Source organism: Oncorhynchus gorbuscha, linkage group LG23 (genome assembly GCF_021184085.1).
Source record: "Oncorhynchus gorbuscha isolate QuinsamMale2020 ecotype Even-year linkage group LG23, OgorEven_v1.0, whole genome shotgun sequence".
NCBI lineage: Eukaryota > Metazoa > Chordata > Actinopteri > Salmoniformes > Salmonidae > Oncorhynchus > Oncorhynchus gorbuscha.
The window spans coordinates 50,938,150-51,010,238 of NC_060195.1; positions in this window are offsets into that span (position 1 = coordinate 50,938,150).

A 72,089-nucleotide genomic window follows, 5' to 3' on the forward strand; every position below is an offset into this window, starting at 1 on the left:
ACCACCAACTTACCATCCTGAGACAAGGCTGAGTATAGCCCACAAAGATCTCCGCCACGGCACAGCCCAAGTGGGGGGGGGGGCGCCAACCCAGACAGGATGATGGGGTCTCATCTACCGGTACACCCTATTCGATTAACCAATGCTGTTAAGAAAGAGATAGGGGAAGTCACATTAGCTGGTTCATTGATAATGGTACACTGTTAGTATTCTGTGCTGTCCATGTTCAGCAAGGGAAGATTCTGAAAATGAAAACTCTCAATGGGAGAGTTGAGGGGGACATTTCTGGGGTTCCACTATGTCCATAGATGATATAGAATAAAATGTAGAGGGGGGCATGGTGGTTGAAGCCAAAAGGCTGTTCAGTAAGAAAGAGGGGCAGAGAAGTGAAAGCCAGTCAGTATTATTCGTGTCTGAGAAGGTTGTACATAAGATAGTACAGATGGGCTTCGTGGCTTTCATTGTTAGAGTTTGTCCCACATGTATTTTAAATGCAACAGAATGGGACATGTGCGAAGGAAAGAAAAGATGCGGGAGGGGAAATTATTATGGTGAATATGGGAACAATGTCAAGGTTAAATGTTGTAATGTCAAGGTTAAATTTGAGATTTGTGTGGGGGGTGGTGGTGGTGGGGGGCAGTGAAGCATTTGGTGGATTCCATGTGCAGAAAGTGACTAGAGAGGCCCAAGGCAAATTGAGGCTGCAAGGCAAATTGGTGGAACTATTAGGCATATCTTACTCCTGGAATAAGTGGACCTACTGTTGGAAATGTTGCTCTCACAAATGTTTCATTTCAAAGGACACCTTAATTGACTTATTAGCCTTCATTGGAATGGTTATTAACTTAACTGCTTTGGTGGGAAGAAGAACTACCAAGTTCAAGATCATTGTGGAAGTAGCAACAGCGATGTGATGGTGGAAGTTTACAGTGCAGGTAGTAATACGAAGTTATGCAATTTTTACAACCCCCTGATGAAATATCAGGAGAATTGAGCTTTAGAGAGATATGGTGTGGCGTCTAATGCACATAATATTTTATGGGGAAGCAAACATAAGGATGCTAATGGTAATATTCAGGACGATATGATGGAACAAGAGCATAAGTATGTCTTAACAATGGGATGTGGTACAAGAGCTGATGTTGTTAGAGCGGTTACATCCTGCCTGGACGTCGCAATGGCTTCTAACGTAAATCAAATTGTTTTGTCACATGCGCGGAATAAAACAGGTGTAGACCTTACTTACAAGCCCTTAACCAACAATGCAGTTCTAAGAAAATACCTAAACAAAAGTGAGAGATAAGAATAACAAATAATTGAAGAGCAGCAGTAAAAAACAATAGCGGGGCTATATATAGGGGGTACCGGTACAGAGTCAATGTGCGGGGGCACTGGTGACGAGGTAATTGAGGTAATATGTACATGTAGGTAGAGTTATTAAAGTGACTATGCATAGATAATAACACAGAGTAGCAGCAGTGTAGAAGGGGGGGGGGGCAATGCAAACAGTCTGGTTAGCCATTTGAATAGATGTTCAGGAGTCCTATGGCTTGGGGGTAGAAGCTGTTTAGAAGCCTTTTGGACCAAGACTTGGAGCTCCTAGCAGAGAGAACAGTCTATGACTAGGATGGCTGGAGTCTTTGATAATTTTTCTGGCCTTCCTCTGAGACCGCTTGGTACAGAGGTCCTGGATGGCAGGAGGCTTGGCCCCGGTGATGTACTGGGCTGTGCACACTGGCCTCTGTAGTGCCTTGCGGTCGGAGGCTGAGCAGTTACCATACCAGGCAGTGATGCAACCCATCAGGATGCTCTCGATGGTGCAGCTGTAAAAGTCTTTGAGGATCTGAGGACCCATGCCAAATATTTTCAGTCTCCTGAGGGGGAATAGGTTTTGTTGTGCCCTCTTCATGACTGTCTTGGTGTGCTTGGACCATCTTAGTTTGTTGGTGATGTGGACGCCAAGGAACTTGAAGCTCTCAACCTGCTCCACTACAGCCCACTCGTTGAGAATGGAGGCGTGCGCCATCCTCCTTTTCCTGGAGTCCACAATCATCTCTTTTGTCTTGATCATGTTGAGGGAGAGGTTGCTGTCCTTGAACCACACGGCCAGGTCTCTGACCTCTTTCCTATCGGCTGCCTCATTGTTGTCGGTGATCAAGCCTACCACTGTTGTGTCATCGGTAAACTTAATGGTGGTGTTGCAGTCATGCCTGGCTGTGCAGTCATGAGTGAACAGCAAGTACAGGCGGGGACTGAGCACACACCCCTGAAGGGCCCCTGTGTTGAGGATCAGCATGGTGGATGTGTTGCTACCTACCCTTAACACTTGGGGGCGACCTATCAGGAAGTCCAGGATCCAGTTGCAGAGTAAGGTGTTTAGTCCCAGGGTCCTTAGCTTAATAATGAGCTTTGAGGGCACTATATGGTGTTGAACTCGTCAATGAATAGCATACTCACAAAGGTGTTCCTTTTGTCCAGGTAGGAAAGGACAGTGTGGAGTACAATAGAGACGGCATCATATGCGGATCTGTTGGGGCGGTATGCAAATTGGAGTGGGTCTAGAATTTCTGTGATAATGGTGTTGATGTGAGCCATTACCAGTCTTTCAAAGCACTTCATGGCTATGGGTCTGTAGTCATTTTGGCAGGTTGCATTTGTGTTCTTGGGCACAGGGACTATAGTGGTCTGCTTGAAACATGTTGGCATTACAGACTCAATCAGGGACATATTGATAATGTCATCATCAGTATGTTTGGAGGAAAAAGGGGGAGGCTTGCAAGCTTTAGAACACCATCCCAACCGTGAAGCACGGGGGTGGCAGCATAATGTTGTGGGGGTGCTTTGCTGCAGTAGAAACTGGTGCACTTCACAAAATAGATGGCATAATGTGGAAGAAAAATTATGTGGATACATTGAAGCAATCAGTCAGCAAGTTAAAGCTTGGTCGCAAATAGGTCTTCCAACTGGACAATCACCCCAAGCATACGTCCAAAGTTGTGGCAAAATGGCTTAAGGACCACAAAGCCAAATTATTCTGGGAAGCTTGTGGAAGGCTACTTGACACATTTGACCCAAGTTAAACAATTTAAAGGCAATGCTACCAAATACTAATTGAGTATTGTATGTAAACTTCTGACCCACTGGGAATGTGATGAAAGAAATAAAAAGATGAAATTATGAAATTATTAATATTATTCTGACATTTCACATTCTTAAAATAAAGTTGTGACACTAACTGACCTAAGACAGTGAATTTTTACTAGGATTAAATGTCAGGAATAGTGAAAACCTCCGACTTCAACTGTATAATTATTTGTGTGTTATTAGTTTAAGCAGACTGTGTTTGTCTTTTGTTGTGAACAAGATGAAGATCAGATTTTACGACCAATTTATGCAGAAATCCGGGTATTTTTCAAATGGTTCACATACATACTTTCTCTTGCCGCTGTGTGTATGTATGTACACTACCATTCAAAAGTTTGGGGTCACTTAGAAATGTTCTTGTTTTTGAAAGAAAATAGTCCGTTAAAATAACATCACATTGATCAGAAATACAGTGTAGACATTGTTAATGTTGTAAATGACTATTGTTGCTGGAAACAGCTATTTCTTTATGGAATATCTACATAGGTATACAGAGGCCTATAATCAGCAACCATCACTCCTGTATTCCAGAGTCACTGCTGTTGTCTATGGTCTGGTTTACAAGACTATGGGGCGACAGTACTTCCAGGTCTCAGGAAAGCAGTAGTGCACTTACCATAATCTTTCTACAGTACATTTCTGTAATGCTTTATTGTCGTTGTATATTTGCCAGCTATCATTACCCAATCTGAATGAGATCTTATACACTTAAGGACTGTAAACCCTCGCATTATGTAATTCTAGTTCTGACCACTGCACTACTCCCTTCCTCTAAACAGTATAACTTTCTGGAGTAGACTATTTTTGGGAACCAATTCATTTTCACGAGCAACACATTTTTCCTCAGTATTTTCATACCAAAGTCATGTTTACTGCAAACAGTGACCGTCCATGGCAGAATTAGAAATGTTTTACGTGGAACGTAGCGGTGTCCAAATCTGGAGGTGCTAGCTAGCCTATAATGTAGCACATTTTGAGCTGCTGCCCATTCCCTTGCTGTGGAAAAGTTTTGCAGCCACTCCAAGGCTAATTGCTAGCCCGTAAACACGGTACTTATCCAGATTATTTACATGGTCCATTAAAGAATAAGAGTGATCTTCCTCTGTGCCCTGGCTCAAAGCTCCCATACAGACCTGGCTGGTTAGTGTGTGTGTGTGTGTGTGTGTGTGTGTGTGTGTGTGTGTGTGTGTGTGTGTGTGTGTGTGTGTGTGTGTGTGTGTGTGTGTGTGTGTGTGTGTGTGTGTGTGTGTGTGTGTGTGTGTGTGTGTGTGTGTGTGTGTGTGTGTTGTGAATTCTACAACCTACAATAATTTTTCTTTAGTGTGTGTGTGTTTTAATCGTGGCAATGGAAAGGCCTGTCGAGTTTAATGCTCTGCTGTATACCTGGATGTGGCAACTGACCTGGAGATGCATTTCCATCCCATAAAAATAGATATTGCTACTTCTGATTCTTCTGTGCTCTCCCCCATCCCCCATCAACCCCTACTCCCAACCCCATTGCCATTACCATAGAAATTAATAGAGATACCCCAAAGACATGTCTTGCAAAACTGTTTCTTCCTGATGGCACCCTAGTCCCTATGTAGTGCATTACTTTTGACCAGGGCCCATTGGGTTCTAAGTATTCAGACCCTTTGCTATTGATTGATTGGACATGATTTGGAAAGGCACACAACTGTCTGTATAAGGTCCTACAGTTGGCAATGCATGTCAGAGCAAAAAACAAGCCATGACGTCGTAGGAATTGTCCATAAAGCTCCGAGACAGGATTGTGTCGAGGCACTGATCTGGGGAAGGGTAAAAAAACATTTCTGCAGCATTGAATGTCCCTAAGAACACAGTGGCCTCCATCAGTCTTAAATGGAAGAAGTTTGGAACCAGCAAGAATCTTACTAGAGCTGGCAGCCGGGCTTAACTGAACAATCGAGGGAGAAGGACCTTGGTCGGGGAGGTGACCAAGAACCGATGGTCACTGTGACAGAGCTCAAGAGTTCCTCTGTGGAGATGGGAGAACCTTCCAGAAGGACAACCATCTCTGCAGTGCTCCACCAATCAGGCCTTTATGGTAGAGTGGTCAGACGGAAGCCACTCCTCAGTAAAAGGCAGATGACACCCCACTTGTAGTTTGCCAAAGGCACCTGAAGGACTCTCAGACCATGATAAACAAGATTCTCTGGTCTGATGAAACCAATATTGAACTCTTTGGCCTGAACGCCAAATGTCACATTTGGAGGAAACCTGGCAGCATCCCTATGGTCGTGGCAGCATCATCCTGTGGGGATTCTTTTCAGCAGCAAGGACTGGGAGACTAAAGATGGGAAAGGGAAAGATGAATGGATCAAAGTACAGAGAGCTTTCAGGACCTCAGACTGGGGTAACGGTTCACCTTCCAACAGGACAACGGCCCTTTTTTACATTTTTTTATTTCACCTTTATTTAACAAGGTAGGCTAGTTGAGAACAAGTTCTCATTTGCAACTGCGACCTGGCCAAGATAAAGCATAGCAGTGTGAACAGACAACACAGAGTTACACATGGAGTAAACAATTAACACTGTAGAAAAAAAGGGGGAGTCTATATACAATGTGTGCAAAAGGCATGAGGTAGGCGAATAATTACAATTTTGCAGATTAACACTGGAGTGATAAATGATCAGATGGTCATGTACAGGTAGAGATATTGGTGTGCAAAAGAGCAGAAAAGTAAATAAATAAAACAGTATGGGGATGAGCTAGGTGAAAATGGGTGGGCTATTTACCAATAGACTATGTACAGTTGCAGCGATCGGTTAGCTGCTCAGATAGCTGATGTTTGAAGTTGGTGAGGGAGATAAAAGTCTCCAACTTCAGCGATTTTTGCAATTCGTTCCAGTCACAGGCAGCAGAGTACTGGAACGAAAGGCGGCCAAATGAGGTGTTGGCTTTAGGGATGATCAATGAGATACACCTGCTGGAGCGCGTGCTACGGATGGGTGTTGCCATCGTGACCAGTGAACTGAGATAAGGCGGAGCTTTACCTAGCATGGAATTGTAGATGACCTGGAGCCAGTGGGTCTGGCGACGAATATGTAGCGAGGTCCAGCCGACTAGAGCATACAAGTCGCAGTGGTGGGTGGTATAAGGTGCTTTAGTGAAAAAACGGATGGCACTGTGATAGACTGCATCCAGTTTGCTGGGTAGAGTGTTGGAAGCCGAAGTCAAGGATCGGTAGGATAGTCAGTTTTACTAGGGTAAGCTTGGCGGCGTGAGTGAAGGAGGCTTTGTTGCGGAATAGAAAGCCGACTCTTGATTTGATTTTCGATTGGAGATGTTTGATATGAGTCTGGAAGGAGAGTTTGCAGTCTAGCCAGACACCTAGGTACTTATAGATGTCCACATATTCAAGGTCGGAACCATCCAGGGTGGTGATGCTAGTCGGGCATGCGGGTGCAGGCAGCGATCGGTTGAAAAGCACACAGCCAAGATAACAAAGGAGAGGACAAGTCGGGACAAGTCTCTGAATATCCTTTTGTGGTCCAGCAAGAGCCCGGACTTGAACCCGAACTAACATCTCTGGAGAGACCTAAAAATAGGTGTGCTGCGACGCTCCCCATCCAAACAGACAGAGCTTGAGAGGATCTTCAGAGAAGAATGGGAGAAACTCCCCAGATACAGGTGTGCCAAGCTTGTTGTGTCATACCCAAGAAAACTCGAGGCTGTAATCATTGCTAAAGGTCCTTCAACATGGCACTGAGTAAAGGGTCTGAATACTTATGTAAATGTGATATTTCAGTTCTGTATTTTGAATACAGTTGCAAACATTTCTAAAAGCCTGTTTTTTCATTGCATTGTCATTATGGAGTATTTTGTGCAGGTTGCTGAAGCAAAAATATTTTAATATTTAGAATAAGGCTGTAACGTAACAAAATATAGAAAAAAGTCTAGGGGTCTGAATACTTTCCGAATGCACTGTAGATGGTGCACCATGGTAGGTCATATTGATAGGGTGGCTAAGGATGGCTAGTTATCGCTCACTGGCTTTGTCAGACTTAGAGGACCAATCATTTATAATATGAATATTAAAGGTCCAACAATAGCGACAAATCAACCCTCCAAATTATTGTGTATTGATTTGCCAAATGGTACAAAGGGTTAGCCTGGTCACAGATCTGTTTCTGCTATAGTGGCATGTTTGGCATGAGAATTATGTAACACGTTTACAAGAGAGCAGCAACAGACTGCATCCATGCTAAAGAAGGGTCACTCTGCTTGGTAAAAGCATTAAAGGTGTATTGCTAGACTATTGGACAATTTTTTTGCGCAGGAGTCAAAAAACAGAGTCAAGAAACAGTGTTGAGAGTGGCATGGGACAGAAGTGCCCAAAAGAGTCTCTAGAGGTAAATGTGTCACTATTGTAAAGCCTTTCAAATACCTTGTTTTCATCTCTGCTTTATTGAGCTTGCCTAGCTTAATGGAGCAATAGAATAGCCTCAAAACGACAAACCTCTCCAATTTAGGCACTACATACAGTCTAGTGCAAAGACACAAAGTATTTGAAAGATTATTTGACCCAGGGTCTGCCCTGAACATGACCTAAAGGTATGAGTAAGTGGAAAGTGGCCGCCGAAGGTGGGTGCAGCACATTAATGAGCCATGTGCTAAATTCTATATACTATGAAAACAAAACATGCTTACTCAAAGGCCAACATGGAGTAAATAGGGAAAAATACACATTTGCACACCCTGCATCACTCGGCAGCCCCGACAAACACAAACAACTCTGCTTCTGCTCTAGTTTGCTTGTTTATCTAATTCGCACATTCTCTCTCTCGTTCTCTCTCTCTATTGCACTTCACCCTTACACAGACGTCTTTAATATTGTCCTAATAACAGTAGATCAAGCTCAGCTATAGAGAATATTTTTGTCCCTACTTCTGAAATCTGCTGAGATAACTTAAGGTTCCTTGCGTAACCCTGGTTCTCTGATATTATGAGTGCAATATCTTACTATGGAAGTCAACGAATCTCTAAGTAACTCGGAGAACCAATCATCCACGTCTGTGGGAGACAGACCGGTCGAGTCGCAAATGAGTGAGCACCTCCTCTCCTACTAAAGAGCCACTTGCCTGCTCTCTGTTCATTCTAGAGCATGACGAAAATCCTCGCTCTCTTGTGAGTAGGCGAATGTACCCACTGGGCCCAAACGGGTTGAATCAATGTTGGTTCAACGTATTGTGACATGGAAACTATGTGGAAAATATACTGGATTTGAACAAAGTCATCAATGTAAAATTTTGTTTTAAGGGTGAAATTTCAACCACAGGATTATGTCTTCATTGTAACAAATTGTAACAAATTTGTTTGTACATATGAAACAACGACAGATCTCCGATGACATATCCATCAGAAAAAAAGCAGTATACACCTCATACTGGAGAAATCTACAACTATCAATTTGGAACTCCCATCCAGGGTTTTAGCCCAGTCCTGCTTATATATTTGTCACTGACTACAGCCAATGTGATACCGTGAGAATGATTATTTAGTGATCTCTAAATAACTAAATACAGTAAAAAGACCTCAGAAAACAAATTTAGACCTCCACAAGTCTGGTTCATCCTTGGGAACAATTTCCAAATGCCTGAAGGTACCACATGCATCTGTACAAGCAATAGCACGCAAGTATAAACACCATGGGACCATGCAGCCGTCATACCACTCAGGAAGGAGATACGTTCCTGTCTCCTAGAGATGAACATACTTTGGTGTGAAAAGTTCAAATCAATCCCAGAACAACAGCAAAGGACCTGAAGATGCTGGAGGAAACAGGTACAAAAGTATCTTTGTCCACAGTAAAAACGAGTCCTATATCGACATAACCTAAAAGGCCGCTCAGCAAGGAAGAAGCCACTGCTCCAAAACCACCATATAAAAAGCCAGACTACAGTTTGCAACTGCACATGGGTACAAAAATCATACTTTTTGGAGAAATGTCCTCTGGTCTGATGAAACAAAAATATAACTGTTTGGCCATAATGACCATTGTTATGTTTGGAGGAAAAGGGGGGAAGCTTGCAAGCTGAAGAACACCATCCCAACCATGAAGCATGGGGAGGCAGCATCACGTGTGGGGGTGCTTTGCTGCAGGAAGGACTGGTGCACTTCACAAAATATGGCAACATGTGTGAGGAAAATGACGTGGATATATTGAAGCAACATCTCAAGACATCAGTCAGGAAGTTAAAGCTTGGTTGCAAATGGGTCTTCCAAATGGATAATGACCCAAAGCATACTTCCAGAGTTGTGGAAAAATGGCGTAAGGACAACAAAGTCAAGGTATTGGAGTGGCCATCACAAAGCCCTGATCTCAATCCTATAGAAAAGTTGTGGGCACAACTGAAAAAGTGTGTGCGAGCAAGTAGGCCTACAAACCTGACACAGTTACACCAGCTCTGTCAGGAGGAATGAGCCAAAATTCACCCAACTTATTGTGGGAAGCTTGTGGAAGGCTACCCAAAACATTTGACCCAAGTTAAACAATTTAAAGGCAATGCTACCAAATACTAATTGAGTGTATGTAGACTTCTGACCCACTTGGAATGTGATGAAAGAAATACATGAAATAAATCATTCTCTCTACTATCACTCTGGCATTTCACATTCTTAAAATAAAGTGGTGATCCTAATTGAACAATGACAGCGAATTGTTACTAGGATTAAATGTCAGAATTGTTCAAACTGAGTTTAAATTAATTTGACTAAGGTGTATGTAAACTTCCGACTTCAACTGTACATCTAAATGTTGTGGAATTTATTTGATTAAATATAAATATATTTGTGAGAGATGAAATGTGATTTTAGTCTTCTAAATGAGGATTGTGTTTCATATAAAGTTTTATGCAGTCTGTAATCACGCCCACATGAGCACAGACATTATGCCAAACGTAATGGAACCACCCTTTTGCCAGAGTTTATAAATGGACTCCTAACGAAATGTACCAGTATACGTGCAGCGCCAGCTGAATACTTTACAAATAGTTTAAAACTACAAGACTAGACCAGTATACAGACGGTAAGCCGGCTGTGTGAAATGGTTAGACTCTATATTAGACCAGCGTGACTGACAGCGTGAGCTGAAAGGTATGAAATGTTTAGAAACTCTGAAACTCTTTCTCTCTCTAAGAAGAGAGAATAGGAACATTCAGTATGCAGCTGTTTAAGTACTTTAGTCTAGTAAACTCGACTGAGGACCACTGTGTGGTATTTTGAAGGAGTCTTTGTAACGAACACTTCCAGAACGAAGATCCGTTCTAACAGACACTCCGAAACCAAGAAGCTACAACTACAAAGGACATGGTGACCACTGGTGGACTGAACAGTATAAAATGCAGTTTTCAAGTGGTGGAAAGCTTTTGTGAGAGACGAGGCACAACAATAAATAACAGTATCATCAGCATAAAAGTGAAGTTGCAGATTTTGCAGATTTCTGTCTAAATTATTTATATAAATAATGAATAAGAGGGGACCACGTACTGAGCCCTGGGGCACACCATTACAGACAGACAATTGAACAAACATGAGCACATCAAATTGAGTGCACTGAGTTCTATCAGACAGATAGTTAACAAACCATGCAACTGGATGCTTTGAAAGAACTACGCTTGACAATCTCTGCCTCAGTATAGCATGATCAACTGTATCAAAAGCCTTAGAGAGATCAATAAAAAGTGTGACACAGTGATGTTTTTTGTCAAGGGCTTTAGTGATATTATTTAAAACCTTAATGGCTGCTGTAATTGCGCTATGCTTCTTCCTGAAGCCCGCTTGGTACATTGATAAAATATAATTAGTATATAAAAACTCTTTTAGCTGTTCAAGGGTCTCAAGTATTTTCGCCAGAGGTGACAGCTTTCAGTTTGGCCTATAATTATTTAAAAGTTGGATCTCCCCCTTTTAAAAGTGCTAGGACAAATGCTGATTTCCAGATCATTGGAATTGAATTACATTCCAGGTTTAGATTGAACAGATATGTAAGTGGTTCAGCTATGGAATCAGATACCAGGTTTTAAAAGCAGGACCTGCAGGCTTTCTCTGATCTAAGGATTTCAGGGCTTTATGTACCTCCTGTACCGAGAATGGCAAAAAGCTCAAAGTTTGACCAGCTCTCACTGGTTCATCTGCACAGGGTTCTACAGAGACAGAGGACACTAAATAAAACAGCCTACCAGATGATACAAAGTGCTCATTGGCACAATTCAGCATTTCAGTTTTGTCATAAACAGCAACAGAGTCCTTCAATACACATGATGGTAATTCATTAACATTACTGTTACCAGACAAAGACTTAATTGTTATGCAGGTGAGTGAGGACCCAAAAGCGACTTAACAGAAACTGAGTTTATTCAAGTCCAAACAGAAAATAACAAATCCTGAATCCTTAACAGGAAATGTCCAAACGGGGATAACAGAAATCCTCTAGTTTGTAGAGGGGAATAACAGGATAAGCGGCCACAGACTGCAGGTCCCTTCGGGTAGGCGCTGGTCGTAGCTGACAGAGACACCTGCTCACACGCAGCATCTGATGATAGGCAAAACACGACAGGACGGAACAAGTACACAGCGAACAGCAAACAAGGATCCGACAAGGACAGAAGCAGAAACAGAGAGAGAAATAGAGACTTAATCAGAGGGCAAAATAGGGGACAGGTGTGAAAGAGTAAACGAGGTGGTTAGGAGAATGAGGAACAGCTGGGAGCAGGAACGGAACGATAGAGAGAGAGAGGGATAGAGAGAGGGAAAGAAACCTAATAAGACCAGCAGGGGGAAACGAATAGAAGAGAGAGCACAGGGACAAGACATGACAATATATGACAATACATGACAGTACCCCCCCACTCACCGAGCGCCTCCTGGCGCACTCGAGGAGGAACCCTGGCGGCAACGGAGGAAATCATTGATCAACGAACGGTCCAGCACGTCCCGAGATAGAACCCACCTCCTCTCCTCAGGACCGTAACGGGAAACGATGAAGAGGGAATCTAGTGCAATTACTATTATAAAAATGAGACACGGGTAGAGAACTGTAAGAGTTAGAGCAATCAGGACCAAACAGGCCAGGAGAGTAACAACTAGGGACAGACTGAGACACAGCAAGGCTAAGACCAGGAACAGGAGAGAGGCGGTGGCTGTGGACAGACTGAGACACAGCAAGTGCAGGAACAGGACCAGGAAGAGAGTTACCGGACTTAGTCTGCGCGCAGTCCGAACAAGCAGCCACGAAACGGCGCATGTCACGCTCCTGAGTAGACCACCAAAAACGCTGGCGAATAGAAGCAAGCTTACCCCGAACGCCGGGGTGGCCAGCTAACTGGGCAGAGTGAGCCCACTGAAGAACGGCCAGACGAGTAGAAACGGGAACGAAAAGAAGGTTACTAGGACAAGCGCGCGGCGACGGAGTGTGAGTGAGTGCTTGCTTTACCTGTCTCTCAATCCCCCAGACAGTCAACCCGACAACACGCCCTTCAGGGAGAATCCCCTCGGGGTCGGTAGAGGCTACAGAAGAACTGAAGAGACGGGATAAAGCATCAGGCTTGGTGTTGTTAGTGCCCGGACGATAAGAAATCACGAACTCGAAAAGAGCGAAAAACAACGCCCAACGAGCCTGACGCGCATTGAGTCATTTGGCAGAACGGATGTACTCAAGGTTCTTATGGTCAGTCCAAACGACAAAAGGAACGGTCGCCCCCTCCAACCACTGTCGCCATTCGCCTAGGGCTAAGCGGATGGCGAGCAGTTCGCGGTTAGCCACATCATAGTTACGTTCCGACGGCGACAGGCGATGAGAAAAATACGCGCAAGGGTGGACCTTATCGTCAGTATGGGAGCGCTGGGACAGAATGGCTCCCACGCCCACCTCTGACGCGTCTACCTCGACAATGAACTGTTTAGTGACGTCAGGTGTAACAAGGATAGGAGTGGATGTTAAACGCTTCTTGAGGAGATCAAAAGCTCCCTGGGCGGAAACGGACCACTTAAAGCACGTCTTGACAGAAGTAAGGGCTGTGAGAGGAGCTGCCACTCGACCGAAGTTACGAAAGAAACGCCGATAGAAATTCGCGAAACCGAGAAAGCGCTGCAGTTCGACACGTGACTTAGGAACGGGCCAATCGCTGACAGCATGGACCCTAGCGGGATCCATCTGAATGCCTTCAGCGGAAATAACAGAACCGAGAAAAGTGACGGAGGAGACATGAAAAGCGCACTTCTCAGCCTTCACATAAAGACAATTCTCTAAAAGGCGCTGCAGAACACGTCGAACGTGCTGAACATGATTCTGGAGTGACGGTGAAAAAATCAAGATCTCGTCAAGGTAAACAAAAACAAAGATGTTCAGCATGTCACTCAGTACATCATTAACTAATGCCTGAAAGACAGCTGGAGCATTAGCGAGACCGAACGGCGGAACCCGGTATTCAAAATGCCCTAACGGAGTGTTAAACGCCGTTTTCCACTCGTCCCCCTCCCTGATGCGCACGAGATGGTAAGCGTTACGAAGATCCAACTTAGTAAAGAACCTGGCTCCCTGCAGAATCTCGAAAACTGAAGACATAAGGGGAAGCGGATAACGATTCTTAACCGTTATGTCATTCAGCCCTCGATAATCCACGCAGGGACGCAGGGTCCCGTCCTCTTCCTTAACAAAAAAGAACCCCGCTTCGGCGGGAGAGGAGGAAGGAACCACGGTACCGTGTCGAGAGCTACAGACAAATAATCTTCGAGAGCCTTACGTTCGGTAGCCGACAGAGAGTCTAGTCTACCCCGTGGGGGAGTAGTACCCGGAAGGAGATCAATACAACAATCATACGACCGGTGAGGAGGAAGGGAAGTGGCTCTGGACCGACTGAAGACCGTGCGCAGATCATGATATTCCTCCGGCACTCCTGTCAAATCACCAGGCTCCTCCTGTGAAGAGGGGGCAGAAGAAACAGGAGGAATAGCAGACATTAAACATTTCACATGACAAGAAACGTTCCAGGAAAGGATAGAATTACTAGACCAATCAATAGAAGGATTATGACACACTAGCCAGGGATGACCCAAAACAACAGGTGTAAAAGGTGAACGAAAAATCAAAAAATAAATGGTCTCACTATGGTTACCAGATACTGTGAGGGTTAAAGGTAGTGTTTCACATAATATACTGGGGAGAGGACTACCATCCAAGGCGAACATGGCCGTGGGCTCCCCTAACTGTCTGAGAGGAATGTCATGTTCCCGAGACCAGGCTTCATCCATAAAACAGCCCTTCGCCCCAGAGTCTATTAATGCACTGCAGAAAGCTGCCGAACCGGTCCAGCGTAGATGGACCGACAAGGTAGTACAGGAACTTGACGGAGAGGACAGAGTAGTAGCGCTTACCAGTAGCCCTCCGCTTACTGATGAGCTCTGGCCTTTAACTGGACATGAAATGACAAAATGACCTGCGGAACCACAATAGAGACAGAGGCGGTTGGTGATTCTCCGTTCCCTCTCCTTAGTCGAGATGCGAATACCCCCCAGCTGGGCTCAACACCTGAGCCAGTGGGGGAAGATGGTAGTGTCGGGGAGAGGGGGGACACAGTTAACGTGAGCTCTCTTCCATGAGCTCGGTGACGAAGATCTACCCGTCGTTCTATGCGAATAGCGAGTTCAATCAAAGAATCCACGCTGGATGGAACCTCCCGGGAGAGAATCTCATCCTTAACCTTAGCGTGGAGTCCCTCCAGAAAACGAGCGAGCAACGCCGGCTCGTTCCAGTTACTGGAGGCAGCAAGAGTGCGAAACTCTATAGAGTAATCCGTTATGGATCGATTACCTTGACATAGGGAAGACAGGGACCAGGAAGCTTCTTTCCCAAAAACAGAACGATCAAAAACCCGTATCATCTCCTCCTTAAAGTTCTGATACTGGTTAGTACACTCAGCCCTTGCCTCCCAGATAGCCGTGCCCCACTCCCGAGCACGTCCAGTAAGGAGAGATATGACGTAGGCGATACGAGCAATACCCCTGGAGTACGTGTGGGGCTGGAGAGAGAACACTATATCACACTGGGTAAGGAACGAGCGACATTCAGTGGGCTCCCCAGAGTAACACGGTGGGTTATTAATTCTGGGCTCCGGAGACCCGGAAGCCCAGGAGGTAACCAGTGGATCGAGGCGGAGATTGTGAATCTCCTCCGAGAGGCCGGAGACTTGGGCGGCCAGGGTCTCAACGGCATGTCGAGCAGCAGACAATTCCTGTTCGTGTCTGCCTAGCATTGCTCCCTGGAACTCGACAGCAGAGTAGAGAGAATCCGTAGTCGCTGGGTCCATTCTAGGTCGGAACCTTCTGTTATGCAGGTGAGTGAGGACCCAAAAGCGACTTAACAGAAACTGAGTTTATTCAAGTCCAAACAGAAAACAACAAATCCTGAATCCTTAACAGGAAATGTCCAAACGGGGATAACAGAAATCCTCTAGTTTGTAGAGGGGAATAACAGGATAAGCGGCCACAGACTGCAGGTCCCTTCGGGTAGGCGCGGGTCGTAGCTGACAGAGACACCTGCTCACACGCAGCATCTGATGATAGGCAAAACACGACAGGACGGAACAAGTACACAGCGAACAGCAAACAAGGATCCGACAAGGACAGAAGCAGAAACAGAGAGAGAAATAGAGACTTAATCAGAGGGCAAAATAGGGGACAGGTGTGAAAGAGTAAACGAGGTGGTTAGGAGAATGAGGAACAGCTGGGAGCAGGAACGGAACGATAGAGAGAGAGAGAGAGGGATAGAGAGAGGGAAAGAAACCTAATAAGACCAGCAGGGGGAAACGAATAGAAGAGAAAGCACAGGGACAAGACATGACAATATATGACAATACATCATTTAAGACATTTAAGTCATTTAGCAGACGCTCTTATCCAGAGCGACTTACAAATTGGTGCATTCACCTTATGACATCCAGTGGAACAGTCACTTTACAATAGTGCATCTAAAACTTAAGGGGGGGGGGGGGGGGTGAGAGGGATTACTTATCCTATCCTAGGTGGGGTTTCAGGTGTCTCTGGAAGGTGGTGATTGACTCCGCTGTCCTGGCGTCGTGAGGGAGTTTGTTCCACCATTGGGGGGGCCAGGGCAGCGAACAGTTTTGACTGGGCTGAGCGGGAGCTGTACTTCCTCAGTGGTAGGGAGGCGAGCAGGCCAGAGGTGGATGAACGCAGTGCCCTTGTTTGGGTGTAGGGCCTGATCAGAGCCTGGAGGTACTGAGGTGCCGTTCCCCTCACAGCTCCGTAGGCAAGCACCATGGTCTTGTAGCGGATGCGAGCTTCAACTGGAAGCCAGTGGAGAGAACGGAGGAGCGGGGTGACGTGAGAGAACTTGGGAAGGTTGAACACCAGACGGGCTGCGGCGTTCTGGATGAGTTGAAGGGGTTTAATGGCACAGGCAGGGAGCCCAGCCAACAGCGAGTTGCAGTAATCCAGACGGGAGATGACAAGTGCCTGGATTAGGACCTGCGCCGCTTCCTGTGTGAGGCAGGGTCGTACTCTGCGGATGTTGTAGAGCATGAACCTACAGGAACGGGCCACCGCCTTGATGTTGGTTGAGAACGACAGGGTGTTGTCCAGGATCACGCCAAGGTTCTTGGCGCTCTGGGAGGAGGACACAATGGAGTTGTCAACCGTGATGGCGAGATCATGGAACGGGCAGTCCTTCCCCGGGAGGAAGAGCAGCTCCGTCTTGCCGAGGTTCAGCTTGAGGTGGTGATCCGTCATCCACACTGATATGTCTGCCAGACATGCAGAGATGCGATTCGCCACCTGGTCATCAGAAGGGGGAAAGGAGAAGATTAATTGTGTGTCGTCTGCATAGCAATGATAAGAGAGACCATGTGAGGTTATGACAGAGCCAAGTGACTTGGTGTATAGCGAGAATAGGAGAGGGCCAAGAACAGAGCCCTGGGGGACACCAGTGGTGAGAGCGCGTGGTGAGGAGACAGATTCTCGCCACGCCACCTGGTAGGAGCGACCTGTCAGGTAGGACGCAATCCAAGCGTGGGCCGCGCCAGAGATGCCCAACTCGGAGAGGGTGGAGAGGAGGATCTGATGGTTCACAGTATCGAAGGCAGCCGATAGATCTAGAAGGATGAGAGCAGAGAGAGAGTTAGCTTTAGCAGTGCGGAGCGCCTCCGTGATACAGAGGAGAGCAGTCTCAGTTGAATGACTAGTCTTGAAACCTGACTGATTTGGATCAAGAAGGTCATTCAGAGAGAGATAGCGGGAGAGCTGGCCAAGGACGGCACGTTCAAGAGTTTTGGAGAGACAAGAAAGAAGGGATACTGGTCTGTAATTATTGACATCGGAGGGATCGAGTGTAGGTTTTTTCAGAAGGGGTGCAACTCTCGCTCTCTTGAAGACGGAAGGGACGTAGCCAGCGGTCAGGGATGAGTTGATGAGCGAGGTGAGGTAAGGGAGAAGGTCTCCGGAAATGGTCTGGAGAAGAGAGGAGGGGATAGGGTCAAGCGGGCAGGTTGTTGGGCGGCCGGCCGTCACAAGACGCGAGATTTCATCTGGAGAGAAAGGGGAGAAAGAGGTCAGAGCACAGGGTAGGGCAGTGTGAGCAGAACCAGCGGTGTCGTTTGACTTAGCAAACGAGGATCGGATGTCGTCGACCTTCTTTTCAAAATGGTTGACGAAGTCATCTGCAGAGAGGGAGGAGGGGGGGAGGGGGAGGAGGATTCAGGAGGGAGGAGAAGGTGGCCTGGAGGATAGGGGACATAGAGAGTCAAGGGATGCAGAGAGGGAGGAGAGGAGGGTTGAGGAGGCAGAATCAGGAGATAGGTGGGAGAAGGTTTGAGCGGAGGGAAGAGATGATAGGATGGAAGAGGAGAGAGTAGCGGGGGAGAGAGAGCGAAGGTTGGGACGGCGCGATACCATCCGAGTAGGGGCAGTGTGGGAGGTGTTGGATGAGAGCGAGAGGGAAAAGGATACAAGGCAGTGGTCGGAGACTTGGAGGGGAGTTGCAATGAGGTTAGTGGAAGAACAGCATCTAGTAAAGATGAGGTCGAGCGTATTGCCTGCCTTGTGAGTAGGGGGAAGGTGAGAGGGTGAGGTCAAAAGAGGAGAGGAGTGGAAAGAAGGAGGCAGAGAGGAAAGAGTCAAAGGTAGACGTGGGGAGGTTAAAGTCGCCCAGAACTGTGAGAGGTGAGCCGTCCTCAGGAAAGGAGCTTATCAAGGCATCAAGCTCATTGATGAACTCTCCGAGGGAACCTGGAGGGCGATAAATGATAAGGATGTTAAGCTTGAAAGGGCTAGTAACTGTGACAGCATGGAATTCAAAGGAGGCGATAGACAGATGGGTAAGGGGAGAAAGAGAGAATGACCACTTGGGAGAGATGAGGATCCCGGTGCCACCACCCCGCTGACCAGACGCTCTCGGGGTGTGCGAGAACACGTGGGCGGACGAAGAGAGAGCAGTAGGAGTAGCAGTGTTGTCTGTGGTGATCCATGTTTCCGTCAGTGCCAAGAAGTCGAGGGACTGGAGGGAGGCATAGGCTGAGATGAACTCTGCCTTGTTGACCGCAGATTGGCAGTTCCAGAGGCTACCGGAGACCTGGAACTCCACGTGGGTCGTGCGCGCTGGGACCACCAGAGTAGGGTGGCCGCGGCCACGCGGTGTGGAGCGTTTGTATGGTCTGTGCAGAGAGGAGAGAACAGGGATAAACAGACACATAGTTGACAGGCTACAGAAGAGGCTACGCTAATGCAAAGGAGATTGGAATGACAAGTGGACTACACGTCTCGAATGTTCAGAAAGTTAAGCTACGTAGCAAGAATCTTATTGACTAAAATGATTAAAATGATACAGTACTGCTGAAGTAGGCCAGCTGGCAGTGGGTGCGTTGTTGACACTACACTAATCAAGTCGTTCCGTTGAGTGTAATAGTTTCTGCAGTGTTGCTATTCGGGGGCTAGCTGGCTAGCTAGCAGTGTTGTTTACGTTACGTTGCGTTAAAAGAACGACAATAGCTGGCTAGCGAACCTAGAAAATCGCTCTAGACTACACAATTATCTTTGATACAAAGACGGCTATGTAGCTAGCTATGTAGCTAGCTACGATCAAACAAATCAAACCGTTGTACTGTAATGAAATGAAGTGAAAATGTGATACTACCTGTGAATGCGACCGGGTTGTTGAGTTCTATACAGAAGACGTTGGCTAGCGTTGGCTAGCTGTTGGCTAGCTAGCAGAGTCACCTACGTTAAGGACGACAAATAGCTGGCTAGCTAACCTCGGTAAATTAAGATAATCACTCTAAGACTACACACTCTAAACCTAAACAACACAATTATCTTGGATACGATGATACGAAGACAGCAAAGACAGCTATGTAGCTAGCTAACACTACACTAATCAAGTCGTTCAGTTGAGTGTAATAGTTTCTCCAGTGCAGCTAATCAGTGGACGTTAGCTAGCTGGCTAGTGAAGACTACGTTAGGACGGCGAAATACGATAATTACGCAATTATCTTTGATACAAAGACGGCTATGTAGCTAGCTGAGAAGAAATTGCTAAGATTAGACAAATCAAACCGTTGTGCTATAATGAAATATAATGAAAAAGTTATACTACCCGCGGGAGCGAAGTGCAGATGCGACCACTCGCTCCAACCGGAACCGGAAAACAAGACATTAATAGCCTTCCACAACTTTCTAGGGTCATTCAGGTTATCAGTGGTAACATACATAAAATATTCAGATTTGGCCTTCCTGAGAAGAAAATAACACTTGTTTCGTAACTGCCTAAAAAGAAGCCAATCAGCATCAGAACATGATTTCCTTGCTTTAGCCCAGGCTAGATTGTGTTTATGAATAATACAGTGGCAAGAAATAGTACAGTGCCTTGCGAAAGTATTCGGCCCCCTTGAACTTTGCGACCTTTTGCCACATTTAAGGCTTCAAACATAAAGATAGAAAACTGTATTTTTTTGTGAAGAATCAACAACAAGTGGGACACAATCATGAAGTGGAACGACATTTATTGGATATTTCAAACTTTTTCAACAAATCCTTTGGAATTACATGGATTTCTGCATAAATTGGTCATCAAATTTGATCTTCATCTAAGCCACAACAATAGACAAACATAGTGTGCTTAAACTAATAACACACACATTATTGTATATTGAATACATAATTTAAACATTCACAGTGTAGGTTGGAAAAAGTATGTGAAACCCTAGGCTAATGACTTCTCCTAAAGCTAATTGGAGGCAGGAGTCAGTTAACCTGGAGTCCAATCAATGAGACGAAATTGGAAATGTTGGTTAGCCTTGCACTATAAAAAACACACACAAAATTTGAGTTTGCTATTCACAAGAAGCATTGCCTGATATGAACCATGCCTTGAACAAAAGCGATCTCAGAAGACCTAAGATTAAGAATTGTCGACTTGCATAAAGCTGGAAAGGGTTACAAAAGTATCTCTAAATGCCTTGATGTTCATCAGTCCACGGTAAGACAAATTGTATAGAAATGGAGAAGGTTCAGCACTGTTGCTACTCTCCCTGGAGTGGCAATCCAGCGCATAATGCTCAATTAGGTTAATAAGGATCCGAGTGTCAGCTAAAGACTTACAGAAATCTCTGGAACATGCTATCATCTCTGTTGATGAGTCTACGATATGTACAACACTAAACAAGAAGGGTGTTCATGGGAGGACACCATGGAAGAAGCCACTCCTGTCCCAAAAAATATTGCTGCATATCTGAAGTTTTACAAAAGTGCACCTGGATGTTCCACAGCGCAATTGGCAAAATATTATGTTGACAGATGAAACCACAGTTGAGTTGTTTGGGAAGGAACACACAACACTATGTGTGGCGGGGAAGAAAAGGCACAGCACACCAACATCAAAACCTCATCCCAACTGTAAGGTATGGTGGACGGAGCATCATGATATGGGGCTGCTTTGTTGCGTCAGGGCCTGGACAGCTTGCTATCATCAACGGAAAAATGAATTCCCAAGTTCATCAAGACATTTTGCAGGAGAATGTCCGTCAATTGAAGCTCAACAGAAGTTGGGTGATGCAACAGGACAACGACCCAAAACACGGAAGTAAATCAACAACAGAATGGCTTCAACAGAAGAAAATACGCCTGACCTCAACCCAATTGAGATGCTGTGGCATAACCTCAAGAGAGAAGTTCACACCAGACATCCCAAGAATATTGCTGAACTGAAAAAGTTTTGATCCTCAACTACAGAAAATGTTTGGTTAAGCTGAATGCTGCCAAAGGACGGTCAACCAGTTATTAAATCCAAGGGTTTAACATACTTTTCCCTCCCTGCACTGTGAATGTTTACACGTTGTGTTCAATAAAGACATGAAAACATATAATTGTTTGTGTGTTATTAGTTGAAGCAGACTGTGTTTGTCTATTGTTGTAACCTGGATGAAGATCAGATCAAATGTTATGACCAATTTATGCAGATAATCCAGGTATTTCCAAAGGGTTCAAATACTTTTCTTGCCACTGTACAAGACAGCTCAGACGAAAAGCATGGATTATCCCATCCTTTAACTGAACCTGCGGAATGGGGCATGTTTGTTTACTATTTGGAAAAAAACATAATGAAAAAATTTCGAGTTTCCAAGTCAGTAATAAGCTCAAAATTTCTCCAGTTAAAACAAATCATGAAAGAAAGCCTGCTCATTAAAACTCTTAAAATGTATCTTACGAATAAAGCGTGCGTTTGTCTTAGTATTTCTAACAGCAGCAACAGCAAAGTGGTCACTTAAATCATTACAAAAAAACACCAACCGCAGAATATTTATATGGAACATTTGTCAATATCAAATCAATCAAGGTAGATTTCTCTGGACATTGAGATTTGGGTGAGTGGGTGAGTTAATGTACTGGGTAAGATTCATAGAATTACAAAAAAAATGAAACCATCAGACACGGGCTTTGAAACCTCAAGATTCAAAGCAAGAAATTCCAACTGTTTACAAATAGTTTCAGACTTTGCCACATTTACAAAGAATTTAGCCTTTACATATATAGCCACACCCCCACCTTTCTTAACTCGATCAATGCGATTGACACTGTAACCATTTATACAAATATCATAATCAAGAACAGACTTGCTGAGCCAGGTTTCAGAAAACACAACTGCATCAGTTGATTTAAGCACAAATCCTAACCCCATCAATTTTTGACAACACATTACATTTACAGTATATTTAAATGAAAAATACCAAAACCAGATCTAGATTTAAAATCAGAGAGGGTTTAGAGACATTGCATATCAGGGCCAGGGTTAGGTTGCACATTACCTGATATCAGCAAAAGGAGATTAACTAGGCACTTCTGTTTAATTACCTTGCGCAGTTTCTCTATTTTTAAGAAACCTACTGCAATCAAACTCTACAAGTGTCACACCCTGACCATAGTTTGCTTTGTATGTTTCTATGTTTTGGTTGGTCAGGGTGTAAGCTGAGTGGGCATTCTATGTTACATGTCTAGTTTGTCTAGTTCTATGTTTGGCCTGATATGGTTATCAATCAGAGGCAGGTGTTCATCAATGTCTCTGATTGGGAAGCATATTTAGGTAGCCTGTTTGGTGTTGGGTTTTGGGGGTGATTGTCCTTGTTCCTGTCTCTGTGTTTGCACCAGATAGAACTGTTTAGGTTTTCACTTTTTTTGTTTGTTTAGTCTGTTCATGTATAGTCGTCTTTATTAAAAACATGAATAACCACCATGCTGCATTTTGGTCCGCCTCTCCTTCACATACAGAAAACCGTGACAGAATCACCCACCACAACAGGGCCAAGCGGCGTCGTAACGAGCAGCAGCAGGAGCAGCAGCAGCAGCAGCAGCAGTGGGAGAGGCTGCACTACTTGGAGAATATGGACTATACTACTTGGGAGGAAATAGACAGGTGGGCGGTCGACCCAGGGAGAGTGCCGGAGCCCGCCTGGGATTTGATGGAGCAGTGCGCGGAAGGTTACAGGAGAATGAGGTTGGCGAAGCAAGCAAGGTGGCGCGGACGGTAGCCCGAGAGTCAGCCCAAAAAATGTATTGGAGGGGGCACAGGGGAAGTGTGGCATAGTCAGGAGTCAGACCTGAGCCAACTCCCCCCGTTTATCGTGAGGAGCCAAGGAGGAGCTCAGAACCAGAGCTGGTGTTGGAGGTGAGCGAAGCAGAGACTGTGAAGGAGTTAATGGGGAAATTGGAGGAGAGAGATATGAGGGAGTTGCAGGTTTGGTGCATGAGGCACGACATTCGCCCGACGGAGCGTGTCAGGGATTTAATGGCACCTGGGTCAGCTCTCCATACTCATCCTGAGGTGCGTGCTAGGGGTCTGGTGAAGACTGTGCCAGCCTCACGCACCAGGCCTCCTGTTCATCTCCCTAGCCTTGCAAGTCCTGTGCCATCTCAGCACTACAGTGCTCCTAGCAGTGCTAACCGTGGCAGTCGTGGTGCTTGTCAGGCACCGTGTTATGCGGTGGTTGGCACGGTGTCCCCAGTACGCATGCTTAGCCCGGTGCGCTGCACCCCAGATTCCCACATCTGCCGGGCTAGGGTGAAGATCCAGCCAGGGCGGTTGGTGCCAGCCCTGCTCTCAAGATCTCCAGTACGCCTTCACGGTCCGGTCCATCCAGTGCCACCTCCACACACCAGCCCTCCGGTGGCAGCTCCCCGCACCAGGCTTCCTGTGCGTGTCCTCGGCCCAGTACCACCAGTGCCAGCACCACACATCAGGCCTACAGTGCGTTCCACCTGTCCAGCGCTGACGGAGCCTCCCGCCTGTCCGGCGCTGCTGCCGAAGCCTCCCGCCTGTCCGGCGCTGCTGGCGGAGTGTCCCGCCTGTCCGGCGCTGCTGGCGGAGTCTCCCGCCTGTCCGGCGCTGCTGGCGGAGTCTCCCGCCTGTCGGGCGCTGCTGCCGGAGTCTCCCGCCTGTCGGGCGCTGCTGCCGGAGTCTCCCGCCTGTCGGGCGCTGCTGCCGGAGTCTCCCGCCTGTCCGGCGCTGCTGCCGGAGTCTCCCGCCTGTCGGGCGCTGCTGCCGGAGTCTCCCGCCTGTCCGGCGCTGCTGCCGGAGTCTGAAGCGTCAGAGCTGCCACCCCTCTGTCCAGAGGCGCCAGAGCTGCCACCCCTCTGTCCAGAGGCGCCAGAGCTGCCGCCCCTCTGTCCAGAGGCGCCAGAGCTGCCGCCCCTCTGTCCCGAGCAGCCGCCCCTCTGTCCCGAGATGCCCCTCAGTCCAGTGTCATTAAATAGGGTCGCCGTGGCTAGGAGGCCACGGAAGCGGACAAGGTGGGGGACTAAGACTACGGTGAAGTGGGGGCCACGTCCAGCAACAGAGCCGCCACCGTGGACAGATGCCCACCCAGACCCTCCCCAATAGGTTCAGGTTTTGCGGCCGGAGTCCGCACCTTGGGTGGGGTACTGTCACATCCTGACCATAGTTTTCTTTGTATGTTTCTATGTTTTGGTTGGTCAGGGTGTAAGCTGAGTGGGCATTCTATGTTACATGTCTAGTTTGTCTAGTTCTATGTTTGGCCCGATATGGTTCTCAATCAGAGGCAGGTGTTCGTCATTGTCTCTGATTGGGAACCATATTTAGGTAGCCTGTTTGGTGTTGTGTTTTGGGGGTGATTGTCCTTCTTCCTGTCTCTGTGTTTGCACCAGATAGGACTGTTTAGGTTTTAACTTTTCTTGTTTTGTTTAGTCTGTTCATGTATAGTCATCTTTATTAAAAACATGAATAACCACCACGCTGCATTTTGCTCCGCCTCTCTTTCACCAGAAGAAAACTCTTACAACAAGTGAGTTTCCAAAACAAAACAGTCATTTAAAACCATTAGACTTTGGTAGTGACACAAGTTCGTACTGTTCACATCATGCCACAAATGCATCGGCACTGGGACGAGTGGACTGAGTTCCCGCAGACAAAATGTACTCACCCAGCGACAATTTTTATTTTTTATTTTTTATTTCACCTTTATTTAACCAGGTAGGCTAGTTGAGAACAGGTTCTCATTTTCAACTGCGACTTGGCCAAGATAAAGCATAGCAGTGTGAACAGACAACAGAGTTACACATGGAGTAAACAATTAACAAGTCAATAACACAGAGAAAAAAAGGGGAGTCTATATACAATGTGTGCAAAAGGCATGAGGAGGTAGGCGAATAATTACAATATTGCAGATTAACACTGGAGTGATAAATGATCAGATGATCATGTACAGGTGTGCAAAAGAGCAGAAAAGTAAATAAATAAAAACTGTGGGGATGAGGTAGGTGAAAATGGGTGGCTATTTACCAATAGACTATGTACAGCTGCAGCGATCGGTTAGCTGCTCAGCTAGCTGATGTTTGAAGTTGGTGAGGGAGATAAAAGTCTCCAACTTCAGCGATTTTTGCAATTCGTTCCAGTCACAGGCAGCAGAGTACTGGAACGAAAGGTGGCCGAATGAGGTGTTGGCTTTAGGGATGATCAATGAGATACACCTGCTGGAGCGCGTGCTACGGATGGGTGTTGCCATCGTGACCAGTGAGCTGAGATAAGGCGGAGCTTTGCCTAGCATGGCCTTGTAGATGACCTGAAGCCAGTGGGTCTGGCGAAGGGCCAGCCGACTAGAGCATACAAGTCGCAGTGGTGGGTAGTATAAGGTGCTTTAGTGACAAAACGGATGGCACTGTGATAAACTGCATCCAGTTTGCTGAGTAGAGTGTTGGAAGCAATTTTGTATATGACGTAGCCGAAGTCGAGGATCGGTAGGATAGTCAGTTTTACTAGGGTAAGCTTGGCAGCGTGAGTGAAGGAGGCTTTGTTGCGGAATAGAAAGCCGATTCTTGATTTGATTTTCGATTGGAGATGTTTGATATGGGTCTGGAAGGAGAGTTTGCAGTCTAGCCAGACACCTAGGTACTTATAGGTGTCCACATATTCAAGGTCGGAGCCATCCAGTGTGGTGATGCTAGTCGGGCATGCGGGTGCAGGCAGCGATCGGTTGAAAAGCATGCATTTGGTTTTACTAGCGTTTAAGAGCAGTTGGAGGCCACGGAAGGAGTGTTGTATGTTGTTGTTCGTTTTCTCTAGAGTTCAGTAAAGTCAGTGCACAAAGCAATAACATGAAAATGGTCATTTTTTCTGAGAGATGTAAGAAATAGAGGCCAAAGAAAGGTGAGGTGAGAGAGGGACTGTGTGAATGTATGAGCCTGTATGTGAGTGTGATGCAGGTGTGTGCAGATTGGGTATGGGGGTCTATTGAGAGGATGGGTTGGGGATTGTTGAGGAGATTCTGACAGCCAGGAGGAGAGTGAAGAGGAGCAGCTTGGACGAGACATTCCGTGGAGGAAAAGCTGAGGATAGAACCCAGGCCAGCCAGAGATAGGGTTACTTTGGTAAACGTCAAGTAAAGAAGTGCAAATAGCGAGAATTAACTCCGTATCCATGTTGAGGGACACCCACAATCTTTACACCAGCAAAACAGAATGGTTTGCACGACACAAGGAAATTGTGGATTTGCTCCAACATGAGGGTATTACTAGGTTAAAATGTACTAGTCACAGACAAATTACTTGACATGCTGCCGTCTTGGATCTTACAATAGTCAAATCATAATGTAACCTGTCCCTAGCTCCAACAGTCCAGTAGTATCTAACAATCACAACAATTCACTCAAATCTAAAAGTTAAGAATGGAATAAATAAAAATATTAGGACAAGCAATGTCGAAGTGGCATTTGACTAAAATACAGTAGAATACAGTATATACATATAAAATGAGTAAATCAGTATGTAAATCTTATTAAAGTGACTAGTGTTCCATTATTAAAGTGACCAGTGATACCATGTCTATGTACATAGGGCAGTAGCCTCCTAAAGTGCAGGGTTGAGAAACCGGCTAGTAGCTGGCTTGTGATGGCAATTTAACAGTCCAATGTCCTTGAGATAGAAGCTGTGTTTCAATCTCTCGGCCCCAGACTTGATGCAACTGTATTGACCTCGCCTTCCGGATGATAGCGGGTTGAACAGGCCGTGGCTTTGGTGGTTCATGTCGTTGATTATCTTTTGGGCCTTACTGTGACATCGGGTGCTGTAGGTGTCCTGGAGGGCAGGCAGTGTGTCCCCGGTGATGCATTGGGCAGACCGAACCACCCTCTGGAGAGCCCTGTGGTTGTCGGTGGTGCAGTTGCTGTACCAGGCAGTGATACAGCCAGACAGGATGCTCTCAATTGTGCATCTGTAAAAGTTTGTGAGGGTCTTAGGGGCCAAGCCAAATTTCTTCAGCCTGCTGAGGTTGAAGAGGCGCTGTTCCACTTTCTTCACCACACTGTCTGTGTGGCAAAGTGGAGGTGTTGTTCCCTACCTTCACCACCTGGGGCGGCCCATCAGGAGGATACTAAGGTGTTGAATGCTGAACAATAGTCAATGAACAGCATTATTACATAGGTATTAGGCAGTCTGCAGTGCAATGGCAATTGCATCATCTGTGGATCTATTGGGGCTGTATGCAAATTGATGTGGGTCTAGGGTAAGGTAGAGGTGATATGATCCTTAACTAGCCTCTCAAAGCACTTCATGGTGACAGAAATGAGTGCTACGGGGCGATAGTCATTTAGCGGAGACTTGGCTAATAGAGGGGGTGATTGGAGACCGGGTCTGCCGGGCAGGTAGAAGCTGACCTGTTTTTTTTTGTCTTTTGGACCGGAGAACCTAGCAGATAGAGCTGGTAAAGTCGGTAAGTACAAAAACGACTGAGCATTATGTAAACCACGCAAGACTCTAGAGAGCTAAGCTAGCAGTGAGCTAGCTAAGTGTTTTGCCCAGCATAGGTTAGCAGTGGTACAGCTAGCCTTACCACATTAGTTAGCCTGTTACAGGCAATCTCGTGGACCGGATCACATTGTAGTGGGATCGGTACCATTGGCAAGCACAAAGCACCTTCATGCTAGGCGAACTAGAAAACAAGAGCTAGGCTAGCAACATCTAGATGGTGGTAGCTAGATAGCGTTAGCTGTGACTGCTAGCATGGGCCGGTACTTGGTAAAGACCTTAAAAATACAAAAATAAACCTAGAAACTACTATTTTTATTAACACAACAGTACTCAAGTCATTTATTTCCAAAATGTATATTGATTCTCACCCCTGGATAATGCTTCTGTATTGGCAAATATAAACCTCATAAATTTGGTGTAGACCCAAAAGCTACCGAGCCATGTCGGATGATATTTGGGTGTATTGACATGTGACAGAACATTGAAGTTAGATGGAGCTACCATTGGACCGGTTACATGTTGACATGTTCTCATTGTCTGGCATGGTCTTTCATGACATGGTTTGGCTAGTTCTCAGCGGAGTCCGTTTCAAAGTAGTGGAAGGTAAACATTGACAGAGTGTGACGGGAATGTCTCCTAATTCTGTGGTGGGTGTTTCCAAGAGCAGGTCTTGTCCAAGCCCGGACTCTACAGAAAGAAATGGAAATGACGTTATAACCTTATGACCTTCTTTGGATATAAAGTTTTAATTATCATTTATTTGATCTCATACAGATGATTTCATTCAGATTCAAATTATATTTTGATGTCTGCGGTGTAAGAATTCTAGAAGAAGCTTGACAGCAGCAATCATACAGTTAATATACACTTGTTAGATTGCAGATCTAAATTCAGCACAATGGCATTAAAGGAATGCGTATGCGGAAAAAACACTGTCTAAGGGTAGACTTTGGATGCTGAAGCATTTCCATTGTCAATGCTCGCTGTTGAATTCACTGCATTTACTAAATGTACAGAATGTAAAGCGAACATACAGTATATTGTGAATCAATCAATCTATCAATCAATCACAGGGGAGGATGGATGTTGTAGCCCTTTCCTGCAGTAAATGACTAAAAGCGCCTTCTTTGGCCTCATTGGTTGAACGTTATTAATAGTTTTTATAATTTCATAATTAATCAAGATTATTTAAAAAACATATGAAAATTTGATGTTTTATGTCAAACAGTTTTGTCATATTGCAGTCTTCTATGATGTTTATGAAGTGTCATATTTGGATGCAAACTCAAAACAGAATACATTTCAACTCTATATCTGACATGGCACAGGAGTTTTCCTTTTAAAGCATTCGGAAAGTATTCAGACCCCTACACTTTTTCCACATTTTGTACCATTACAGCCTTGTTTTAAAATTGATTAAATTATTAAACACCAAGCCATGAGGTCGAAGGAAATGTCCGTAGGGATTATGTAAAGGCACAGGGGATAGGGAATGGTATCAAAAAATGTCTGCAGCATTGAAGGTCTCTAAGATTACAATGGAAGAAATTTGGAACCACAAAGACTCTTCCTAGAAATGACCGCCCAGCCAAACTGAGCAATCGGGGGAGAAGGGCCTTGGTCAGGGTGGTGAACAAGAACCTGATAGTCACTCTGACAGAGCTCAAGAGTTCCTCTGTGGAGATGGGAGAAATTTACAGAAGGACAACTATCTCTGCAGCACTCTACCAATCAGGCCTTTATGGCAGAGTGGCCAGATGGAAGCAACTCCTCAGTAAAAGGTACATGACAGCCCGCTTGGAGTTTGCCAATAGTCACGTAAGGAATCTCAGACCACGAGAAACAAGATTCTCTGGTCTGATGAAGCCAAGGTAAACTCTTTGGCCTAAATGCCAAGAGTCACATCTAGAGGAAACCTGGCACCATCCCCACTGTGAAGCATGGTGGTGGCAGCATCATGCTGTGGGGATGTTTTTCAGCTGCAAGGACTGGGAGACTAGTCAGGATCGAGGGAAAGATTTATGGAGCAAAGTACAGGGAGATAGATCCTTGATGAACACCTGCTCAGGACCTCAGACTGGGGGGAGGGCGAATGTTCACCTTCCAACAGGACAACGACCCTAAGCACACAGCCAAGACAACGCAGAAGTGGCTTTGGGACAAGTCTCTGAATGTCCTTGAGAGGCCCAGCCAGAGCCCGAACTTGAACCCGATTGAAATTAGCTGGATAGACCTGAAAATAGCTGTGCAGCGACATTCCCCATTCAACCTGACAGAGTTTGAGAGGATCTGCAGAGAAGTATGGGAGAAACTCCCCAAATACAGGTGTGCCAAGCTTGTAGTGTGATACCCAAGAAGACTAGACGCTGTAATCGCTGCCAAAGGTGCTTCAACAGAGTATGAGTAAAGGGTCTGAATACTTATGTAAATTTCTGTTTATTTTTAGAAAATAATGTATAAACCTGGTTTGCTTTGTCATTAAGAGATGTTTTGTGTAGATTGATGAGGAAAAAAACTATTTTATACATTTTAGAATAGGGCTGTAACGTAACAAAATGTGGAAAAAGTAAACCGGTCTGAATACTTTCCGAATGCACTTTACAGTATAGGGCCCCCAGCAGATGTATGGATAGGCCTAAATTCAGAGATGGAGATTGTGTTCCAAATGGCACCCTAGTCACTATATAGTGCTCTACTTATGACCAGGGCCTATAGGGCTTTGTAGATTGTAGGGAATAGGGTCCCATTGGGGACTCAGGCCATGTGTGTACACTCTGTTCTTGGAGGAGTGAGGTTAAAATAAATGATCTCATAGCAAAACCTCTGCCTCTGCATAGCATAATGTAAAGTTTGCTGGATCAATTGCAATATAATGTTGAACTTATTATCGCATTGACACAACTTAAAGTTTGTCATATATTTTCAAGTGTCATATGTAGCCTAGATGTCAAGATGAAATCACATACCAAGCCATTAATCCAGTGTTACTGTGAAAATGCCTCAACCCTGAATGAAAAAGATAAGCACGGAATGAATAAAAGGACATGTTGCCTATCTTTTCCATTAATTTTGGATTGTGCCATATATCTTATCTATACAACAAATGGCCTTGGACAAGGACTCATTTCAAATAAGACCACTTTTCCGTTCCAAAAACATTTGACAAATTCTTTTTGACTGAAACTTTCCTTCAAACAAATGCCTTCACAGTGAATGTCACGAACTCTCACATCCGCCAATAGAATCAATACACTGCTAATACAGTATATTGTTCATATGGGAGATTAAACAGATCATAATGCACTCAAGTCACTAACAACCCCATTACAAGGCTTTTTATTGCTTATCAGTGGAGGCTCCTCAGAATAGGAAGGGGAGGACCATCCTACTGAGTGAATTTCAGAAAAAATTATAGTAATGAAACGTTAAAAGTCATATTCACGTCACTCTGCCGAGTCCCCAACAACCGAATGTTCAAGTTTTCAGGGGAAATGGAAAGAGAGCCTGTGACACAACTTACGCTTTTGGATGTTAACAACACGGACAGTAACTCCTCCTCCGGACAGTAACTCCTCCTCCACATTTACTGAATTGGTTGAGTGCAGAAGAGAACCTCTCCTGACAGTTTATTTTTTCTTCTCGTCGAGACCATTATGTAGAGCGTCCAGTTTCAGACGTTTATTTTACTCCTGCTATGTTAGGTTATCAAATACTTTATTAAAACACATTATTTTACAGTGAAGGTCTACAGTAGTCTCAACAGAACCCAATAGGGTAGCACCATGATGTAGCCAGAAGACAGCTATTTTCCAGTTGGCTATATTGACTTCAACACAAAAACTATGAGAAGAAAAGTTCCGCTAACAAGGGCAACTTAAAGGAGTTTGCAGATGTAATTGCATGTTACAATGCTTTACTTGCTGAGCATATGGACATTCTACTGTCTTCTCTGGGATGTCGAAATCAATTCAGAATGATTTGAATTTTTTCACATGGCAAATGGATGGAACAACAAACATGGCAAGCCTCTGAACACCTCAACTCATGCCTCATACCCTCATTCAATCACTGCTGTGATCTCCTCCCAACAATGTGTATGTAGCCCTCTCATGTTTGGATACATAAGCAGACCATTGACTAACACCATCTATCAATGGTTTTACTATACATGTCTTTATAGTGTCCTCCCTGCAGTTCGATCCTATACTATGGATCTCCCTTCCTCCAACATTTTTCAAGTCAGCAGCCTCCACTGTTGCTTATGATGTATGAGCATACTAAGCATAATCTGATCACGGCCAATCAGGCCATTAATAGGAATCTCAAGCCATCTAAAGCCTTTATTAGCCTGCACTGTAGTGATCACATGAATCCCCTGTCTTTTATTGTTTTTATTTCACCTTTATTTAACCAGGTAGGCCAGTTGAGAACAAGTTCTCATTTACAGCTGCGACCTGGCCAAGATAAAGAAAAGCAGTGTGACAAAAACAACAACACAGAGTTACACATAAACAAACGCACAGTCAATAACACAATAGAAAAATCTATATACAGTGTGTGCAAATGTGGACGAGTAGGGGGGTAAGGCAATAAATAGGCAATAGAGGCGAAATAATAGAGGCGAAATAATTACAATTTAGCATTAACACCGGAGTGATAGGTGTGCAGATGATGATGATGATGATGTGCAAGTAGAGATACTGGGGTGCAAAAGAGCAAGACGAAAAATAACAATATGGGGATGAGGTAGTTGGGTTGGCTATTTACAGATTGGCTGTGTGCAGGTAGTGATCGGTAAGCTGCTCTGCTCTGACAGCTGAAGCTTAACGTTAGAGAGCGTTATTGCCGTTTGTCCACCTGTAACTCAACACATAAAACAACGCTTTAAGATTTTGAGGTTACATACAGTGTTGTTGTTTGGTTTGTACCTGCGAAACTTTGATGTCATACCATGGGTCTTTAAATTTGTCATCTTTCATATTGGTTGGCAGGAAGGAATACGTCAATTTGAAACAGATGAGAAGCCAGGAATGACCTTCGCTAGCACCTCAGACGATTTTCTGCACTGTAAATGTAGTCATCATCAGATTCATAACCTGCTTGCCATTACATGACTCGACCCTTAACTCAATTCGCATGTGGGTGAGATCAATTCCCCTCCATGTGTGGGTGTCCCAAGGGAGAGAATAACGCCAATATTCCCCACCTACCCACCATCAGATCACACATAACCACAACCACACACACACATACACACACACACACACACACACACACACACACACACACACACACACACACACACACACACACACACACACACACACACACACACACACACACACACACACACACACACACACACACACACACACACACACACACACACACACACACACACACACACACACACAGGGTCAGGCGCACACTCCCACACACATACCCACAAGCAGGGATTATTTATCCACCTCTTCATTAGAGGCCTATAGCTGTCAGCTCGTCTGCCTATCCGACAGACATCATCCTGGCTATTTATTTACAACTGGTCACTTCAGACTGTGTTCAATCGATATCCCCCCACTGTGGAGAATGCCCATACTGACCGATTTACTGGTCATCTTAATAAAAAAAAAAGTAAAACACATCTTAACCAAAGATGTCAGAGCCATCAAGAAACCAAAAGGAATGAGATCAAAGCTCAAAGTTCATCACCGGGTTTAACGTCTCAATCACAACGCAACATTTGAAGGTCACGGTTAACATTAATCTGTGATCTCGTTCTGCTCTCAATTTAAAGAGGCAATGTCCGCAGTGTCAAACACCAACAAACAGCTCTTTAAAAAAATAAATGCTAATCTGGCAACCCTGACCTTGCCTGACAACGCTTTTTACCCATGACGTATCTGGCATCCTGAAGTTATACGACGGAGTGCCTAGAGTTACCCCAATCAAAAAGGGAAAGAATGAGAAATAACAGAGACTGAGTAGACAGGAAGACAGATGCTCTAATGGGATAAACATTTAGCTGTTTTTTGTGTTTTCTGCACCTGTTGCTCTTGGCTTTGTCCTGTGGGATGTCTGCCCATTAGCCTGGCTTAGATTACACACAGACATGCTTGAAATTACTGGCATTAACCCACAGTATCAGTTACAGCACTGAAATGGCCTCTGAATGCAGCCCCATGGATATATGAAGGACATTGAGACCACATCGCTGACTGGAGATGGATGGATGGATGGATGGATCAATGGAAGGATGGGTGGTGGAGGTTGTTTTTATTAAGGCTGACCTGGATTTTGTTAGCTCTTAGCCTGCTTTCACATACACATGCACACACGCCAGATACAGTATATACACCCACTTAATTTAACCTTTATTTATACTACCTACGTTGAGATAAATAATATATATAAAAATCAGAGAGAGAAACAGAAATACACTCACTCAGACACACACACCCCACTCCAGTAACCCATTGTCTGAATTGCCTTGTTTTCATCCCTTCACTACCTCAAAGCCCTTTGCTCTGTGTTAACTGAGAACAATTAATCCCAGCCAATTCCTGTGCCAAATGCCTCTGAGGATGGGTGTTAAAACAGGTACAGAGTCTCGTGGATCTGGCAACACATGCCCCACTCCTGTACAGTGTATATGCAATATGCATATATAATAAAATATGCATTCTTGGGGACACTACTAATTACCCCCCAAAATGTATATATATATATATATATATATCCATAATATAAATCCAATCTTCTTCTTTCTCTCTGCTACAAGAGCACAGACACACTCACTCTAGCAGCAGTACCAGAGTAGGTATTTCCACTTCTCTCAGGAGGGCCAGAATGGCCACCAGTTTCCCACTAAGTCATGGTAATACCAGGGTGAGAGAATGGAAAATGGAAATTGTGTGGGTGCAGGCGGTGCCACCTGTGTGTGTGTGTGTGTGTGTGTGTGTGTGTGTGTGTGTGTGTGTGTGTGTGTGTGTGTGTGTGTGTGTGTGTGTGTGTGTGTGTGTGTGTGTGTGTGTGTGTGTGTGTGTGTGTGTGTGTGTGTGTGTGTGTGTGTGTGTGTGTGTGTGTGTGTGTGTGTGTGTGCACAGAGTGGGTTGCGTAACACTGACCAGGGCACTTGAACCACATACTCACACACACATTCACACACATGTGATACAGCAGTAGCCAAGTGTCAAAAAACTGTAGGCAAGCTAGGGCCATGTAAACAATCTATAAAGCAAGCATTCGTGGTAGAACCCTCAGAACGTGACCACTCGCAGTGTAAAAAGTAACTTTAAAATACACTGAAAAACACAGGTCCATGCATTTTAGACCCACTTTATTGTAAATATGAAGTGTTATCTAATTTAAATTGTGGTGGTGTTGGTTCACTGTAAGCGAGGTCTTTAATGAAGATGGAGAAAACCATCTACATGTAGGCCCTAAACGCCAGGGGCTGGTTTCCCGGACACATATTAAGCCTCGTCCTGGATTACATAATTCCCACAAGCACTTTCAGAAAGCATAAAGAGATGGTAGCCATTTTGGAAAAATCGAGGGATGAGAGGTGAGCTATTTAAATAGCTGTCATTTTATTTATTTAGACGTCCATTTGATATCCATTAAGTTATACGACATAGGCTGCACAGTACATAGACTTTACTGTTAAGTAGGTTTTGGGGAAGAGATCAGTGCAGTTTTAGTACTTTAATTATTGTTTTTATTCCATCTTCAATTTATTTGTATTATTTCCACTTCAGTGAGCAGGGCATCTGCTTAAACAAATGGAGTGGGGGCGGCTGGTGGAAGCTACAACTCGTCAAATTAGACCTTTTGGGAAAAAAAATGTGTCATTAGATGTGAAAACAGTGGCGTGATTCACTCAAGGCCAAAAAGGTGACTTTCAAATGGATATTTGGGTCATTTAGAATGGAATGGTTTTGGTTGTACTGGAGACGCCATGCCATCCATACCGTGTTTCCTCAAACTGTACTGAGCTGTGTTTCCCATTCCCAAAAGCTCCATTGTACATTGTGGTACTTTACTTCTCTGGACAACCAATACCCAAGACAGTCATTAGAACAAAGCTTTGGCTGAGAGTTTCTGTTTAGAGGGGTGGATACTTCGCTACTTGTGTTTGTATCTTTCTCTCAGCTTCTCCCACCAGAACCTATTTGAGCATCTGGCACAATTTCTTTAGTTGTTGTTACCGGAGGCTAACCAGATTTGTTGGTTTTCATTTCATCCTTTCATCATGCCTCATGCTACAGAAACAGGAGACAAAGCAGCAATTACGGCTCACTGTAATGTCAAAGAAGATATCATGAGTTTGAGCTAAAAACCTGCATTTGAAGACAGTTTTGACCAAGTATGTCTGCAAAGGCTGACTGACCCAACAGCTACTGATTCAGCACTGGAGAAAGAACTACGATACTGAAGGAGGAAGATTCAAGGGGAGATTCATGGGGAAGATTCAAGACAACCAGCTAAGTTTTGGTAGGCTACTGTAGACATATTGTAACTCCCAAATGGCACCCTATTCCTGTCACGTTCTGACCTTTATTTCCTTTGTTTTGTATTCATTATTTAGTATGGTCAGGGCGTGAGTTGGGGTGGGCAGTCTATGTTTGATTTTCTATGATTTGGGGATTTCTATGTTTCGGTCTAGTATGGTTCTCAATCAGAGGTAGGTGTCATTAGTTGTCTCTGATTGAGAATCATACTTAGGTGGCCTGGGTTGCACTGATTGTTTGTGGGTGATTGTCTATGTTGATTGCTTGTTTCAGCACAGTTCGCATTAGCTTCACGGTTGTTATTTTGTTTATTGTTTTTGTATAGTGTTTCAGTGTTCAGTGTTTTCTTTATTAAAATTCATGATGAACACATACCACGCCGCATTTTGGTCCTCCGATCTTTCTCGCCTCTCCTCTTCCGATGAGGAGGACGACCGTGACAATTCCACATAGTTCACTACTTTTGACCAGAGCCCTGATCAAAAGTAGTGACTATAAAGGGAATAGCATGCCAGAAAATACTGTACAGTAGGTGTTTAAAGCATGTGGCTAACGAAGAAGCTTCCTACACAGGCGAACTAAAGGGTGCTGAATAAGGGATATGAGGAGAGATAGGACATCAATCAAATGGACTCCTCCTCCCATCCCACGACCAATGTGATGTAATTTACCTAAACACACATACAGACACCCCCACACATACACACACACACACCCGTGCTCCTGTGAGGCTGACGTACTAATAAAGCTAGGGAAACTGAGGATTGAGGGTGAAAGAGGTTGGGAAAGAGGGTATGGCAGATAAGTGTGTGTTCGGGAGGAGGGGGGTGTGTTAAGCAACTGTGCACAGTGAAAATGTGTGTCACCCCCTGTATGCACGCATACACACACACTCACCCAACATCCTGGAAAGAGCAGCAAATATAGGGCCCGTCTCCAAAGTCCAAAACTCAAGTCACCCACATTGACTGACATATGGTTTAGCGGTTTGGAGGCAGAAAATAATGACGGAAGGGAGAGGTGGAAAGAGCAAGGAAAGGGGGGGTGGGGAAAGAGGGATGGAGAGAAAGAGAGGGAGAGGTTCCTGGGTTTGTTTGTCCTCCGAGAGGTCTGAGTAAAGTATGAAAGCAGCTGCAGGATTTGCAGCAATATACTGTTGGCTTGTCTCTCCTGTGGAATCCCCCAAACCTCACATCCACTTCTTCGTCTTGTGCCTCTGGTGTGCATTACCCCTCTCCCAGACTCAACATTAGTCCTGCTGAGATTAAATTAAGTCCTACTGAGAGTGAGGGTGTCCTAATATGGACACTCTACACCATGGCCACACAGTGTCATGTGCACTTATAGCCCACACACCAGAGGAGGTTGGTGACACCTTAATTGTGGAGGATGGCTGGATGGAAATGAGTGGAATGGTATCGAATACATCAAGCACATGGTTTCCATGTGTTTTATGCCATTCCATTCGCTCCGTTCCGGCCATTATTATGAGCCGTCCTCCCCTCAGCAACTTCCTGTGACGCACATGGACAGATATGTCAACACACACATACAGTCTACAACATACACATACACAGAAGTTGACGTACACTCTAAAGCGTACAAACACACATACACACTCAGACACACAGTGTTGTCAGCAAACAAATGTAGTTCACCATGCTGTGTTTCTATTGTGTTATTTCGACAGATCAGAAGTTCCACTTTCTCATATCCCAGTCCTGAACATGGCATTCTCATGCCAATCCAAACACACACGCACACCAATATTCCCCCATCCGAAATACACTCAGTATTCCCACCCAAATCTGCACACACAGCAGCCCTCCCACGTCAACTATACGTCAATCATCTAGTCATATACCAGACAGTCTCTCCCACAGGACGGCTGTGCCAATTTCCACATATATCTTTGTAGACACACACACTCTCTCACATACACGCACAAACACATAACACCTGGTATGACTTCACCCTACCGTACTAGCCATGGCGGTACATATGTTTGTGTGTGTGTGTGTGTGTGTGTGTGTGTGTGTGTGTGTGTGTGTGTGTGTGTGTGTGTGTGTGTGTGTGTGTGTGTGTGTGTGTGTGTGTGTGTGTGTGTGTGTGTGTGTGTGTGTGTGTGTGTGTGTGTGTGTGTGTGTGTGTGTGTGTGTGTGTGTGTGTGTGTGTGTGTGTGTGTGTGTAAGTCTTTGTGCATGTGGGCGTGCCTGCCTATCTCTATGTGTCTGTCTGTCTCTGTGCACATGTGTGTGTGTATGTTACTGACACAGGTCAGGCTCAGCCAGGGTGTTCCCATTATTCACACTCAGGATCAGAAACCCTGGGGTGGTATGTGATGTGGTGAACCACATATGGAGACAGACAGAATCCTTTCCAACCTTCCAACCCTCACTAGAGACTGGTTTATAGTGCTGCAGTTATTCAGACAGCAGATCATAGGGCTTCCATGACCTAGGGAATAGATGTCTGGAGAATAGATTATCATGAAGAGAAGTGGCCAGTGGAACGAGGTCACACGTGCCTCTGTGTGTTTGCTGGGGACAAAGTGTGTGTGTGTGTGTGTGTGTGTGTGTGTGTGTGTGTGTGTGTGTGTGTGTGTGTGTGTGTGTGTGTGTGTGTGTGTGTGTGTGTGTGTGTGTGTGTGTGTGTGTGTGTGTGTGTGTGTGTGTGTGTGTGTGTGGGGTAAGCTGACCTTTGGCCGGCCGAGACACAGATGACAGACTTAACTTCTTCTCCCTCTTTACATTCCTCTCTCAATCTGGGATTGTATGAATGGAGGAATCTGTTCGTGACCCGTATCGCGCTGTAGATTCTATAAGACTAAGACAGAAGGAGGTATTTCCAAAGCTGCTGACTTCAGACAATACCCACCCAACATCTCTCTCTCTCTCTCTCTCTCTCTCTCTCTCTCTCTCTCTCTCTCTCTCTCTCTCTCTCTCTCTCTCTCTCTCTCTCTCTCTCTCTCTCTCTCTCTCTCACACACACTCTCTCTAACCCTTTGGCTCCCTTGAGCTCTCTCTTTCTTTCCCCTATGGACCTCCTTCATCGCTCCAACAATCTCGTTTTGTCCTGAGTCTGTCTGTCCTGAGCCCCCAGAGCCGCCAGTCTGTCCTGAGCCGCCAGAGTCTCCCGTCTGTCCTGAGCCGCCAGAGCCGCCAGTCTGTCCTGAGCCCCCAGAGCCGCCAGTCTGTCCTGAGCCGCCAGAGTCTCCCGTCTGTCCTGAGCCGTCAGAGCCGCCAGTCTGTCCTGAGCCCCCAGTGCCGCCAGTCTGTCCTGAGCCGCCAGAGTCTCCCGTCTGTCCTGATCCGTCAGTCAGCCAGGAGCTGCCAGAGCCGTCAGTCAGCCTGGAGCTGCCAGAGCCGTCAGTCAGCCAGGTCCTGCCAAAGCCGTCAGTCAGCCAGGACCTGCCAGAGCCGTCAGTCAGCCAGGAGCTGCCAGAGCCGTCAGCCAGCCAGGAGCTGCCAGAGCCATCAGCCAGCCAGGAGCTGCCAGAGCCGTCAGCCAGCCTGGACCTGCCAGAACCGTCAGCCAGCCAGGTGCTGCCAGAGCCGTCAGCCAGTCCGGAGCTGCCCCTCAGTCCGGAGCTGCCCCTCAGTCCGGAACTGCCCCTCAGTCCAGTGGGGTCTTAAGAGGGAAATGAGGGAAATGAGGGAATAGGGAAATTACTATGGTGGATTGGGGTCCACGTCCCGCACCAGAGGCGCCATCGAGGCCAGATGCCCACCCAAACCCTCCTCTATAGGTTTTGCGGCCGGAGGGGGGGGGGGTGTACTGTCCCACTCTGACCATTATTTGAGTTGTTTGTTTCTATGTCTTGTTTGGTCAGGGTGTGTTATGAGTGGGCATGTTGCATGTCTAGTTCTATGTTGTCTCTGATTGGGAACCATATTTAGGTAGCCTGTTTTGTATTGTGGTTCGTGGGTTATTGTCTATCTGTAGTTGACTGTGTCTGCACTCGTTGTCATAGCGTCATGTTAATTTTGTTGTTTTTGTTTAAGTGTTCTTCGTGTTTTTTTGTCATCCAATAAAATAATGGATTCACACCACGCTGCGCTTTGGTCTACTCCATATGACGATCGTTGACTGTGTGTGTGTGTGTGTGTGTCTGGCAGTACGTATTTCTATACTGTACCAATCAAAAGTTTGGACACACCTACTCATTCCAAGGTAGTTCTTTATTTTAATTTTTTCTACATTATAGAATATTAGCGAAGACATCAACACAATTAAATAACAGATATGGAATCATGTAGTAACCAAAAAAGTGTTCAAACAAATCAAAATGCAATTTACATTTCATATTCTTCAAAGTAGCCACCCATTGCCTCGATGAAAGCTTTGCACATTCTTGCCATTCTCTCAACCAGCTTCATGAGGTAGTCACCTAGAATGCATTTCAATTAACAGGTGTGTCTTGTTAAATTTGTGGAATTTCTTTCCTTAATGCATTTTAGCCAATCAGTTGTGTTGTGACAAGGTAGGGGTGGGTGGTATACAGAAGATAGCCCTATTTGGTGAAAGACCAAGTTCATATTATGGCAAGAACAGCTCAAATAAGCATAAATGAGAGAAATTACAGTCCATAATTACTTTGACTGACCTTCATGTCTTAATCTGGAAAATTTTAAGAACCTTGAAAGTTTCTTCAAGTGCAGTTGCAAAAACCATTAAGTGCTATGATGGAACTGGCTCTCATGAGGACTCCCGCAGGAAAGGAAGAACCAGAGTTACCTTTGTTGCAGAGGATAAGTTCATTAGAATCACCAGCCTCAGAAATTGTAGCCCAAATAAATGCTTCACAGAGTTCAAGTAACAGACACATCTCAACATCAAATGTTAAGAGGAGACTGTGTGAATCAGGCTTTCATGGTCAAATTGCTGCAAAGAAACATTACATTTTACATTTAAGTCATTTAGCAGACGCTCTTATCCAGAGCGACTTACAAATTGGTGCATTCACCTTATGACATCCAGTGGAACAACCACTTTACAATAGTGCATCTAAATATTTTAAGGGGGGGAAGGGGGTGAGAAGGATTACTTTATCCTATCCTAGGTATTCCTTAAAGAGGTGGGGTTTCAGGTGTCTCCGGAAGGTGGTGATTGACTCCGCTGTCCTGGCGTCGTGAGGGAGTTTGTTCCACCATTGGGGAGCCAGAGCAGCGAACAGTTTTGACTGAGCTGAGCGGGAACTGTACTTCCTCAGTGGTAGGGAGGCGAGCAGGCCAGAGGTGGATGAACGCAGTGCCCTTATTTGGGTGTAGGGCCTGATCAGAGCCTGGAGGTACTGAGGTGCCATTCCCCTCACAGCTCCGTAGGCAAGCACCATGGTCTTGTAGCGGATGCGAGCTTCAACTGGAAGCCAGTGGAGAGAGCGGAGGAGCGGGGTGACGTGAGAGAACTTGGGAAGGTTGAACACTAGACGGGCTGCGGCGTTCTGGATGAGTTGTAGGGGTTTAATGGCACAGGCAGGGAGCCCAGCCAACAGCGAGTTGCAGTAATCCAGACGGGAGATGACAAGTGCCTGGATTAGGACCTGCGCCGCTTCCTGTGTGAGGCAGGGTCGTACTCTGCGGATGTTGTAGAGCATGAACCTACAGGAACGGGCCACCGCCTTGATGTTAGTTGAGAACGACAGTTTGTTGTCCAGGATCACGCCAAGGTTCTTAGCGCTCTGGGAGGAGGACACAATGGAGTTGTCAACCGTGATGGCGAGATCATGGAACAGGCAGTCCTTCCCCGGGAGGAAGAGCAGCTCCGTCTTGCCGAAGTTCAGCTTGAGGTAGTGATCCGTCATCCACACTGATATGTCTGCCAGACATGCAGAGATGCGATTCGCCACCTGGTCATCAGAAGGGGGAAAGGAGAAGATTAATTGTGTGTCGTCTGCATAGCAATGATAGGAGAGACCATGTGAGGTTATGACAGAGCCAAGTGACTTGGTGTATAGCGAGAATAGGAGAGGGCCTAGAACAGAGCCCTGGGGGACACCAGTGGTGAGAGTGCGTGGTGAGGAGACAGATTCTCGCCACGCCACCTGGTAGGAGCGACCTGTCAGGTAGGACGCAATCCAAGCGTGGGCCGCGCCGGAGATGCCCAACTCGGAGAGGGTGGAGAGGAGGATCTGATGGTTCACTGTATCGAAGGCATCCGATAGGTCTAGAAGGATGAGAGCAGAGGAGAGAGAGTTAGCTTTAGCGGTGCGGAGCGCCTCCGTGATACAGAGAAGAGCAGTCTCAGTTGAATGACTAGTCTTGAAACCTGACTGATTTGGATCAAGAATGTCATTCTGAGAGAGATAGCGGTAGAGATAGAAACCACTACTAAAGGACACCAATAAGAAGAAGAGGCTTGCTTGGACCAAGAAACATGAGCAATGGACATTAGACCAGTGGAATGAATCCAAATATTAGATTTTTGGTTCAAACCACCGTGTCTTTGTGAGGCGCAGAGTAGGTGAACGGATGATCTCTGCATGTGTAGTTCCCACCGTGAAGCATGGAGGACGAGGTGTGATGGTGTGGGGGTGCTTTGCTGGTGACACTGTCTGTGATTTATTTAGAATTCAAGGCACACTTAACCAACATGGTTACCACAGCATTCTGCAGCGATACGCCATCCCATCTGGTTTGCACTTAGTCCCACTATCATTTGTTTTTCTACAGGACAATGACAAAACACACCTCTAAGCTGTGTACGGGCTATTTGACCAAGAAGGAGAGCGATGGAGAGCTGCTTCAGATGACCTGGCCTCCAAAATCACCAGACCTCAACTCAATTGAGATGGTTTGGGAAGAGTTGGACCACAGAGTGAAAGAAAACCAGCCAAGAAGTGCTCAGCATATGTTCAAATTCCTTCAAGACTGTTGGAAAAGCATTCCAGGTGAAGCTGGTTGAGAGAATGCCAAGAGTGTGCAAAGATGTCATCAAGGAAAAGGATGGCTACTGATGAATCTCAAATATAAAATATATTTTGATTTGATTAACACTTCTTTGGTTACTACATGATTATGTATGTGTTATTTGATAGTTTTGATGTCTTACAATGTAAGAAATAGTCAAAATAAAGGAAAACCTTTGAATGAGTAGGTGTGTCCAAACTTTGACTGGTATTGTATGTGTGTAAGTGTCCATCTACAGTATAGTGCTGTCAGAGAATATTCACACCCCTGAACTTTTCTAAATTGTTGTTGTTTTATAGCCTTAATAGATAAAATGTAGATTTTGTGTCACTAATCAACACACAATACCCCATATTGTCAAAGTGATTTTTGGGGGGATAAAATGTTTGAAAATCATGAAAATGAAAAAATCTGACATTTCTTGAGTCAATACTTTTTAACCGTTGTGTAGTCTTAGCATGCCCCGAAGCCACTCCTGCGTTGTCTAAGCATACTGTAGGGTTGTTGTCCTGTAGGAAAGTGAACCTGAGCGCTCTGTAGAAGGTTTTCATCAAGGATTTCTCTGTACTTTGCTCCGTTCATCTTTCCCTCGATCGTGACTAGTCTCCCAGTCCCTGCTGCTGAAAAATATCCCACCACAATGCTTCACCGTAGGGATGGTGTCAGGTTTCCTCCAGATGTGAAGCTCGGCATTCAGGCTAAAGAGTTTCATCTTGAATTCATCAGACCAGAGAATTTTGTTTCTCATGGTCTGAGAGTCCTTTAGGTGTCTTTTGGCAAACTCCAAGCGGGCTGTCATGGCTCCTTTTACTGAGGAGTGGTTCCGTCTGGCCACTCTACCATAAAGGTCTGATTGGTGGAGTGCTGTAGAGATGGGTGTCCATCTGCAAGGTTTTGCCATCTCCACAGAGGAGCTCTGCAGCTCTGTCAGAGTGACCATCGGGTTCTTGGTCAACTCCCTGTCCAAGGCCCTTCTCTCCCAATGGCTCAGTTTGGCCTGTCAGCCAGCTCTAGGAAGAGTCTTGGTGGTTCCAAATATATTCCATTTAACAATGATGGAGGCCACTGTGTTCTTGGGGACCTTCAATGCTGCAGAAATGTTTTGGTACCCTTCCCCAGATCTGTGCCTCAACACAATCCGGTCTCTGAGCTCTACGGAAAATTCCATCGACCTAATGGCTTGGTTTCTGCTCTGACATGCACTGTTAGCCGTGGGACCTTGTATAGACAGGTGTGTGCCTTTCCAAATCATGTCCAATCAATTACATTTGACCACAGTTGGAGACAAATAAAGTTGTAGAAACATCTCAAGGATGATCAATGGAAACAGGATACACATCTGAGCTCAATTTTTTCGAGTCTCATAGCAAAGGGTCTGAACACTTATCTAAGTAATGTATTTCTGTTGTTTTCAAAAAAACTGTTTTTAATTTGTCATTATGGGGCATTGTGTGTAGATTGATGAGGGATTTGTTTTATTTAATAAATGTTAGAATAACCAGACACATTGCTTGCACAAGCGTTGCAAAATAAATGTAGAAATACATGTTATTCAATTATTGCCCCCAGACTGCTCATGTGCGCCAAAGAGCGTCTGTGTTGCCAATGGCTAAAATAGAAGTCTTCAACAGTAGCAACCAGTAATGCAGAAAGACTGCATTTAATTAGTGGACACCACTCATTTTTATTACAACACACCTGTCATAATTGTTTTCTTTACTAAAGTAGAGGTTTATTATTATTGTTATTATTGCTAAAGGTACTGCATATTTGTATACATACTATTTTTAGCAAAGAGATCGCACTTGTATAGACTAAGAAAGTAGCATAAATGTGCAGAAAGTAGATTTGAATGCATTTTATTGAAGGGAAACAACAGTCTTGAACTTTTTTGGCAACATAGTGATATATTCTTATATACCGTACAATGAGGAATTCAACTACAAAATACCAGTCTTCTCCCATTTTTGTGAACCATTGCCCCCACCGACAAGGTGTATAAATAACAACAATAAATAAGATTAAAATAAAATAAGATAGACACAAAACAAAAATATGAAGTACATAAATCAATCAACTCTAATTAGCACATGTAGGACAGTATGCAAATGTATGTGCATGGTCTTTGCAGATATATTTCTCACATGTGCAGCATATAGTATTTGTTTTACAGTCCTTCTTTTGTGGGGGGGGATTGACATCTCTTCCTCTTGCCTGCCCCAGCTGCAGCCTCAGGTGAATCAGGACAAGATTCAGCCCCCTGAACAGCTTTCATAAGCGCTGCAGAGACCACTGTGTGGGGGAGGTGCTCCCTTCTTTGAATGTGTGGGGTATACAAGTGCCTTTCCCAGCTGCTCCAGGAACACCCTCCTCTTGTTCCGTTTATCAGGCATCCAGGTAGGGTTGATCTTGTTCCAGATCACGAAGGCATTGCATGAGGAGCGAGTGGTCGCATCTGCACGTCGCTCCAACGGGTAGTATAACTTTTTCATTATATTTCATTATATCACAACGGTTTGATTTGTCTTATCTTAGCAATTTCTTCTCAGCTAGCTACATAGCCGTCTTTGTATCAAAGATAATTGCGTAATTATCGTATTTCGCCGTCCTAACGTAGTCTTCACTAGCCAGCTAGCTAACGTCCACTGATTAGCTGCACTGGAGAAACTATTACACTCAACTGAACGACTTGATTAGTTCAGTGTTAGCTAGCTACATAGCTGTCTTTGCTGTCTTCGTATCATCGTATCATCGTATCCAAGATAATTGTGTTGTTTAGGTTTAGAGTGTGTGGTCTTAGAGTGATTATCTTAATTTACCGAGGTTAGCTAGCCAGCTATTTGTCGTCCTTAACGTAGGTGACTCTGCTAGCTAGCCAACAGCTAGCCAATGCTAGCCAACGTCTTCTGTATAGAACTCAACTACCCGGTCGCATTCACAGGTTGTATCACATTTTCACTTCATTTCATTACAGTACAACGGTTTGATTTGTTTGATCGTAGCTAGCTACTTAGCTAGCTACATAGCCGTCTTTGTATCAAAGATAATTGTGTAGTCTAGAGCGATTTTCTAGGTTCGCTAGCCATCTATTGTCGTTCTTTTAACGCAACGTAACGTAAACAACACTGCTAGCTAGCCTGCTAGCCCCGAATAGCAACACTGCAGAAACTATTACACTCAACGGAACGACTTGATTAGTGTAGTGTCAACAACGCACCCACTGCCAGCTGGCCTACTTCAGCAGTACTGTATCATTTTAATCATTTTAGTCAATAAGATTCTTGCTACGTAGCTTAACTTTCTGAACATTCGAGACGTATAGTCCACTTGTCATTCCAATCTCCTTTGCATTAGCGTAGCCTCTTCTGTAGCCTGTCAACTATGTGTCTGTTTATCCCTGTTCTCTCCTCTCTGCACAGACCATACAAACGCTCCTCACCGCGTGGCCGCGGCCACCCTACTCTGGTGGTCCCAGCGCGCACGACCCACGTGGAGTTCCAGGTCTCCGGTAGCCTCTGGAACTGCCAATCTGCGGTCAACAAGGCAGAGTTCATCTCAGCCTATGCCTCCCTCCAGTCCCTCGACTTCTTGGCACTGACGGAAACATGGATCACCACAGACAACACTGCTACTCCTACTGCTCTCTCTTCGTCCGCCCACGTGTTCTCGCACACCCCGAGAGCGTCTGGTCAGCGGGGTGGTGGCACCGGGATCCTCATCTCTCCCAAGTGGTCATTCTCTCTTTCTCCCCTTACCCATCTGTCTATCGCCTCCTTTGAATTCCATGCTGTCACAGTTACTAGCCCTTTCAAGCTTAACATCCTTATCATTTATCGCCCTCCAGGTTCCCTCGGAGAGTTCATCAATGAGCTTGATGCCTTGATAAGCTCCTTTCCTGAGGACGGCTCACCTCTCACAGTTCTGGGCGACTTTAACCTCCCCACGTCTACCTTTGACTCTTTCCTCTCTGCCTCCTTCTTTCCACTTCTCTCCTCTTTTGACCTCACCCTCTCACCTTCCCCCCCTACTCACAAGGCAGGCAATACGCTCGACCTCATCTTTACTAGATGCTGTTCTTCCACTAACCTCATCAACTCCCCTCCAAGTCTCCGACCACTGCCTTGTATCCTTTTCCCTCTCGCTCTCATCCAACACCTCCCACACTGCCCCTACTCGGATGGTATCGCGCCGTCCCAACCTTCGCTCTCTCTCCCCCGCTACTCTCTCCTCTTCCATCCTATCATCTCTTCCCTCCGCTCAAACCTTCTCCCATCTCCTGATTCTGCCTCCTCAACCCTCCTCTCCTCCCTCTCTGCATCCCTTGACTCTCTATGTCCCCTATCCTCCAGGCCGGCTCGGTCCTCCCCTCCCGCTCCGTGGCTCGATGACTCATTGCGAGCTCACAGAACAGGGCTCCGGGCAGCCGAGCGGAAATGGAGGAAAACTCGCCTCCCTGCGGACCTGGCATCCTTTCACTCCCTCCTCTCTACATTTTCCTCCTCTGTCTCTGCTGCTAAAGCCACTTTCTACCACGCTAAATTCCAAGCATCTGCCTCTAACCCTAGGAAGCTCTTTGCCACCTTCTCCTCCCTCCTGAATCCTCCGCCCCCTCCCCCCTCCTCCCTCTCTGCAGATGACTTCGTCAACCATTTTGAAAAGAAGGTCGACGACATCCGATCCTCGTTTGCTAAGTCAAACGACACCGCTGGTTCTGCTCACACTGCCCTACCCTGTGCTCTGACCTCTTTCTCCCCTCTCTCTCCAGATGAAATCTCGCGTCTTGTGACGGCCGGCCGCCCAACAACCTGCCCGCTTGACCCTATCCCCTCCTCTCTTCTCCAGACCATTTCCGGAGACCTTCTCCCTTACCTCACCTCGCTCATCAACTCATCCCTGACCGTTGGCTACGTCCCTTCCGTCTTCAAGAGAGCGAGAGTTGCACCCCTTCTGAAAAAACCTACACTCGATCCCTCCGATGTCAACAATTACAGACCAGTATCCCTTCTTTCTTTTCTCTCCAAAACTCTTGAACGTGCCGTCCTTGGCCAGCTCTCCCGCTATCTCTCTCTGAATGACCTTCTTGATCCAAATCAGTCAGGTTTCAAGACTAGTCATTCAACTGAGACTGCTCTCCTCTGTATCACGGAGGCGCTCCGCACTGCTAAAGCTAACTCTCTCTCCTCTGCTCTCATCCTTCTAGATCTATCGGCTGCCTTCGATACTGTGAACCATCAGATCCTCCTCTCCACCCTCTCCGAGTTGGGCATCTCCGGCGCAGCCCACGCTTGGATTGCGTCCTACCTGACAGGTCGCTCCTACCAGGTGGCGTGGCGAGAATCTGTCTCCTCACCACGCGCTCTCACCACTGGTGTCCCCAGGGCTCTGTTCTTGGCCCTCTCCTATTCTCGCTATACACCAAGTCACTTGGCTCTGTCATAACCTCACATGGTCTCTCTTATCATTGCTATGCAGACGACACACAATTAATCTTCTCCTTTCCCCCTTCTGATGACCAGGTGGCGAATCGCATCTCTGCATGTCTGGCAGACATATCAGTGTGGATGACGGATCACCACCTCAAGCTGAACCTCGGCAAGACGGAGCTGCTCTTCCTCCCGGGAAGGACTGCCCGTTCCATGATCTCGCCATCACGGTTGACAACTCCATTGTGTCCTCCTCCCAGAGCGCCAAGAACCTTGGCGTGATCCTGGACAACACCCTGTCGTTCTCAACTAACATCAAGGCGGTGGCCCGTTCCTGTAGGTTCATGCTCTACAACATCCGCAGAGTACGACCCTGCCTCACACAGGAAGCGGCGCAGGTCCTAATCCAGGCACTTGTCATCTCCCGTCTGGATTACTGCAACTCGCTGTTGGCTGGGCTCCCTGCCTGTGCCATTAAACCCCTTCAACTCATCCAGAACGCCGCAGCCCGTCTGGTGTTCAACCTTCCCAAGATCTCTCACGTCACCCCGCTCCTCCGTTCTCTCCACTGGCTTCCAGTTGAAGCTCGCATCCGCTACAAGACCATGGTGCTTGCCTACGGAGCTGTGAGGGGAACGGCACCTCAGTACCTCCAGGCTCTGATCAGGCCCTACACCCAAACAAGGGCACTGCGTTCATCCACCTCTGGCCTGCTCGCCTCCCTACCACTGAGGAAGTACAGCTCCCGCTCAGCCCAGTCAAAACTGTTCGCTGCCCTGGCCCCCCCAATGGTGGAACAAACTCCCTCACGACGCCAGGACAGCGGAGTCAATCACCACCTTCCGGAGACACCTGAAACCCCACCTCTTTAAGGAATACCTAGGATAGGTTAAGTAATCCCTCTCACCCCACCCCCCCCCTAAGTTTTAGATGCACTATTGTTAATTGACTGTCCCACTGGATGTCATAAGGTGAATGCACCAATTTGTAAGTCGCTCTGGATAAGAGCGTCTGCTAAATGACTTAAATGTAAATGTAAATGTAAAGGACACATCAATGATGTTAAGGAAGATGACGAGGGGCCAGCGTTCAGTCATCCTCCTGCAGCTGTAAGTTCCAATCACCTTGTCCAGGTTGTCTACTCCTCTTTTGTTGTGGTTGTAGTCCAGGATGATGGCTGGCTTCCTGTCCTCACGATCACTGATCTTAGCCGTTTTGTGCAGTGTGCTCAGGAGGACCACATTCTTGTTCCTTTTTGGGAGGTAAGAAACTAGAGTGGGGGTGGGGATGAAGGCAAACTTTGATGTGAAGGCTTCTCTCCCCCTTGTTGCGAGGAATGCAGGGGGGAGCCCAGGCTTGATCTTTCTAACTGTGCCAACCATGGTGATTTTCCTCTTCAGGAGCTGCTGGCTGAGTTAAATCAGTAGCACACATAATCTCAATTTCTCATTGTGTGTGTGTGTCTTTGTGGTTTTTGTGGTGTGTAAATTATTTTATAACTGCCGGGTCAAAAATGACCCGAAGACAATCTTTGTACCCTGGTCGTGTACAGCTTTCATGGAAATTTGAACAAAGGCAATGTTTACCTTTTTCTAACGTTGGGGTCACTCTAGGAAAGTAATCCAATTTCAAGTTGAACAAATATTATTTAGTGGGTTTTCTCTGCTATTAAACATAGCGGTGGGTCATTTTGATCCTTAAGACAACACAAGGGCCAATTGTTATGGTATGCTTAAATAAGTTCAGGAGTAGAAATGTGCTTAACAAATCACATAAGTTTCATGGACTCACTCTGTGTTCAATAATAGTGGTTAACATGATTTTTGAATGACTTCCCCATCTTTGTACCCCACACATAAAGTCCCTAAATTGTGTAGTTTTCAAGCACAGATTCAGCCATAAAGACCAGGGAGGTTTTTCAATGCCTCTCAAAGAAGGGCACCGATTGACGATATGTATAAAACATTTTTTTTAAAGACACTGAATATCCTGTTGAGCATAATGAAGTTATTACTACAAAGATATTGTCGTCCTTCCTAACTTGGAGAGGATGGAAACTGATCAGGGATTTCACCATGAGGCCAATGGAGATCTTAAAACAGTTACAGAGTTTAATGGCTACGATGTGAGAAAAAACGACTTTGTAGTTGCTCCACAATACTAACCTAAATGACAAAGTCCAAAGAAGGAAGCCTGTACAAAATAAAGTGGAATAGTTACAGGTTTAACTTAAATCGGCTTAAAAATGTATGGCAAGACCTGAAAATGGCTTTCTAGCAATGGTCAACAACCAACTTGACAGAGATTGAAATATTTTAAAATGAATAATGGGCAATATTGTACAATCCAGGTGTGCAAATCTATTAAATACTTACCCAAAAAGACTCACTGCTGTAATCGGTGCCAAAGTTTTTACTAATGTCTCAGAGGAGTGAATACTTATCTAATCAAGATACTGTATATGTTAGTGTTTTATTTTTCATATTTAAAAAAATATGTATGTATAATATTTGTTCCACTTTGACAATACAGAGTATTTTCCTGGTAGATCTTCTTAGGGCTAGGCCCCTTTTTTCTCAATTTCCGCCTGAATCAAACTGCCTGTAATTCATGCCCGAAGCCAGGATATGCATATAATTGATAATATTGGAAAGAAAACACTTTGGAGTTTGTAGAAATGTTAAAATAATGTAGGAGAATATAACACAATAGATATGGTAGTAGGAAATCCAAAGAAAAACCAACCAAGAAAGGCAAGTAAAAGGACATATTGAAAATTAGCTCCCTGAATGCAGTCTATGGTCAAAGTTTCAGGCTGGCAACTTCAAAAACTAATTTGAAAATGTCAGTTTTAGTACAGGGACACTTGGAAATTCGTGGAAATTCGTGTTTGCGGGCGCCATGAAGACAGTACACACTTGCTAAAATCGGTTTCCTATTGAAATATTATAGTTTGACTACATTTTAGGGTATCTGAGGAGTAGATAGAAGTGTATTTTGACTTGTTGAAACAAAGTTTAGGAGTAGATTTTCAGATTCCTTTCTCTGCATGTTGAACAAGAGGATTGCTCAAGTCGATGGCGCTAACTAAACTGACTTTTTTGGATATAAAGAAGGATTTTATCTAAAAAAAATGGCACCTCATGTTATAGCTGGGACCCTTTGGATGACAAATCAGAGGAAGATTTTCAAAAAGTAAGTGAGTATTTAATCGTTATTTGTGAATGTATGAAACCTGTGCCGGTGGACATTGATTTGATGTGGGGTGCAGTCCTCAAACAATCACATGGCATGTTTGTGCTTTAATAGCTAATAGCTACTATAAATTGCGCAGTGCAGTTAGATTAACAAGAATTTAAGCTTTCAGCCAATATAAGTCACTTATATCTACCTAAATGTTTGATATCCATAAGTTTTATGTACAGTGCATTCGGAAAGTATTCAGACCTCTTGACCTTTTCCACATTTTGTTACGCTACAGCCTTATTCTAAAATGTATTAAATAAATACAAATCCTCATCAATCTACTGTCACGTCCATCGTCGGAATGAGACCAAAGCGCAGCGTGGAAAGTGTACATCTTTCTTTATTTTTAGATGAACACCAAAAAACACCAAAAATTAAGCGAACGTAACGTTCTGCAGGCTACACAGTAACTGAACAAAAACAAGATCCCACAAACTCAGGTGGAAAACAGGCTGCCTAAGTTTGATTCCCAATCAGAGACAATGATAGACAGCTGCCTCTGATTGGGAACCATACCCGGCCAACAAAGAAATAGAAAACTAGAATGTTCACCCAAATCACACCCTGACCTAACCAAATAGAGACATAAACAGGCTCTCTAAGGTCAGGGTGTGACATCTACACACAATACCCCATAATTGCACAGCAAAAACAGGTTTTTAGAATTTTTTGCAAATGTATTGAAAATAAAAAATAGATACCTTATTGACATAAGTATTCAGACCCTTTGCTATGAGACTAGAAATTGAGCTCAGGTGCATCCTGTTTCCATTGATCACCCTTGAGATGTTGCTACAACTTGACTGGAATCCACCTGTGGTAATTTAAATTGATTGGACAAGATTTGGAAAGACACACACCTGTGTATATAAGATCCCACAGTTGTCAGACGCACACACACACAGCAGTTAGGACTGTGTCAAAGCGTGACACTGAGAGAAGCTGAAAGTCATAATAAGTGGCACCAGAAATTCAATAAACTGATCCCATCTATGACAGGAAGCTGTTTGCATGCCCTGGGAGTGCCTGGTGTAGTCAAAGATAAGGATCAAACTTGAACGGATATTTCTATTTAAATCAATATTCTACTCTGGTTTGTTGTATTTGTTGATGTTATATCCATGTTTGTGACTTGTACATCTATACATACAAATTGCAGATTGTGTTGTCGCACCAAATTGAATGGACCGTCTAAAAATACATGGATTTAGGGAAGTACATTCCATTGATTGTATGCTTATGTGTGCAATCAAGCCAGAGCCTCTTCTGGGAGAGCTGTGACTCAGTTCTGTGGAACCTCCCTGGCCTCTCATTCTTTCAAGCCACCAGGCCACCTCATCATACTACATACTATTAGTTCATTTTAGTATACTGTAAACAAATGTATCCTTTCATTTGAGCTTACAAACGCTTCGCCTGTCTACCGGAAGTTGATGCTGTTGCTATGCAAACTCTTGCTAGCTTGTTAGCAAAAACATTTTACTACCTCGGGTGTTATTCAATTCAATCTTGAGTGCCAGAGTGCACTCTGGGTGTTTGTAAATTCAGAGCGTTGTCCGATTGTCCTTTTGTAAATTTAGAGCGTTTTGCTCTCAGATCTTTCAGGGCACACCCTGCTAGGTCTTCTGACCTCACAACGGCAGTCAAGCACCCAAGTTAACTGGCTAACTACTTCCAGACACAAATGAGAAAACACCTCACTCTGACCATTTTACTCGCCCTAGCAGTGCTGGTTAGGCTGTTTTCATGCAACAATTTGCTTGTGTTTTTTTGCCGAAGTTTACTGACACCGGTCATATTCAACTGGTGTTGAGTGTTTGTAAATTCATCAGCTATTTTGCGCCCTGTCACTGGTACACTCAGACGAGAGTGCACTGAAATCAGAGTAGATAGCCAGAGTGAATTTACAAACGCACAATGACTATATCACTTAGCTAAACTAAGAATGACGGGAATAATCAAGTCAATAAACATTAATAAATAATAAACAACAGTTCTCATTTACAACTGCGACCTGGCCAAGATAAAGCAAAGCAGTGCAACACAAACAACAACAGTTACACATGGAATAAACAAGCATACAGTCAATAACACAATAGAAAAAAAGAACATCTATATACAGTGTGTGCAAATGGCATGAGGTGGTAAGGCAATAAATATGCCATAGTAATGAAGTAACTACAATTTAGCAAATTAACACTGTGGTGATAGATGTGCAGATGATGATGTGCAAGTAGAAATACTGGTGTCCAAAAGAGCAGAAAAGTAAATTGTGGAACAGCCGTTCACTGGATAATGGTCTGGCTACTCCAGGGCTCTGCCTGTCAGACAGGAGATGAGGATGCACACTCTCCTCTCCCGAGGGAGTTGGGCGAACGGTAGCCAGGTAAAGCTCCAGCTGGAGCAAGAGCCCGAAGAGTAGATAGGCAGGCTGAGGAGAGAGAAGTAGATAGCGCAGGCTGAGGAGACGAAGTAGGGAGGCCGCTCCTCTCCCACCTCTCCATTCTCTCCATCATCTGATCCATCTCCGTCCCAATCTGGTGTAGGATGGCTTTGCGATGTAGGACATGCTCTTCCATGGAGGGGAGGGGGGCGCGGCCGCTCCTGCTGACTCCATGATAAGGTGCAGGCTTCTGTCACGTATTTCTTGGAGTGGTGGGTGTAGAGTCAGGCGCAGAGAGCAAAATTCTAAAGAAATGTGTTTATTGTGCGTAGTTTAGCCAAACAAACAGGCAATGCCCATAGAACACGTATGTCTCCAAAACAGGGAAAGAACCTAATACGCAGGCGAAAAAGCAACAGCACCACTGACAGTAAGGATAAGCCCGCACAACAGCAAGCGGGCACTAGAAGTTTAAATAGACCAAATAATGAACCAAAATGAGCAACAGGTGAAAACAATCAGACAAAACAAACAGAAAAAGGGATCGGTGGCAGCTAGTAGACCGGTGACGACAACCACCGAGCACCGCCCGTTTGGGTAACCCTTGTGGGTCTTCTTAACATTCTGTATACTCCCCTTGTCCTAAGTCTTAAAAATTACCTGCTTTCACTGAACCCCTAAAATAAAGCAGCTTAATTTAATTTTAAACCCCAAACCATTTTTGCAAGAAGAAACAACTAGTCATTCATCACACACTTTGTGAATATCTGGGTTATCCCACTTCACAATGCAGAAAGACTGCATTTAATCAGTGGACACCACTTGTCATAATTGTTTTCTTTACTAAAGTAGAGGTTTATTGTTATTACTATGATTGCTAAATGTGTAAACATGTTTTATTTAGCAAGAGATAGCACTTGTATAGCCTAAGAAAGTAGCAGAAATGTGCAGAAAGTTGTTTTGAATGCATTTTATTAAAGGGAAACAATAACAGTCTTGTTTTTTAGCAACATAGTGATATATTCTATTGTACTGTACAATGAGGAATTCAACTACAAAATACTAGTCTGCTCCCATTTTTTGAACCATTGCCCCCACACACAAGGTGTATAAACAACAACTCAGGGTGCGTCACCTGAGTGGGTTGATTCACTATTGTGGTCATCCTGTCTGGGTTGGCGCCCCCCCAACCCCCTTGGGTTGTGCCGTGGCAGAGATCTTTGTGGGCTATACTCAGCCTTGTCTCAGCATGGTAAGTTGGTGGTTGAAGATATCCCTCTAGTGGTGTGGGGCCTGTGCTTTGGCAAAGTGGGTGGGGTTATATCCTTCCTGTTTGGCCCTGTCCGGGGGTGTCCTCGGATGGGGCCACAGTGTCTCCTGACCCCTCCTGTCTAAGCCTCCAGTATTTATGCTGCAGTAGTTTGTGTCGGGGGGCTAGGGTCAGTTTGTTATATCTGGAGTACTTCTCCTGTCCTATTCGGTGTCCTGTGTGAATCTAAGTGTGCGTTCTCTAATTCTCTCCTTCTTTCTTTCTCTCTCTCGGAGGACCTGAGCCCTAGGACCATGCCCCAGGACTACCTGACATGATGACTCCTTGCTGTCCCCAGTCCACCTGGCCATGCTGCTGCTCCAGTTTCAACTGACCTGAGCCCTAGGACCATGCCCCAGGACTACCTGACATGATGACTCCTTGCTGTCCCCAGTCCACCTGGCCATGCTGCTGCTCCAGTTTCAACTGTTCTGCCTTACTATTATTTGACCATGCTGGTCATTTATGAACATTTGAACATCTTGGACATGTTCTGTTATAATCTCCACCCGGCACAGCCAGAAGAGGACTGGCCACCCCACATATGCTCTCTCTAATTATCTCTTTCTTTCTCTCTCTCGGAGGACCTGAGCCCAAGGACCGTGCCCCAGGACGACCTGACATGATGACTCCTTGCTGTCCCCAGTCCACCTGACTGTGCTGCTGCTCCAGTTTCAACTGTTCTGCCTTATTATTATTCGACCATGCTGGTCATTTATGAACATTTGAACATCTTGGCCATGTTCTGTTATGATCTCACAGCCAGAAGAGGACTGGCCACCCCACATAGCCTGGTTCCTCTCTAGGTTTCTTCCTAGGTTTTGGCCTTTCTAGGGAGTTTTTCCTAGCCACCGTGCTTCTACACCTGCATTGCTTGCTGTTTGGGTTTTAGGCTGGGTTTCTGTACAGCACTTTGAGATATCAGCTGATGTACGAAGGGCTATATAAATACATTTGATTTGATTTGATTTCAACAATAATGTCACACCCTGATCTGTCTTACCTGTCTTTGTGATTGTCTCCACCCCCCTGTCACCTATCTTCCCCATTATCCCCTGTGTATTTATACCTGTGTTCTCTGTTTATATGTTACCAGTTAATTTCAAACCTACCAGTGTTGACTTTTCTGCCTGCCCTGACCCTGAGCCTGTATGCTGTCCTGTAACTTTGCCCCACTACTCTGGAGTACCAACCTCTGCCTGACCTGACCCTGAGCCTGCCTGCCATCCTGTACCTTTGCCTGCATGAGAAATTGCTTCGTGGCCTTATTGAGGGGGTCCAAAAGTTGGCTGAACGCCATGGCTGAACGCGTTGGACATTTTGCTGGAGCAATTCCGCAGGTTGTCTGGGAGGCAGCCTACCACGGTGCTAACCCCACAGCCCCTCAGTAACTCAGCTGTTAGCAGCGCCATCCCCCGGAACGCTTCAATGGAGAGCCGAGCACCTGTCAGGCATTTCTCTCTGTGTGCCCTCATCTTTAAGTTTCAGCTCACCTTCTTTCCCTCAGATCGCTCCAAGATAGCCTACTGCGTCACACTGATGTCCTGGAGGGCTCTCATAGGCTACTGCTGTATGGGAACAACAGTCGGCCATATGCGTTAGCCTGGAGGGGTTCGTAGGAGAGGTGAAGAAGGTTTTTGAAGGTTTTTCTCTAGGAGAGAAGCTGCCCGGAAGCTAATCCAGCTTCGGCAACTCCCACAGTGTGGCAGACTATGCGGTGAATTTCCGCATGTTGGCAGCTGAGAGTGCTTGGATCCAGGAAGTGCTGTTCGATATGTTCCTGCAATGTGTCTCAGTGGAGGTCAAGGACGAGCTTGCTGCTCAGGAGTTACCTACGAATCTTGATTCCTTCATCGCACGTCCAGGGATTCCACCTTGCCTCAGAGGCTTCCCGATCTCCACCGAGAGTCGCCGAAGATGTCTGAGTCAACATTTCTCGAGCATATGCAACTAGGCAGAGCTGGGCTGTTGCCAGCGGAACAGCAATACAGGATCAACACAAAGAGTTGTCTGTATTGCAGGACTCTTAGTCATTTTGTGTCCTCTTGTCCTTTAAAAGACTCGGCTCACCGGTAGGAGCGAGTTCTCTGGTGGGCCATATGGAGAACTTGCTTGCTCCCCTTTTCATGCTATTCTGTTGTGGGGAAACCAGTCTAATTTTCTTCGGGTCCTCATTGACTCTGGGGGCGATGAGAGCTTTTTGGACGCTAACCTGGCTTCCGAGCTAAACATTCCCACTCAGCCCCTCTCCATTTCCATGGACGTTAGAGTGCTGGACGGGCCCTCTATAGGCCGGGTCACTCATAATATCCCTCCCATCAACCAACGGGTGTCAGGGAATCACAGCGAGACTATTCCATTTCTGCTCATTAAGTCTCCTCAGATTCCTGTGGTTTTGGGATTCTCCTGGCTGCAGCGACACAATCCCCTCATCCCCTCATCAACTGGTCTGCTGGTCACAGGACCATCATAGTGGTCCTGTGTAGCTCAGTTGGTAGAGCATGGCGCTTGTAATGCCAGGGTAGTGGGTTCGATCCCCGGGACCACCCATACGTAAAATGTATGCACACATGACTGTAAGTCGCTTTGGATAAAAGCGTCTGCTAAATGGCATATATTATTATTATTATTATTTATTATATATTATCATGGGCTGGAGTCCATTCTGCCACACCCATTGTCTGAAGTCAGCGCAACCTGCCCCAAGCCTTGGGGCTCAGAATGTGCCCTGGACCTCTCCGCCTTTCCCGCGGAGTACCAGGACATTCGGGAAGTGTTCAACAAGGCCCTGGCCACTTCGCTTCCACCGCATTGACCATATGACTGTTCGGTTATCTGTACCCGCAGTCCTGTAGTGGGCCCACTCCTCCAGACTGGCCTGCCACCCAGGCCGCCATTGGACCCTGGCTTTTGTGAGACAATGCTTTTGGTGGCCTACCATGGTCCCTGACATCTCCGCATTCATCGCCGCTTGCACGGTTTGTGCACAAAACAAGACTCCTCAACAGGCTCTGGCTGATCTACTCAAACCTCTGCCTGTCTCTCACTGTCCCTGGTTTCTCATCTCCCTGGACTTTGTCACAGGTCTTCCCCCATCTGATGGCAACACCGCCATCCTGACTGTGGTGGATCGGTTTTCTAAAGCTGCCCACTTCTCCCCAAACTACCCTCTGCCAAAGAGATGGCCCAGCTCATGGTGCAGCACGTCATCCAGACTTCCATGGACTACCAGTTGACATGGTCTCTGACCAGGGCCCTCAGTTCTCGTCCCGGTTCAAGAAGGCGTTCTGCACCCTCATTGGGTCATCAGCCAGCCTGTCCTCCAGGTTCCACCCCCAGTCCATCGGCCAGTTGGAGCGAGCCAACCAGGACCTAGAGACTACTCTGCACTGCCTTGTCTCCGCCAACCTCACCACCTGGAGCCAGCAGCTGGTGTTGGTTGAATATGCCCGCAACACCCTTCCCTGCTCTCCTTTTGAGTGTTTCCTGGGGTATCAGCCCCCACTCTTCCCTGAGCAGGAAGAAGAGGTCGGCAGACCTTCTACCCAGATGTTTGTCCGCCGCTCGTTCCTGGAGGGGAGCCTAGACGGCCCTCCTCAAGACCACCCCCAGGTATCAACGACAAGTGGATTGCCACCGGACCCCAGCTCCCTGGTATCATCTCGAGCAGAAGGTATGGCTGTCTACCCGCAAACTCTCAGCCCATTTCCAATCTTCAAAATCATTAGCCCCTCTGCTGTTCGTCTTCTGTTTCCCCGGACCCTTCGTATTCATCCTACCTTGCATGTGTCCAGAGATAAACCCATGTCTCACCGCCCTTTGTCTACTGTTTCCTTTGCCCCACTCCTCTGCCTGCCCTGACCCCGAGCCTGTCTGCTATCCTGTACCTTTGCCTGCCCGTGTATGATTTAATAAACTTTTGTTACTTCGACACTGTCTGCCCCTGGGGGGACTTACCTTCAAACCTGATAAATAAATATGAATAAAATAAGATAGACACAAAACAGAAACGTGAAGAACATAAATCAATCAACTCTAAATAGCACATGTAGGACAGTATGCAAGTGTGTGTGCGTGGACTTTACAGATATATTTCTCACATGTGCAGCACATAGTATTTGTTTTACAGTCCTTCTTTGGGGGGCAGAATTGGCATCTCCTCCACTTGCCTGCCCCAGCTGTAGCCTCAGCTGGATCAGGACACGATTCAGCACCCTGAACAGCTTTCACAAGTGCTGCAGAGGCTGCTGTGCAGCGGAGGAGCTCCCTTCTTTGAATGTGTGAGTTACTAGTGCATTTCCCAGCTGCTCCAGGAGCACGCTCCTCTTGTTCCACTTATCAGGCATACAGGTAGGGTTGATCTTGTCCATATCACAAAGGCAGTGTATGAGGACACATCAATGATGTTATGGAAGATGACCAGGGGCCAGCGAGCAGTCATCCTCCTGCAGCTGTTTCAATCACCTTGTCCAAGTTGTCCACGCCTCCTTTGTTGTGGTTGTTATCCAGGATGATGGCTGGCTTCCTGTCCTCGCGATCACTGATCTCAGACGTTTTGTGCAGTGTGCTCAGGAGGACCACAATCTTGTTCCTCTTTGGGAGGGAGGAAACTGGGGTAGTAGTGGGGGTGAAGGCAAAGTTTTATGAGAAGGCCTCTCTCTCCCTTGTTGCAAGGAGTGCCGGGGGGAGCTCAGGCTTGTTCTTTCTAACTGTGCCAACCATGGTGATCTTCCTCTTCAGGATCTGCTGGCTGAGATTATAAGAGGTGAAGAAATTGTAACACGTGATATTGTGCCCCCTCAGTCCATCTGTCACATTAAGCACAACCCGCATCCCCTGGTTCTTCTCCGGGCCTCCACTTGTCGGCTTCCCTGTGTAGAATTGCATCTTCCAAGTGTGGTTGGATTGCGCATCACTCGCCACCCATATCTTGATGCCATATTTTGCTGGCTTGCTGGGCATATACTGCCAGAAAGAACACCGACCTTTTGACAAAAGAGATTATGATCAGTAATTAGTATCAGTGTCAGAAAACAATCACATAAATCAATGATGTTACAGCAATACATAACAAAATGAACTGTAAAAATCACTTACATTACAGATATGAAAATAAAAATGTACCTCTGAATGGAACCAGTTGCTCATTCACTGCTACTTCAGGCCCAGGGTTGTAGGGTTATGGCAGATGCTCCACCCCCCAGATGCTACACCCCCAGACCTCTCTTATGGCCGCCAGTTTGTCTCTCGCACGTCTTGCAGGTATTGACTTACGGTTATCAAATCGTAGCATTCTTTAGACAGTGTGAAAGACTTTCAGTGGCATCGTGGCAGGGACATTCACCCTTCCACTCTCTGCTACTACATGTAGCCTCACATCGGAACCTATACACACCCACTAAGATTAGCAGCCCTATGTAGGCTCGCAGGTCAATCTCATCCATCCTTTTCCAGTTGTCTCCATATGTACGGAAACCCTCCAAATGTGTCATCTCCAGGATGATTATTTTGATGGCTGTTGTGAAGAACATATAGAATGTTGGCGATGGCCTGGGCATGGGCAACTGCATGTATTGTGGGCCCTGGTGTCATCCTTATGACATTTTGTGCTGCCATCCTGCCCTGGTTGTCATATGGTGACAAGGATCATGTTATTTTGCTTTTCTTGATGCATCGTGCTCTGGGTTATATTCTTCCCCATCTTCTTCTTCAGATACCTCCTCCTCTTCTAAATCATTGTTCTCTTGTTCCTCCTGGACATCTGAAAAAAATCTGATCTACGACCTGTTGGGCACTGAAAAATGCACTCATGGCTTCAGCAAAGAGAGAACTGGGGAGACTGTCATCTGCAGCACCTTTGTAGCATCTGACTGTATTCCCCATTTGTAAAAAATGTTTATTTTGTTTATTTTGTTTATTTTGTCTGAAATGTTTTATTTTGTCTGAAATTGTTTTTATTTTCTCTCTGAACTTGAGTCATGTGTGGGGTCATGGATGGGAGATGCTGCACATGATCAGGAACGTTTTTGTTTTGTCTGAGTTCAATCAGTAGAACACATGAACTCAATTTCTCATTGTGTGTGTGTGTGTGTGTGTGTCTGTCTTTGTGATTTTTGTGGTGTGTAAATTATTTTATAACTACAGGGTCAAAAATGACCCTAAAATAATCTTTGTACTCTGGTGGTGTACAGCTTTCATCAAAAGACAATGTTTCACTTTTTGTGAGGTTGGGGTCACTCTAGGAAAAGTAATCCAATTTTCCAAGTTGAAAAAATATCATTTAGGGGGTTTTCTCTGCTGTTAAACAGAGTGCTGGGTCATTTTTTACCCTTGAGACAACATAAGAGTTAACTCACAATGGTTAAGGTATGGGTTGAGGTTTGGGATAGGCTTCCAGATATCTCTATCGGTTGTGCCCGCATGTGTTGTTTTATGCACATGATGTCAGAATGCACTCACTGTTCCAAAATGTGATTGTTAAGCAGCAGGACAGTTAACCCACGCTGCCTGCTAATGATCTATAGGTTGTGTTTCAACTTCTAATTATTTTCTAACCAAAGATTGAATTGAGGTGTATTCTGCCTCCTCATCAATTCACATAGTAGCCCATTTCACTGTTGCAGACAATTTATGTTTGAGGCTTTTACTGAGCCGGATAAACTTCTCTCTTTGAGGAGACCCCAAGCACGTCCCCAGTGTTTCTGTAGATCAAGTATGCAGACATTTGTGACTAGATTCAGGAAACTAGGCATATGTCGCAAGTCACAACTCCACAGGAGAGCCTTTTGAAAGTAAAACATTTTTTTTATGAAAATACTTTTTTGGGCAGAAATGCCTTCTCAAACATGTAAACTTTAATGTGCCTTAATATCAAACTTGTATGTCATCTACAAATACGAATAAAGCATTACAATTAGGAGCATAGTTGGTTTAACCACAGAAAAAGCCAGCAACCTTCCCAAGAGCCATGATTGGCTGAGATAATGTTTGTGCTGGACATTTTTTTTTTTTTTTTTTTCACCTTTATTTAACCAGGTAGGCTAGTTGAGAACAAGTTCTCATTTGCAACTGCGACCTGGCCAAAATAAAGCATAGCAGTGTGAACAGACAACACAGAGTTACACATGGAGTAAACAATTAACAAGTCAATAACACAGTAGGAAAAAAATGGGCAGTCTATATACAATGTGTGCAAAAGGCATGAGGAGGTAGGCAAATAATACAATTTTGCAGATTAACACTGGAGTGATAAATGATCAGATGGTCATGTACATGTAGAGATATTGGTGTGCAAAAGAGCAGAAAAGTAAATAAATAAATAAAAACAGTATAAAAACAGTATGGGGATGAGGTAGGTGAAAATGGGTGGGCTATTTACCAATAGACTATGTACAGCTGCAGCGATCGGTTAGCTGCTCGGATAGCTGATGTTTGAAGTTGGTGAGGGAGATAAAAGTCTCCAACTTCAGCGATTTTTGCAGTTCGTTCCAGTCACAGGCAGCAGAGTACTGGAACGAAAGGCGGCCAAATGAGGTGTTGGCTTTAGGGATGATCAGTGAGATACACCTGCTGGAGCGCGTGCTACGGATGGGTGTTGCCACCGTGACCAGTGAACTGAGATAAGGCGGAGCTTTACCTAGCATGGACTTGTAGATGACCTGGAGCCAGTGGGTCTGGCGACGAATATGTAGTGATGGCTAGCCGACTAGAGCATACAAATCGCAGTGGTGGGTGGTATAAGGTGCTTTAGTGACAAAACGGATGGCACTGTGATAGACTGCATCCAGTTTGCTGAGTAGAGTGTTGGAAGCGATTTTGTAGATGACATCGCCGAAGTCGAGGATCGGTAGGATAGTCAGTTTTACTAGGGTAAGCTTGGCGGCATGAGTGAAGGAGGCTTTGTTGCGGAATAGAAAGCCGACTCTTGATTTGATTTTCGATTGGAGATGTTTGATGTGAGTCTGGAAGGAGAGTTTGCAGTCTAGCCAGACACCTAGGTACTTATAGGTGTCCACATATTCAAGGTCAGAACCATCCAGGGTGGTGATGCTAGTCGGGCATGCGGGCGCAGGCAGCGATCGGTTGAAAAGCATGCATTTGGTTTTACTCGCGTTTAAGAGCAGTTGGAGGCCACGGAAGGAGTGCTGTATGGCATTGAAGCTCGTTTGGAGGTTAGATAGCACAGTGTCCAATGACGGGCCAAAAGTATATAGAATGGTGTCGTCTGCGTAGAGGTGGCACCCCCATAGAGACTGCCAGAGGACTGGACAGCATGCCCTCCGATTTGACACACTGAACTCTGTCTGCAAAGTAATTGGTGAACCAGGCAAGGCAGTCATCCGAAAAACCGAGGCTATTGTGTCTGCCGATAAGAATATGGTGATTGACAGAGTTGAAAGCCTTGGCGAGTTCGATGAAGACGGCTGCACAGTACTGTCTTTTATCGATGGCGGTTATGATATCGTTTAGTACCTTGAGTGTAGCTGAGGTGCACCCGTGACCGGCTCGGAAACCAGATTGCACAGCGGAGAAGGTACGGTGGGATTCGAGATGGTCAGTGACCTGTTTGTTGACTTGGCTTTCGAAGACCTTAGATAGACAGGGCAGGATGGATATAGGTCTATAACAGTTTGGGTCCAGGGTGTCTCCCCATTTGAAGAGGGGGATGGCTGCGGCAGCTTTCCAATCCTTGGGGATCTCAGACGATATGAAAGAGAGGTTGAACAGGCTGGTAATAGGGGTTGCGACAATGGCTGCAGATAGTTTCAGAAATAGAGGGTCCAGATTGTCAAGCCCAGCTGATTTGTACGGGTCCAGGTTTTGCAGCTCTTTCAGAACATCTGCTATCTGGATTTGGGTAAAGGAGAACCTGGAGAGGCTTGGGCGAGGAGCTGCGGGGGGGGGGCAGAGCTGTTGGCCGAGGTTGGAGTAGCCAGGCGGAAGGCATGGCCAGCCGTTGAGAAGTGCTTATTGAAGTTTTCGATAATCATGGATTTATCGGTGGAGACCGTGTTACCTAGCCTCAGTGCAGTGGGCAGCTGGGAGGAGGTGCTCTTGTTCATGACGAAAGATGAGTTTGGATTGGTCTTGTTGCATCTTTTGTCTATAAAATGAGCTGCTCTTGATGTGTAAATAATCCTTTCTACTGCAGTTTTATTTTGAAAGATATGATGTTAGCCATGGAAAACTGCAAATCTGTTGCTACTTCTCTCAATAACATTGCTGCCCTGAATTTATCAGGCGGTATCGACAAAGGCCAGTGGGAAGACGTGTACTTTCTGGAAGACGATCGTGCCATGCAATGCTGACTCTCTCACTCTGAAAGTAACATGTTTTTAAATCAGTGGAACACAATGGGCCAAACAAGCTGTGCAAACTAAATGGAAACAACATAGGGTGTCTAATAAAAGGGGTTGCAGTCTGCCATGAAACTTTCATCTATGTAAGAATCTAGCTACAGATTCAGATATTATATTTTTCAAATTTTGTCAGAAGCTCTTTCATTGCAAGCGAAAGCTTGCTGTAAGCTAGTCAGCTGGAGTTCAATGGCTGGCTTGCTAACTAACAATGAACCTAATGTTATTTGGTTAACTTTAGCTTGCTATGACAATCGGTTTGTATTGCTAGTAACGTTACTCTATGGATTGGGGTTATTTTTCATTTTAGATACAGTTGAAGTCGGACGTTAACATACACCTTAGCCAATTAAATTTAAACTTAGTTTTTCACAATTCCTGATATTTAATCCAAGCAAAAACTCCCAGTCTTAGATCAGTTAGGATCACCACTTTATTTTAAGAATGTGAAATGTCAGAAAAATAGTAGAGAAAATGATTTATTTTATATTTGATTTCTTTCATCACATTCCCAGTGAGTCAAAAGTTTACATACTCTTAATCAGTATTTGGTAGCATTGCCTTTAAAATGGTTTAACTTGGGTCAAACGTTTTGGGTAGCCTTCCACAAGTCTCCCACAATAAGTTTGGTGAATTTTGGCCCATTCCTCCTGACAGAGCTGGTGTAACTGAATCATGTTTGTGGGCCTCCTTGCTTGCACACGCTCTTTCAATTCTGCCCACAAATGTTCTATAGGCTTGAGGTCAGGGTTTTGTCCACTCCAATACCTTGACTTTGTTGCCATTAAGCCATTTGGAAGACCCATTTGCAACCAAGCCTTAACTTCCTGACTGGTGTCTTGAGATGTTGCTTCAATATATCCCAATCATTTTCCCTACCTCATGATGCCATATTTTTTGTGAAGTGCACCAGTCCCTCCTGCAGCAAAGCACCCCCACAACATGATGCTGCCACCCCTGTGCTCGCGGTTGGGATGTTGTTCTTCGGCTTGCAAGCCTCCCCCTTTTTCCTCCCAAAATAACGATGGTCATTATGGCCAAACAGTTCTATTTTTGTTTCATCAGACCAGAAGACATTTCTCCAAAAAGTACGATCTTTGTCCCCATGTGCAGTTGCAAACTGTAGTCTGGCTTTTTATGTTGGTTTTGGAGCAGTGGCTTCTTCCTTGCTGAGCTACCTTTCAGGTTATGTCGATGTAGGATGCGTTTTACTGTGGATATAGATACTTTTGTACCTGTTTCCTCCAGCATCTTCACAGGGGCCTTTGCTGATGTTCTGGGATTGATTTGCACTTTTCGCACCAAAGTACGTTCATCTCTAGGAGACAGAACGTGTCTCCTTCCTGAGCGTTATGACGGCTGTGTATTCCCATGGTGTTTATACTTGCATACTATTGTTTGTGCAGATGAACGTGGTACCTTCAGGCGTGCTGAAGGATGAACCAGACTTGTGGAGGTCTACAATTTTTTTCCTGAGATCTTGGCTGATTTCTTTTGATTTTCCCATGATGTCAAGCAAGGAGGCACTGAATTTGGAGGAAGGGCTTGAAATACATCCACAGTCACACCTCCAATTGACTCAAATTATGTCAAATAGCCTATTAGAAGTTTCTAAAGCCATGATATAATTTTCTGGAATTTTCCAAGCTGTTTAATAAAGGCACAGTCAACCTAATGTATGTAAGCTTCTGACCCACTGTAATTGTGATACAGTGAGTTATAAGTGAAATAATCTGTCTGTTAATAATTAACAATTGTTGTAAAAATTACTTGTGCCATGCACAAAGTAGATGTCCTACCGACTTGCCAAAACTATAGTTTGTCAACAATAAATTTGTGGAGCGGTTGAAAAATTACTTTTAATGACTCCAACCTAAAAGTATGTAAACTTCCGACTTCAACTGTAACTAGCTAACGTTAAAGTGACATGTCTAAACAAAAGACCCCAAAATAAAGCTTGTTGTCAGCTAAGGTTAGGTGGCTGGCGTGCTAGCTAACATTGACTTATGTGTATGAAGTGTGTGTAACGTTAATGTAGTTTTCTCAGAATGCCATTTCGCATTGCTGGTTTGTGTTGCTAGTTAAATCTTGCTGTTAGCTAGCCAGCTGATGTTAGATGGCTGGCTAGCTACAATAGCTAAAATTACCTGTATGAACTGTGTGTAGTGATATCTCACAATCCCATTTCGCATCTATTGTATAATAATATTTGTATCTGGAATTTGTCTTTCAGCATCATCAGTAGAACACACCTGACTCTAATCCACCAGTCATACAGTCATCAAAAAGAGAGCTGGCCCAAGCAAGCAAAGGCAGCAGCGTAGTCATCGACTACATACACAAAACATGTGTGAACCTGAATTGTGATAACTGCAGTGGCCAAACAAGAACAAGTTTGTGCTCTGCTATTGTGCCTGGTGAACCATGCACAAGCTCCACCACAATCTGGATCTTCACTTCCTGATCACAGGCCACACCAAGTTTGCCCCTGATTGGTGCTTTGGCCTCATCAAGCAGCACTTCAGAAAGACCAGAGTGAACACTTTGACTGAGATTGCTGGTGTTGTGAATAACAGCACTGTGACAGGGGTCAACATCCCACAGCTGGGTGGACTGCAGGATGGTTCGGTGCTGGTGGAAAGCTATGGCTGGCAATAACACCTGACTCCGTACTTCAGGACGCTGCCACAGATCAAGCAGTACCAGCACATCAGGTAAAAAATTATTTTCATTGAGGTTATTCTTATCTAAACATGGGAGATGAATTGATGTTGTGCAGGGTTGTAATGTCTTCTGATTTTTTGTTGTTATTCCCTGTTTTACAGCTTCAATGCACTGGAGCCTGGTGTTGTCGCCAAGGAGTGTCAGGACCAGGTTTCAGCTGCCTCGCAGCGCTGACATCCTTCCTCCCATAGATGGTCTGCCTGTAAAAGTGCCACCTGGACTGGACACAGCTAGACAAACTATCTTTTTGACAAGATCAGGGAGTTTTGCGACAAAGAAGCTATGGACATCACATGCCCTGCACCAAAGTCAAGGGCAGCACAGAAATTGACTTTCCGAGTATAGGTTCCCTTGTTCATGTGTGGTTTGGACGGACCAGTCATCAGCACTATCTGTGACTCTAGTTACATGACTCTCTCCTAACATGCACGCCATACGTTGCTGCTACTATTATTTTTTTCCTGCTGCTCAGCCACTTTAACCCTGATTGTATGCATATACATGTAACTACTTCATCTATTACTGATATCGTTATTGATATTGTTCTTGTACATACTGTATATGTTATTTATATTGACACTATCTATTTCTGCTATTGCTAGTAACCATTTGGCTGTACCATTTACACCTTCTGTAGAGACCATCCACTGAGCAAAATATCGATATATAATGACTACTAATATGTGTGGTCATAACATGATTTTGTGACATACCACTACAATATCATGGGATCGTATAAAGTATCCACCACATAAATATATGGTGCATGCATCTGTTTATGTACTGTACATGTGCACCTCACCCGGATTTCAACTCAGGTTGTATGGCCTTAACTTATGCATGGAATACTATGTGATAAGTGCATGTGTAACAGTATATAATGTATGCTAAGGTACTGGTGTGAAGGCATTTGGGCAGTGGTGTAAAGTACTTACGTAAAAATACTTGAAAGTACTACCTAAGTCGTTTTTTTGTGGTATCTGTACATCACTTAACTATTTATATTTTTGGCAACTTTTACCTCTCTACATTCGTAAAGAAAATAATGTACTTTTATTCCGATTATTTCATGGATTGTAATGGACACCTATGATGTGTGTAAAATACTTTTTTGAAGGTTGTACTGATTATGATGAGGTAATGCTAAGCATGAGTGGCTTCATATTTGTTGACATTATACAATGCATTCTGGGTGTCATGTAAATGTCTGTCAGAACAAAGATGTTAAAGGTGAAGGAATGGTTCACTCATCTTTCGAGTAAACTTCCGGAAGTGAATGAATGATCGTAGACGACACACCCCTTTCAACAGACCAAACTCATCTTGTCTCTTTTGCCTGTCTTTGGTTGACGCAAAAATAAAAATGGTGGCGCACACAAACTACCCCTCGAGGTATTGCTTGCCTGAGGTAGAGTACCTCATGATAAGCCGTAGACCACACTATCTACCAATACAGTGTTAATCTAAAGCTCATCAACAACAACAAAAATGTCCCTTTTTCAGGACCCTGTCTTTCAAAGATAATTCGTAAAAAAATCCAAAGAACTTCACAGATCTTCATTGTAAAGGGTTTAAGTACTGCAGTGCATCTCCTTCTCATGGACTGCAACGGATTTGCCAGTTCTTGCTGTGAGCTGTTACCCCACTCTTCCACCAAGGCACCTGCAAGTTCCTAGACATTTCTGGGGGGAATGGCCCTAGGACTCACCCTCCGATCCAACAGATCCCAGACGTGCTCAATGGGATTGAGATCCGGGCTCTTAGCTGGCCATTGCAGAACACTGTTATTCCTGTCTTGCAGGAAGTCTTCTCTGTAACGCACAGCATTGAGATTGCCTGCAAAATGTTTTGCTCTTTTTGCCAGTTCTGTCATGTCCAGCTTACGGTGGGTTTGTGCCAATAGGCAACATTGTTGTCGGTGATGTCTGGTGAGGACCTGTCTTGCAACAGACCTACAAGCCCTCAATCCAGCCTCTCTCAGCCTATTGCGGACAGTCTGACCACTGATGGTGGGATTGTGCATTCCTTGTGTAACTTGGGCAGTTGTTGTTGTTTCCATCCTGTACCTGTCCCGCAGGTGTGATGTTCGGATGTACAGATCCTGTGCAGGTGTTGTTACATGTGGTCTACCACTGCGAGGATGACCAGCTGTCCATCCTGTCTCCCTGTAGTGCTGTCTTAGGCGTCTCACAGTGCGGACATTGCAATGTATTGCCCTGGCCACATCTGCAGTCCTCATGCCTCCTTGTGGCATGCCTATGTTATGCAGGTGAATGAGGACCCAAAAGCGACTTGGCGAAAACAGAGTCTTTAATCCAGTAAAGTAAAAATACAATCAAATAAAACAATTTCCACTCGTAATGACGAGAACCGACTGGAGACTTGATCTTGAACTGCAGGTTGCCTCGGGAAGGCACTTGAACTTAGCAGACTCAGACACCTGCTCACCACGCAGCATCTGAGGGAAACACGACACGACAGGACGATACACAAACACAGCACGGTGAACAATAGACAAGGATCCGACAGGACAGGAACGGAAAACAAGGGAAGAAATAGGGACTCTAATCAGGGGAAAAGATAAGGAACAGGTGTGGGAAGACTAAATGATTGATTAGGGGAATAGGAACAGCTGGGAGCAGGAACGGAACGATAGAGAGAAGAGAGAGAGGAAGGGAGAGAGAAAAAGAGGAGAACGAACCTAAAAAGACCAGCAGGGGGAAAACGAAGAGGGAAAAGCAAAATGACAAGACAAAATAAGACAAAACATGACAGCCTAAGGCACATTCACGCAGATGAGCAGGCATCTTTCTTTTGGTGTTTTTCAGAGTCAGTAGGAAGGCCTCTTTAGTGTCCTAAGTTTTCATAACTGTGACCTTAATTGCCTACCGTCTGTTAGCTGTTAGTGTCTTAATGACCGTTCCACAGGTGCATGTTCATTAATTGTTTATGGTTCATTGAACAAGATTGGGAAACGGTATAACTTCTTATAGCTTGGGGGCAGTATTTTGACGTCTGGTTCAGTAATCCAGAACTGATTTTTTGACGTGAGTTTTTCAATTGAATTCCTATAGAGTATCTAATGGATTGCAGATTGCAGACCCAGATTGCAGTTCCTATGGCTTCCGCTAGATGTCAACAGTCTTTAGACATTGTTTCAGGCTTGTTTTCTGAAAATGAAGAAGAATGAGACCTTTCTGTCAGTGGTTTGTAGAATCATGCAGTGCTGGTTTGCGCCCGTGACCGATTGCACGCCCTTCGTTGTTTTTCCTTTGCATTGAATACGTTATTGTCCAGTTGAAATATTATCGATTATTTAGACAATTGACAACCTGAGGATTTATTATAAACATCGTTTGACATGTTACGACGAACTGTTCCAGTAATATTAAGATGTATTCGTCAGCGTGTTTTCACCGTCTTTGAGCCAGTGGATTACTGAACAAAATGTGCCAACAAAACAGAGTTTGGGGATATAAAGAGGGCCTTTATCGCACAAAACCAAACATTTATTGTGTAGCTGGGACTCTTGTGACAGCAACCATATGAAGATCTTCAAAGGTAAGTGATTCATTTTATCGCTATTTCTAATTTTTTTAATTTTACTTGGTTGTAAAATGTTTGTATGCTTGTTTGTATGCGAGGCGCTGTCCTCAGATAATCGCATGGTATGCTTTCGCCGTAAAACCTTTTTGAAATCTTACAAAAAGGCTGGATTAACAAGAAGTTAGTCTTTAAGCCGTTGTATAACACTTGTATTTTCTATGAATGTTTATTTTGACTATTTCTGTATTTAATTTGGCGCTCTGCAATTTTACCGGATGTTGTTGAGGTGGGTCGCTAGTGGAACGCCTGTGCCAGAAGGGTTAACCTCTTGAACCTCTGGGGGCAGTATTTCATTTTTGGATGAAAAACGTTCCCGTTTTAAACAAGATATTTGTCACGAAAAGATGCTCCATATAATTGACAGCTTTGGAAAGAAAACACTCTGACGTTTCCAAAACTGCAAAGATATTGACTGTGAGTGCCACAGAACTAATGCTACAGGCGAAACCAAGATTACATTTCATACAGGAAGTGAGCCAGATTTTTGAGGCCAATGTCTCCTTATATGGCTGTGAATGCGCAAGGAATGAGCCTACACTTTCTGTCGTTTCCCCAAGGTGTTTGCAGCATTGTGACGTATTTGTAGGCATATCATTGAAAAATTGACCATAAGAGACTACATTTACCAGGTGTCCACTCGGTGTCCTCTGTCGAAACTATTGCGTAATCTCCAGGTGCGTGCATTTTTCCAGTTTG